Here is a 68,115-nt window from a genome sequence, read left to right on the forward strand (position 1 = left end):
CAGCGTAGTTCCCGAAGGGGCTACCTGTGCTGAAATGCAGACTGCCTTTGGACAGCCTGCACTGAAGAACGAGAGTTGCGTTTTCTACAGTTTCCGGGTCATAAAATGCTCAAAAATTCACAGTTTTTGCTCAAATCAGAAGCTATAAGTCAAGTACACACTAAGGGATGATTAGGAGGATGAAAAGCTATCACTAAGAGCTCAAGAGTCCTTGTGGATCAGCTCTTCAAATCATAAACTTGCCCAGAAACTGAGCTAGAGTAGCTGCCCTCTACTTTGCAATTGAAGGATTCAATTGCAGTTCGATTCGGTACTCCCCTTGTTTATGAAATGAATAGCAAGAAACACAACTAACCAACAAGATACAGCTCTTCCCCAGTGGTTTCGCCAATTTGTTGTGGGGAAAAGTATCCGACTCGGAATGACCCTATCCCTACTCTAAGGGTGATAGTTCCTTAGCAACAACAGAAAGCAAAGCTATTTGATATTTCTTCTTTATGAAAATACAGAGAGGAGAAAGAGATCCACCAACCGATGTCTTTCGCTAGTGTTGATCCAGTCTTCTCTCCTTGCCGCTTGCTCCCAGCTCCTTGCTCTTTCACGGGCCCAGCTACACAAAGATCCTGCAAAAAGGCAAAAGAGGGAAACTACAAGAAGCATGCATTCATAACTGATTCATGGATTAGAATAGATCAAATATACAAATACAACAATACATCATTGCAACACATGTATATAGAAGAACCTCAAATGCTTTATTAATGGAAGAAGTAAAGTTCTGAGAGTGTTACAACCATAGAGGCCCAATCCAGCAACACCTCCCAGCAGCAAGAAATCTCCTCTTCACCTCCTTCAAAGCAATCACCCAATAGCTCTAAACTCAAACCAACAGCACTTCCTTACTTTGCACAAAATTCCAGCCTCCCTAGACCTCATAAGAGAGCTCTATATATAGGGTAAATGGAGAAAGGATGAGTCAGCTTGAGACTGACATGAAGCTACCTTTTGTCCTCTCTCTCTTCAGTTAAACTTCAGTTCTTGAGTCCACTTGGAGATCCTTGCTTCCACATGGAGATCAAGTACCTCTTACTCATCATAGGGCGAATTTGCTGATCCAAGTGTCTTCTGGAAGCTTCCTGGGCATCTGACACCTTGCAGAATGGCTGTGCCACTTGGCCAATCTCGCCCAGCGCAGGTAGCCTTCAGCTCTTTTGACATTCAGCGCAGGTACAGAGTGGGACAGTTGACATTCAGCGCAGATGCTCAGTGGAGCAGTTGACATGAACTTAAAATTGCCTGTTTTTGAGTGTTTTCAGGTGGAGAACTGATAGGAAGTGTTGTGGTTTGCTGACCTTGTTCTTCTAGGGGTAAGAACAACATGTTTAGGGACTTTGGATCCCTGTAATTATTGACATTTCATGCTCCATGCTGCGAGGCACAAAAATGTCTATAACACTAGGCTAGAAGATACGTGCCAAATCATCACGTGGAGCGAGAAACACAAGATTATATTCATGATAACAGAAACTCCACCAAGGCGAGGGCCTCTGCTTAAGAATATTAACCTGTAATGGCATACTGAGACACTCATGGGCCGGGTACTTACTGACAGGGTTGACACCTAACAAGAGCTCCTTATTTGATGTTAGAACTCTTGGACAGAATTAACAACATGGAGAACATGCTGAATGACATGGATGACAACCTCAACCAAATTCTATCTACTACCCAGCCTCCATCAACCACAGGAGATGACTCTCACCCTCGAGCTCATACTTAACACCCTGTTATAGAATGACAACTCAAGTGCAACTCTAGGAAAAATGATAACTCTCTCTATACCGTCTCTATTCTTCTACTTGTTTCAGAATGTATTTTGGTCTCTTAGTTTATGTAATTTTGTCTATGTATATCCTTGTTTTTTGTTTAAATTCCCAGACTCTCAGGTCAGAAAGAATGCGAGCAATATGAAAATTTTGTTTATGTGCTATTGCTTTGACCTCCCTAACGATAAACCAAACCAATCCATCTATGTTATAATCACGGTTTTTCTAGCAGTAATATAATCTAAATCCTCTAATCTTACAAAAATATGTCATTATTAGCTCAAGGCTGAACTCTTATGGGATTAATACCCTTACTTACCGGATTTTATTTTAAAATACTCGTTTATCTAACTTACTTGCTACATTAACCCAACTACCTTGTTATTTACTGCGCTAAGCGCATGAAATAACTCCATTCTTTCAAACAATTCTATCTCTTTATTTATCCTGTAAACTATTTATAACAACATTCTTTAACCCTACCTTATACCTTTATAAAAAAAATTAATTATCATTATAAATCTCCATCAACAATTATATTTTTATAATATCTTTCCTCAATGATCTTATTACCTTGAAATAAAAATTAAAAACTATCCTAATCCCTAAATATAAACATTTCCCTTTCCCTAGAATGGAAAATGGTCCTTCACACTCTTATAACCCCTAAAAACATATTCTTTTAAAATATGTAGCTATCTCAATTATCACTCCCTTTTAAAAAACACCCTAACATCATATTCACCACTTTTAAAGATTCTCTGCAAAGATTCACCACTTTCGAGGATTCCTTGGGATTGGACTATTCCACATACATAACAAACAACTAAAATGGTCCAATATCAATCAAAATATCCACAATATGACATATTCCATAAATAACTAACACCCCTGAAAAAAAAAAACACTTTCCTTTTAAACACACCGAGATTTGCAATGTTTAAATACATTGTAAACCAGTGTGACCTCTAACCAGAGTTTGATAAAAATCTCCTAATATTATTAAATCTATTTAAAAAAATAAAATAAAAAATATCTCTATTTTATAATAACTCAATTAACATTTGACCAACTGAAAATTTCGATCACATGATGTTCCATTCCCGAACCTCGTCCCCCCAAAAGAGGGATTTCTATCACGAGCTGTCTGATTGTCAATAACTAAGAATTTCGCAATAAAATAGATTAAACCAAAGCCCTGCATAGTACCGTGAGGCTTTAAAATCCCTTTTAACAAAGTCGTATCTACACATCTCCATTGATTCGGCCTTTAAGCTCTGGAATCTCCCCCTTCTTCTTCATCTGCCTTCAGCTTGCATTCTTTCAGTGTTACCAGCGGCAAAAATGAGTTCTGCAATGCGACGATTGGTGGGATCTGCACTGAAGAATGCATCATCTTCTTCTTTCAAAACTAATGTTATGCGGAGAAGGTTTTATTCGACTGGTGGAAGTCCGCCACGCAAGGTTGTTGTGTTGGGAGCTGCTGGGGGTATCGGGCAGCCATTGGCTCTTCTGATGAAACTCAATCCTCTGGTGTCAAAGTTGGCGCTCTATGATATCGCTGGCACTCCAGGTGTGGCTGCAGATGTCGGCCACATCAACAGCCGTGCTGAGGTGGGTTCCTCTTTTCCTACCGCGTTTTTTTCGTTCTCTGTATGCTGGATCTGTTCTCTCTGCGAACGATAGAGATGTTTTGATTTTAGTTTCAAGGGATCTCCATTGGGATCGATCGTACGACGACCCACTTGGTAGGATCTACTTTTCGTTAGTGTTTTCCCTGTTATTAGTTCTTTGATTTTACGTTTCTGATATTGTCCATGGTCAGATAATTTATTTATTTTGGTAAGCGCCTATTTTTTTAAAGGAACCAGGCCTTATGCCAGGCTTAGACTCCACTGCTATAACCTGTCAAGGTCTCTGGGATTCTTCGAATGTGGAATTTATTCTTTTGGCCACATTTTTGCAGGAAATATGCCTTCCGGGGCTTTTGAACGTGGGTTTGAGCCCTGAAAGCGCAATGATTTAATTTCTTAAACACAACCCAATTCACGTTAATGGTCAACTCAATTCACTTTCATGGTCAGTTTGTAAATGTGTTTGTGCATATTTTGATTGATGAAAAAAAGCACCTAGATATTTGTTTCGTGGAAATCCATGGCTGCATCATGTGCACCTACTCGATTAGGGTTTTTAATTCTATGGATCAAGGTGACATTTGGCCCAACAATCCATTGAAGCAACGCCCATCGCATTGTCATTCTAAAACGATTGTATTGTACACCGTGAATATTGGATTTGACTATACCTGACATTCTTTGGGCCATTTCAAAAGAGGCAGATATTGAGGGCTACATTATTATTATTTTTTATTGTTATCTTGTTGGCAAATGTCTTTCTGTTAACATAGTGGGTTTTGCCCTCATTGTAGATGCTACAAACATAGAATCTCTATTCCACCAATTTCATGCAGGATTTGCACCTGATCTTGTCTGTTGAATCTCAATATGGTAGTTAACTCCAATGGTGAGATAATGCCGCAACATACTTCTAAGAGGGCACTGAAAGTGCTATGATTTAACTACTTGACTACAATCTACCTGACATTTATGGCTAGATTGAAATTTGGGTTGTGCTTATTATTATTATTAGCAGTAGTAGTATTTGCTATTGATAGGAGAAGGTTGAAATTGAGGTTGGGCTCACTATTATTGTTTTTGTTTGGTCAAGGCCTTTTGACTGGTGTGGGTGAAACACCTTAATTGCATCTATTCATCAAAGTCACGCATGACTTGCAGATGGGCTCATCTGTGCAAACCTCAATAGCACAGGGGTCATCATTAACAGCACCTCTGCATTATCATTGAACTGGTGTTTATCACGTTAACCCGACTTCATATTTTGGAATGACATGGGCAGCCGCATTATCATGGGAATATGCCTCCTGGGTTTTGAACCTGGGTCATCCTCATGACGAGCACCCTACAACTTGCCACTAAACCACAGCCCAATGGACGAGGTAGTTCATATTTTTTTGATGAAAAGTGCATCTATATTTTTAGCAGAATCCACGGCTGGATCATATGCCTCTGCTTAATAGTACTTTTTGATCTGATGGATCTAAGTCATACTTGGCCTAATGACTACTTAGAAGTTAGAATAGTCTCATTGCATTGTCAATTTGTTATTTTGTGAGGATTGAATTGATGACCCTCTGCATATTGGATTTGCCTCTATATCCAACCTTTTTGGGGTCGTTTAGATTTGCCTCTTTATCCATGAGTAGATTAAATCAAAATAGTCTTCGCAGCGTAAATTAAACTAAGGTTGAATAAATTCCCTAAAGTGGCTTGTGAGATGCTAATTATTTATCACAGCATCACTTTTATACCTGGATTGGATAAGACTATACCCTGATTGAAATGTCGTATACCTGGATTGGACAAGATTATACCCTGATTGAAACATGGGTTGGTATAGGTCTTCAATCTCCTACGAGCATAATCATTGCTTTTGGTGCTCTATCTCCTCGGTAAAAGCCAAAAGGTGGATTTTACTATAGAATACAAATAATCCTATTCTTGTTCACTATGAGGAGGACATACCATTGCTTGGGTCATGGAACAAGGATAACAAGTTTTACTTCTTTTGGAACTTTGCGATAATAATTTCTTTTCTTATTTTTTGGTCTACATATTTATCATTTAATTTGGTACTGCCATATTGATTTTATCATGCTTGTGTCACGACCTTGTCAGTAATTCACAGCAGTGTGACCTGGGTGTAGGTTGCAGGATATATGGGAGAGGAACAACTTGGCACGGCATTGGAGAATGCAGATGTTGTCATCATTCCTGCTAGTGTGCCTCGAAAACCTGGCATGACCCGTGATGATCTCTTCAACATCAATGCAGGGATTGTTAAATCTCTTTGCTCTGTAATTGCAAAAAACTGCCCAGAGGTAAGTTGTCATGATTTATGATCTTCTTTGAAGTTTTTGTTTTCATGCGATTTTCTTATTAACTATTTCATAGGAATAAGCATGACGTTTGGGGATACAAAATCTGTTTCATCTTTTGTGTTTCTCTAAGTAATATTTGACCCAATGAGTGATTTGGTGATGACTTGACTCAGTTACTGCCAGTACATGTTACCTGTCTGACCTTATTTTGCATATTTTTTTGGTAAAAGACTTGCTAATGTATGAATTGACCATGGCTTTAAATTCCAAACTGGCCATGGCATTTTGGTGGAAAAGTGAGGACAGTGTTTGATATAAATGTGAAGAATCAGCCATATTTTAAGAGATTGCCAGTCTGTAACAGTAAACCCTAACCCTACTGTAAAACAGGAATTGACCATTGCTTGAAATTCCAAAGTGGCCATGTCATTGAAACAGAGTTGGGAGAGAATCAAGCAACTTGGAATTATGAGAAACAGAGTCGGGGGATGTCAAGTTCCCTATGGCCATAACCCATCCGGGCAAAGTGCATTTTCTCTGAGTGTACAAAACTGCAAAAATCTGAGATGAACAACAGTAATTGAAACATTGTATTCCTTGGATAAAAGGTTTGTAAGTTTATCTGAAGGAATTTTTTGCTTAGATTACATCAATTTGTTTTAGCAGGGTTTCATTGGAGTATGGCCACTTTGTTTAAGATAGTACAAGTATCCAGATCATAGAATTGAAGTTGTTTGAATGACCATGGATAATTTTTAGTTCAGTTTGTTAGACCGTTTTTGCCCCATAAACCTGTTCACTAGCAATAAGGGCATTCACGTGCACACTACTGAAGCAGACTTCAACTTTTTCCAGAACTCAAATGATGCTGCATCACTGCATCTTTTTTTTCAAAGTAGGGTTTTATTGAAGTACAGTCACCTTATTTAAGTGAGTGCAAGTATCTAGATCATAGAATTCAAGTAGGTAGGTAGATAATACAAATGTTTTTGGGCCAGAGAGGCACTCGTTGTGTATGATATTAGGGATTCATTCTCTGATTTTCCTTATATATAGTCTTAGCAATTTAATAAGAGCTCTTGTCAGATTCTATTTGGGGCCAATACATTACCAAATAGCACATGCAAAAGCCTCACAATTTCATATAAATTGACCCCGCAATTTGCAACAAGAACATGACTCCCTGAACTGTTATTATTATTTAAAAAATAAATATTTAATTATTATTTTTTATTTAACTCTTTGATCCGGATTTAAACAGGAACGCAACAAATTACAGAGATAACCATATACACAAAGATGCAGCGGAAATAATACTTCATTTCATTAATGGAAAATACTGAAATATGCTTACAAACAGAAATGGAAATAAACTAGCTAGGGCGATGGTAGCTTATCTCTGAGAAGAGATGTGATGGCTACATGCCTCTGAACTGTGTTACAATGAGGCTCGAAGGCCTATTTATTGTTGAGAAACAATGGAAAAACCCTTTATCATTCCAAAACCTAACCCTAGGAGATGAAACGCCAAACTGTGGGCCCCGTTTGGGGGTAAGTTGGTACATCAACTTCCCGGGGTCGTAACTTTGGCATATGATCTCCGTTTGACGCGTACAATAGCTCATTAGAAAGATCTATCCGAGCACTATCATTGTTGGAACGGGCAACACCAGTCCATTCCATGGACTCGTGTTGCCCCTGGATTCCCCAAAAAACGTCGTTTAGGGCCTCAAAACGGCTCCGGAAGTTCAGGACCCGAAAAACTGCTAAAAATAGTAAGTTGTGCTACAATTAAGGAAACTGAAAATGCTGAGAAAGACAATGGTGGGGGTCCAGGTGGACTTGGCAGGTGGCCACCAATATCCACCTGGATCATTCCTCCCCCCTTAGGAAGCAATGGTCCCCATTGCGTTGAGCTCCTCCATGAGATGAGGAAACTTCTGCTGAACTTGTTCCCTGGTGAGCCACTTGCCCTGCTGAAGGAGTTGGCCCGCTTTGACAACTCGATACAGTTGGATATTCTGTTGGCGAGTGTTCTTGATCTGTGTGTCCATGATCCGATCAGTTGCAGCTTGTTCCATGCAATCTGGATTTAATTCTGTGGGTTTGAGCTGTTCTGCAATGTCGGATGTGTCTAGCAATGGTGGAAAGTATGGCCGAAGGCGGTCCACATTGAATACTGGGTGCAGGCCAAGGAATGGGGGAATGCTGAGCTCAAATGCATTGTCTCCCATAGCCTTAGTAATGGTGTAAGGACCATATCGGAGTGGTCTCAATTTCCGATAGGCTCCAGTAAGGCGTTCCTTTTGCAAATGCAACCAGACTTTGTCGCCCACCTGAAACTTGTGTGGCACCCGATGTTGATCATGTCGCTGCTTGTACTTGGCATTTGATTTCTCAAGAATGTCATGGACCTGCTGGCGAATATGTTGGATGCGCTCAATGAAGCTGGTGGCCTTATCTGTTTCGGACTGGACATGAGCTGAATTCATGTGAGTAGCTGCAAGTGGCATGGCCACATCAATGGGGCATAGTGGCTGGAATCCCAAACCCACCTGAAAAGGGCTATGGCCAGTGGAGCTGTGAAGAGCTCGGTTGTAGCTGTGCTGAACGTAGGGGAGGCTCTCGTCCCATGTGCGTGGATGCTTTGAGTTATACATGCGCAGAATGTGCACAATCATCCTATTGACAACCTCTGTCTGGCCATCAGTTTGAGGATGGAAGGCTGTGGACTTCGTGAGTTTGGTGTCCAGCATTGACCAGAGACTGGACCAAAAGGTGCTGAGAAACCGACTGTCCCGATCTGAGATGATAGACTGTGGGATCCCAAAGTGCACCCACACTCGTTCAAAGAAGAGTTTAGCAGTGGCTTCTGCTGTGATATTCTTCTTGCAGGCCATCATAATGGCCATCTTTGAGAACCTGTCGACGACCACAAAAACACAGTCATTTCCATGCTTAGTGGAAGGAAGGCCTGACATGTAATCCATGGAGATGGATTCCCAAGGTCGACTAGGGGTAGGCAACGGGGTATAGAGGCCTTGCTTCTTAATGGTCGGTTTGGCAATGGCACAGGCAGTACATGATCGGATGTACTTCCCAACATCCTGTCGAAGATTCGGCCAATAGAAATAGTTTTGCAGTACTGCCACTGTTTTCTCGACCCCGAAATGCCCAGCAGCCCGACTGTAGTGTGCTTCCCAAATCATCTTGGCACGCTCGCTTGAAGGAACACAAAGGTGACCGAGGTGGCATAATAGGGCATCCTGGAGGTGAAAATCTGCAACCTGCCGACCCTCCAAGAGTGTCTGGTATGTGTGGCCGAATTCTGGGTCGCTTTTGTAGAGAAGTGGCCAATCAGAAGTCTCGTGCCCACAAGAGTTGAGCACGGTGGTTAGCGCCATGATCGGTGGTCGACTGAGGCAATCTGCAACATTATTGGTGCTGCCCTTTTTATACTTGATATTCAAGTGAAACTGTTGCAGGTATGTAGACCACTTCTGATGGCGATCATTCTGCAATTTCCCTTGGGTCTGTATGAACTGCAGAGGTCGGTGGTCTGTGTGGATGACCGTTTCCTTCCCCAAAATGTAATGCTTCCATTGTCGGCAGGCCTGTACAATGGAATACATCTCTTTATCATAAGTGGGGTACTTCCGGACTGTGTCTGAAAGTGTTTCACTGTGATATGCCACTGGATGTCCATGTTGAGTAAGGACTGCCCCAATAGCATAGTCAGAGGCATCTGTCTCGACCTCAAATGGTTGTTGTAAATCTGGTAACGCGAGCACTGGTGCCGTGCAGAGGCGATCCTTCAACTCCCTGAATGCCTTCTGTTGAGATTCAGACCAAAAGAATTTTGCTTTCGCCCCGCCCTTGGTGACTTGACTCAAGGGCCAAGAAATATGAGAAAATCCCAACACAAACCTGCGGTAGAAGTTGGCAAGACCTAGAAAGCTGCGGAGCTCTGTTAGAGTGGTTGGAGAGGGCCAATCCCGAATGACTTGGACCTTGGCTGGATCGACATGCACCCCCTGTTCATCAATGATGTATCCCAGATACTGAACCTCGGTCATGCCAAAAGTGCATTTCTCCAAATTGGCACATAGCTTGTGTTGCCGCAGTGTTTGGAGAACCTGTCGGATGTGGTGGAGGTGCTCTTCCCAACTCTGGCTGAAGATCAGAATGTCATCCAAGTATACTACTACAAAGGAGTTGGTGAATGGCCGCAAGATGTCATCCATTAGCCTCATAAAGGTTGCAGGAGCATTCGTCAATCCGAAAGGCATGACCAACCATTCGAAGAGGCCCTCCTTGGATTTGAAGGCAGTCTTCCACACATCTGAGGGTTCAATTGGTACCTGGTGATATCCTGACTTCAGATCGATCTTGCTGAAATATTTCGCCCCCTTTAGTTGGTCTAGGAGGTCATCAATCCGCGGGATCGGGTACCTATTACGGACAGTGATCTTGTTCAGCGCCCGATAGTCAATACAGAGTCTCCACGTCCCATCCTTCTTCTGTACCAACACTATCGGGCTCCCACAGGGCGAAGAACTCGGACGGATGTGACCTTTCTGCAGGAGCTCCTGAATCTGCCTCTTGATTTCATTGTTCTCCAGAACGGAGCGCCGATAAATTGGTCCATTGGGTAGCGGCGCACCTGGGGTCAGATCGATGGAGTGCTTGACTTGACAGTGCAGAGGAACCCCTGCCGGGGAGGTGAAGATGTCTTCGTACTCCTCCACAATCTTGTCCATCTGTAGCTGCCGTGCAGAGGGACCCCGTTTGGAGGCCGCGGCCACTGTCTTCTTCTTCCCTTGAGGGCGTATCATCAGGAAAACAAATTTCCTGGTTTTGGAAATGATCTTACTGCATTGTTTTGCAGTAATCAAAGAGATGGCGGCAGGTGGTGCTACCTCTGGTATCCTGAACAACTTATTTCCCAATGTAATAATAACAGCACGGGCCTTGATTCATACACACATGTCGCTTCCACAAGTATGGTTGTCCTAGTAATACATCACAAACTTCAAGGGGAGCAATGTCACACAATACCTCATCCGTGAAGGGCTTGATGTTGTATGGAAGGCGACACTGCTGGCTCACGCGAAGATCTCGCCTTGGTGAAGCCACCCAATGGTGTATGGTTGTGGATGTGCTGTGGTCGGTAAGCCCAACCGCTTCACGACCTCTGCCGAAATGAGGTTCTTTTGACTCCCGCTATCAACAATGAACTGTATCGGGGAGCCCTTTACCCACATCTGGGAGTGGAAGAGACGCTCCTCCTCCTCTGGATCTTCGGGTTCATTTTTCTGGATCTTTGCGGTAGCAACAGTGGCGCTGGGATCCGCATCAATGATCTGCTTCCCTTTTTCATACCCCTTATCGGGTTCTGACTCAGAGTCGGAACATGCATCTGATTCTGAAACCTTTAGCTCAGCCACCAGTGACTGCTTGGCCCGACACTCACTTGTGTTGTGAGTGGAGCTCTTATGGAACTCGCACCATTTTCCAGTGTCCTTTCTCGGCTTCGCGGCGTTGCTCTTTGCTTGCAGCTTCGGCTGGTTGTCTTGGGCTGTCCCGCCTTGGCTTTGTCCTTTGTTCTGTGGTTTAGGGGCACCTTTCCCCTGCTTTGGATTCGCAGATCCAAAGTCTCGCTTCTTTTGTTTAAACTTCTGCTCGACCTTGACGGCATACCGGTATGCTGCGCCGAGCGAGGGGATGTTTAGGAACTGTATTTCTTCCTGGATGTACTTGTGCAGGCAGCCACGGTATTTGAGTATCAAATGTTGCTCCGAATCCTTGATACCCAACTTTGTGCGAAGGGTATGGAAAAGATTGGTGAACTCCGGCACGTCTTGGTCCCTTCCCTGCCGCAGCGTGGTCCACTTTATGTATTCATCCTCATAGCTTCCGACAGGGTAGTACTGCTCCTTGATGGCATCCCGGAACGAATCCCAGGTGGGTGCGGCTGAAAATAGTGAGCCAGTACTTTCATCCTTCTGCTCGCAGTAGGTTTCCCACCAGTCCTTGACGTGGGGGGCTGCTTTGAGAAGAGCAAAAACAATCTTTTCCCGACTCGAAAATTCATGAACAGAAAAATAACCCTCTAGCAGATTTAACCATTTATCTACGGCATCGGCGTCTATCTGACCCTCGAATATGGGGATTTCAAAATTAACTTGTACCTTAAAGGGTGTGGCGTTTCCAGAGGAGCTGCTGGAAGCCGATGCGCCGCTTCTGGGTAGCCGCTGAAGGATCTGCGCAAAGCTGTCCATCATCGCGTTCCGTTGTCGCTCGAGTGCTTCTTCGAGCAAGATTTTGATGGGATCTCCTGCCCCCTCGTCTTTCTTCTCGTCCACCATGGGAGGCCGTCGGGATTTGCGAGGCTGGTCTTGCAAAGGTTCAACCAGTTCAAGCCCTAACTCCTTATATCCCGACCTTGTTGGGGACATGCAAAGAAAAACAGAGAAAAAGCAGACCGCTCTGATACCACTGATCCGGATTTAAACAGGAACGCAACAAATTACAGAGATAACCATATACACAAAGATGCAGCGGAAATAATACTTCATTTCATTAATGGAAAATACTGAAATATGCTTACAAACAGAAATGGAAATAAACTAGCTAGGGCGATGGTAGCTTATCTCTGAGAAGAGATGTGATGGCTACATGCCTCTGAACTGTGTTACAATGAGGCTCGAAGGCCTATTTATTGTTGAGAAACAATGGAAAAACCCTTTACATTCCAAAACCTAACCCTAGGAGATGAAACGCCAAACTGTGGGCCCCGTTTGGGGGTAAGTTGGTACATCAACTTCCCAGGGTCGTAACTTTGGCATATGATCTCCGTTTGACGCGTACAATAGCTCATTAGAAAGATCTATCCGAGCACTATCATTGTTGGAACGGGCAACACCAGTCCATTCCATGGACTCATGTTGCCCCTGGATTCCCCAAAAAACGTCGTTTAGGGCCTCAAAACGGCTCCAAAAGTTCAGGACCCGAAAAACTGCTAAAAATAGTAAGTTGTGCTACAATTAAGGAAACTGAAAATGCTGAGAAAGACAATGGTGGGGGTCCAGGTGGACTTGGCAGGTGGCCACCAATATCCACCTGGATCACTCTTATATTTAATAAAAAAACTTGAAAATTTAAACATATTATGTAGCTAACTTATAATAAAGTGGGTTGATTATATGAATCAGATCAATAAAATTTGTTTTGGAACTCAATTTTTGCATGTCATGTCTTCTTGTTTTGGAACTCAATTTTTCCATCTCATGCTTTCTTATAATATAGTGAATTAAAAAAATCAGGCACAAAGGTTTGCAATGACAAATCTTGTCAAGTGACCTTGTTATATAGCATCATTGATTCAAATGACGTTATCTTATTCACAATTTTTAAATTTATGGGTTTATCCTTAGACTAAGATTTCATATATATTCCCTAAATGATTTCAAACAAAATGAAGATCAATTTGACTAAAACATGCTTAAAAAAATCAATTTGACTAAAAAAAGATTGCTTTGCATGTACAGGGAATCAGAATAATAGTGATGTATTAAGTAATACATGCAAAGAAATCTTTTTCTAGAATGTTTTAGTCAAATTGATCTTCATTTTGTTTGAAATCATTTAGGGAATCTAGATTCCTGGATGGAGGTTAATGGACAGTTTGCAGATGCCCAGATCTATTGTCTGGCTCAATGTTGTAAACATTATTGTTACATAATTCTAGGAATTCCTTCTCTGATTGTTTGAAGCAAGTTTGTGTATATGGTATTAGCAATTTAACGAAAGCTCTTGTCAGATTTTCTTCTATGATTGTCCTTGAAGCAAGTTTATGCATATAGTGATAGCAATTTAATGAGAGCTCTTGCCAGATTTTGTTTGGGGGCAATATATTACCAAACCTAACATGCAAAAGCCTCACGATTTCATATAAATTGGTGCTGCAATTTGTAACATGAACTTGACTTCCCAGATCATGCCTGGGAAGTAGGTAAGAGATCTCATCCTTTAATGTAATAGAAATTCCATTTCTGAACAGTATAGTAGATGATTGTACAGGTTGCATAATGTAGAATTGTAAGCAGTACAGGTGACAACACAAATGAGCTATGTTCAGCTATCACATAAAAGAAAAATTCTTGAACCTCAGTAATTCTGACATATATAAAGATCCACGTGTCTTTCATAAACATTTATCATTTATCACCCAAAGATAGCTGCAGAGTCTACCCTAGATTGGTGGAGTGCTATTACTCTACCCTTTGTCTCCAATATATATACCAAGGGTACCTAGTCTCAGGGCCATCATATCTTGTATTGTATTTATTGTAAAAGGAGTTTCTAACCTCGAAGTCGATTTTATGCATTCACTTCTTATAAGATGAGGCCTGGTGCAGTTCCTAGGTGACTTTGGCAGACTAGATTTTGGCATCTAAGTCAAAGAAACTCTAGCAGGGCCTTGATTCACTGGTGTGGTTGACAATATTGAGCCATCCACCAAGCTCCATTGTTTTTGTGGTCTGCCCCATTCTAATGACATGTCAAAAGGAATGAGGCCAGGTGCCTTCCTTTTCAATTTTAATGTCTTCCTTTTCAATTAGTAATGCATAAAGAAAACTAGGACAACAGACAAAGTAGAAAGATTGAAGACTTCTGGTATTAGGTCTGAACTGTTTGAGAGCAAGTGAAAGTTATGACTTCTAAAGAAACTTTTAATTGAGTCCAAAAGCTGGGAATTAAGTTGAGGGAGGAGTATCTGCCAATCAACACTTGGGGCATTGATTATTTCTTGATTGAACTAGGGGGAAGTAATGGTGTCCTCATGATACAGTCACCTTTCGAACGGCTACAATGGGATTTGAAATTTTTAGAATTTGAAAGAAACAATTGTGATTCATCAGTTTATTGCCTGTACTAGGGATTTAGAAAGCGATTTAGAATCAAACAACAAAAATTTGTATCTAAGTACCTTGTTGGACCTCCACTTTACATTGTTGTAGACATCTACAATCAAAATTTATTGTATTGTCCTCTCATGTCCAAAGTTATTGCAGTAACATATCTCAGTAGCTTGTTGGACCTCCATTTTACATTGTTGTAGACATCTACAATCAAGATTTAGAATCAAAAACAAAAATTACCTTGTTGGACCTCCACTTCACATTGTTGTAGACATCTACAATCAAAATTTAGGATCAAACAACAAAATTTTATATCCAAGTACCTTGTTGGACCACCACTTCACATTGTTGTAGACATCTACAATCAAAATTTAGAATCAAACAACAAAAATTTATATCTGATTACCTTGTTGGAACTCCACTTTACATTGTTGTAGACATCTACAATCAAAATTTAGAATCAACAACAAAAATTCATTGTGTTGTACTAGTCAACCTGAATCAAACTCTTTACTGAATGAAATATCAAGGGCTGCTTTCACACCAAAGTTCAGGGACATTGTAATTCCAGCTGCATCTTGGCTGGATACCAATCTTTTTGGTTATCAGCACACCCAGAAGCATCAGAGTGCTGCTGAAATTTTTTCCCAGTGAGGCATACCACCCCCTGATGATCAGGGACCTCGGTGTATATCTGACGATGGCTACTGTGGAGTAAGTGAGACTTGCCAGAACTACACAACGTGTCATCCACATTCAGATCTGATTTGGAATGTCCATCTACAGACAGTCAGAGAGGAACTACCATGGTTTCGTAATGCAATATGTAATCTTCAGTTTGTTGAAAAGTGGGTCATGGTGATTACACACGAAGAGTGTTGACCTCAAAGGATATGGGAATGGAGTAATTCAAGCACCACACCAAGAGTGTTGACCTCAAAGGATATGAGAATGGAGTAATTCAAGCACCACAACTGAGTACACACGAGACACACCTTAAACAAACAGAGATTTTAATATTTTCCTAAACGCAATGAAAGCTGCAATGGAGTCGGCTCTGGAACTTGAGACTCTTTAAAGGTTTCAGACTTCTCATATTCTGTGTTCTATATATTCTTTGAGCAATACTTGTACAGTTGGGTTTCAGTGCCATGTTTATTGTGCGTTGTTAAATTACTTGGAGTTTATGGATTTAACCAATAACAGTTTTGCTTATACTGAGCAATGATTGTACTGAATATCATGGATTCGATGGCCCTGCTAGGTATTCAATTAAATGTGAAACTCTAATGTCGTTGCTCTGGCAGTCAAGTTGTGTGTCCACATCACCCCATACTGCATACATTCTCTGTGAGTGAAGGCAACAAGGCACCATTCTCAAAAAAAAAAAATACAATCATGGTGACTTCTCTCTTCAATGGATTGAGTGCTACTTATAAAATAATTTGTTGTGCTTGTACTGTGCTTTGCACGGTCAGCAATATTCGAGGTCTACTACTTTCGAATGTACCTTGCCCTTGTGTTGCTATGAACACACTTTTCTACCAGCGTTGTTGAGTTTCTATGGTCTCCCATCTATCAAGTCTATGATAAGTAGAATAGTTCTATAACGCTTCCAGATCAGCATGATAAGAGATTGTATAAAATGCAAAATGAATCGCCAGCTTCATAATATACTATCCATAATTACACTCAGTTGTTGAGTACATGGTATGTAGTTAGAATACTGTGTAATTTTATTTCTAAATACATGGTATTATTCGTTTGGAATTGTTCACACTTCATTTATAGTTAATTATTATAATGATTACTATGACTTTGAACCAATTAATTATTATAATGATTACTATGACTTGGGGTCCTGTATAAAATTCTGGGAAGTGACAATGCTAGAGCTGTAGTGATCTATGGTTCTATACTTTTAATCTGCAAAAACTTCTGCAATGATGCTTCCAAACACTTTTTGTGTGTTAAAAACATTTACATTGATGAACCAGAAAGATGCCTTCAAACCATGCCACCATCGACCTAGAACACTAGAAAATATATTAAAGAAATTCCAACTCCTTTACCATTTGAAACAATAGAAAATACATTGAAGAAATTCCAACTCCTTTACCATTAACATTTGGAAAAGTTTGTACATAAGCCGGAAGACAAAGGATAAATTTTAAAAGGGGCTATACCTAAAGACAAAGGATAAAGCTTAAAACGCCATGTGCCCGTGGATAGTATTGAATTCCTTGAAAAGGAATACAAATTAGAAGCTGTATACGAAGGATAGTTAAAGTTTAGAACAATAGAAATTACACTGAAGAAATTCTGACTTTTTTAATGTTACAAATTGCAGGGTCAATTTATATGAAATTGTGAGGCTTTTGCATGTGCTATTTGGTAATGTATTGGCCCCAAACAGAATCTGACAAGAGCTCTTATTAAATTGCTAAGACTATATACAAGGACAATCAGAGAATGAATCCCTAATATCATACACAATGAGTGCCTCTCTGGCCCAAAAACGTTCGGATTATCTACCTACCTACTTGAATTCTATGATCTAGATACTTGCACTCACTTAAATAAGGTGACGGTACTTCAATAAAACCCCACTTTGAAAAAAAGGATGCAGTGATGCAGCATCATTTGAGTTCTGGAAAGAGTTGAAGTCTGCTTCAGTAGTGTGCACAGGAATGCCCTTATTGCCAGTGAACAGATTTATGGGGCAAAAACTGTCTAACAAACTGAACTAAAAATTTTCCATGGTCATTCAAACAACTTCAATTCCATGATTTGGATACTTGTACTATCGTAAACAATGTGGCCAAGCTCCAATGAAACCCTGCTAAAACAAATTGATGTAATCTAAGCAGAAAAGTCCTTTAGATAAACTTACAAACCTTTTATCCAAGGAATACAATGTTTCAATTACTGTTGTTCACCTCAGATTTTTGAAATTCGTTTAGACCAAACCAGTCCCGGTTAGACCGGTTCCGGTCGGTAAACCGGTTCATTAGGTGGACCGGTCCAGTCACCGGTTCCGGTTTTAAAAACACTGTGTATAGCATATTGTTACATATTATATAGATAGAGATATGGAGAGGGGGGAGAGTGTACTGGATAATGTTTTCCTTCTATCAGGAATGGTATATTTGGATTCAAGAAATCATCTAGAATTGGTTTTTATGGCATTGCTGAGGACTTGATATCCATGGCAGGAAATTGTAAATATCATCAGCAATCCTGTAAATTCTACTGTACCAATAGCTGCTGAGGTTTTTAAGAAGGCAGGGACCTATAATGAAAAGAAACTCTTTGGTGTTACTACTCTTGATGTTGTCCGCGCAAAGACGTTCTATGCTTCAAAAGCAGGAGTTCTTGTTGAAGGTATTTAAAATTCTGGCTTGTTATGCTTAGCTACTCTCAAATATTTAGTATTCTGTAAAATATTTTTATTTTTTATAATTTAATCATGAAATATGCATCCTGGGCAAACATGCCAGGCACTTCTCCTCATTTCAAGGATGGTATCATAGGGCTCAAGGCCATCAGAAATATAGTCAGCTCAAGATGTCACTTGAGGGAATTGAACCCGGGTGGGAAGGATAACAGTCTTTGCACACAACCATCTGGGCTAGACCCAATACATGATATGCTGCAGGATCTTACCAACATCATGCTTTTTTTAACATTAGATACAATTCTCAGTTTTATGTTTGTTGTTGATGTCATCCTATGCTGTCTGCAGAAGTTGATGTTCCTGTTATAGGTGGACATGCGGGTGTTACAATTCTTCCACTTTTTTCACATGTATATGACTTTGTTGGATCCTCATCTTGAGTTTGTTCTTTACTCTTGGATATTAGAAGATTAATTTATCAAAGATAAAATGAGATCATAATTACCTACCCTTCAATACAGTTAAAAAGGGAACTAACACTTTTTTGTTTTGATAAAAAAATTTAGGCAACACCAAAGCCAAACTCTGTATTGTCTGAGGAGGACATTAAAGCCTTGACAAAGCGCATACAGGATGGAGGAACTGAAGTTGTTGAAGCAAAAGCAGGGAAAGGTTCAGCCACACTGTCTATGGCGTAAGTTTATGTTTTGGTCCTCTATAGTGGCTAATATGCATTCATATCTTTTTGAATGTTTTTTTATTCTTATGTGACTGTCTAGAGTGCTGAATTTTTCATCTTGATGCAGTAGTTGGAGTCAGATAATCTTATCATGGTGTGTGCTTCATGATTTCATGCTTGGCATGCAACATGATTTCATGCTTGATAAGTACCTAATCTGAGATTCACTGTCAGTGAGAATATGGCATGAAGGAGCTTCTTTCTCTTTATCTGAATCTTGTACTTCATACATTTGCATGTCTCAAATCTTTTGCCTTAAGCTTAGGTACTTATCCTACATGAAATCATGTAGCATGCATGTCTCAAATCTTTTCCCTTAGGCTTTCTCATTTGTGTGAAACTCAGCGGGTGCTTTTAACCTGTGAGGTTTGACCGATGGATTGTTGCCTTTCATTTACCTTAGTTTGATTGAAATGTTCAGAGTTAATCTAGATTCTGCATTCAAAGATCCTTCCCTAAGAAAAGCCATGAGTCTCTTCAAGGATGTTATTCCTTCTTAAACATAAGATATGTCAAATGGATCCCGCAAAAGTTGTGTGCTTGATGATGGGTAAATCTGGGTATGAGATTTACAAATTTGCACTTACATGTATGCCTGTGGTTGCAATTCACAGATAGGCGCATAGCATCCATTCATTACCTCATCTTGAGCATTTGAGCATGGTTCATGCAAAAAACATTGCTGGTCAGTTAAATCCATTAGTTGAAAACTTGGAAGTGAAGAGTAGTGTTGTAGTCTTCTCTATGTTGATGAATGCTTTTTGAGACTTCAAAATGTTTAGACATGCAATTCCTTTTTCATCTTGCTCCTGTGTTCTCAATTTTTTTTTTCTACTGTTTTTTAAGGCCAAATATAAACCATGGGATATATATTTTTCCTACCGCGTTTTTTTTGTTCTCTGTATGCTGGATCTGTTCTCTCTGCGAACAATAGAGATGTTTTGATTTTAGTTTCAAGGGATCTCCATTGGGATCGATCGTACGACGACCCACTTGGTAGGATCTACTTTTCGTTAGTGTTTTCCCTATTATTAGTTCTTTGATTTTACGTTTCTGATATTGTCCATGGTCAGATAATTTATTTATTTTGGTAAGCGCCTATTTTTTTAAAGGAACCAGGCCTTATACCAGGCTTAGACACCACTGCTATAACCTGTCAAGGTCTCTGGGATTCTTCGAATGTGGAATTTATTCTTTTGGCCACATTTTTGCAGGAAATATGCCTTCCGGGGCTTTTGAACGTGGGTTTGAGCCCTGAAAGCGCAATGATTTAATTTCTTAAACACAACCCAATTCACGTTAATGGTCAACTCAATTCACTTTCATGGTCAGTTTGTAAATGTGTTTGTGCATATTTTGATTGATGAAAAAAAGCACCTAGATATTTATTTCGTGGAAATCCATGGCTGCATCATGTGCACCTACTCGATTAGGGTTTTTAATTTTATGGATCTAGGTGACATTTGGCCCAACAATCCATTGAAGCAACGCCCATCGCATTGTCATTCTAAAACGATTGTATTGTACACCGTGAATATTGGATTTGACTATACCTGACATTCTTTGGGCCATTTCAAAAGAGGCAGACATTGAGGGCTACATTATTATTATTTTTGATTGTTTTCTTGTTGGCAAATGTCTTTCTGTTAACATAGTGGGTTTTGCCCTCATTGTAGATGCTACAAACATAGAATCTCTATTCCACCAATTTCATGCAGGATTTGCACCTGATCTTGTCTGTTGAATCTCAATATGGTAGTTAACTCTGATGGTGAGATAATGCCGCAACATACTTCTAAGAGGGCACTGAAAGTGCTATGATTTAACTACTTGACTACAATCTACCTGACATTTATGGCTAGATTGAAATTTGGGTTGTGCTTATTATTATTATTAGCAGTAGTAGTATTTGCTATTGATAGGAGAAGGTTGAAATTGAGGTTGGGCTCACTATTATTGTTTTTGTTTGGTCAAGGCCTTTTGACTGGCGTGGGTGAAACACCTTAATTGCATCTATTCATCAAAGTCACGCATGACTTGCAGGTGGGCTCATCTGTGCAAACCTCAATAGCACAGGGGTCATCATTAACAACACCTCTACATTATCATCGAACTAGTGTTTATCACGTTAACCTGACTTCATATTTTGGAATGACATGGGCAGCCGCATTATCATGGGAATATTCCTCCTGGGTTTTGAACCTGGGTCATCCTCATGACAAACACCCTACAACTTGCCACTAAACCACAGCCTAATGGACGAGGTAGTTCATATTTTTTTGATGAAAAGTGCATCTATATTTTTAGCAGAATCCACGGCTGGATCATATGCCTCTGCTTAATAGGACTTTTTGATCTGATGGATCTAAGTCATACTTGGCCTAATGACTACTTAGAAGTTAGAATAGTCTCATTGCATTGTCAATTTGTTATTTTGTGAGGATTGAATTGATGACCCTCTACATATTGGATTTGCCTCTATATCCAACCTTTTTGGGGTCGTTTAGATTTGCCTCTTTATCCATGAGTAGATTAAATCAAAATAGTCTTCGCAGTGTAAATTAAACTAAGGTTGAATAAACTCCCTAAAGTGGCTTGTGAGATGCTAATTATTTATCACAGCATCACTTTTATACCTGGATTGGATAAGACTATACCCTGATTGAAATGTCGTATACCTAGATTGGAAAAGATTATACCCTGATTGAAACATGGGTTGGTATAGGTCTTCAATCTCCTACGAGCATAATCATTGCTTTTGGTGCTCTATCTCCTCGGTAAAAGCCAAAAGGTGGATTTTACTATAGAATAAAAATAATCCTATTCTTGTTCACTATGAGGAGGACATACCATTGCTTGGGTCATGGAACAAGGATAAAAAGTTTTACTTCTTTCGGAACTTTGCGATAATAATTTCTTTTCTTATTTTTTGGTCTACATATTTATCATTTAGTTTGGTACTGCCATATTGATTTTATCATGCTTGTGTCACGACCTTGTCAGTAATTCACAGCAGTGTGACCTGGGTGCAGGTTGCAGGATATATGGGAGAGGAACAACTTGGCACAGCATTGGAGAATGCAGATGTTGTGATCATTCCTGCTGGTGTGCCTCGAAAACCTGGCATGACCCGTGATGATCTCTTCAACATCAATGCAGGGATTGTTAAATCTCTTTGCTCTACAATTGCAAAATATTGCCCAGAGGTAAGTTGTCATGATTTATGATCTTCTTTGAAGTTTTTGTTTTCATGCGATTTTCTTATTGACTATTTCATAGGAATAAGCATGACGTTCATTGTAAGTTGCTTTGTCGAAGGCTTTGTATGCTTGAGATCTATAGAGATGGCAATATATACAAATACATATTTGCAAGAATCTTTAAGCAAGTTGTTGATCTAGATTTACATACTGTTCTTGTATATAATCAATTCTACTGGAGAGGTTAACGAAGCTTGAAGACTTCTTTGAGTCAAACGGATAGGTGATTGACTCATTATTGACTCTTTATTTAGACAAATTGCAGCTAACTTTTGCCCATAATAAGGAAATACTAATTGAAATGAACTTAAGAGTAATTAGCTGTGTAGTCCAATGCAAGTTTGCAGCCACTGTTAAATCCCTGTTATTCTTGTTTCTCCTCTTGTAGTTAGTAACTTAGCTTTTGGACTTTTGAGAAAATTGGCATATGAATATCAATATAAAAAATATCCTTGGTCTTCTATTTAACTGTACACAAATCCACTTGATCACGAGGTATCCTCTATAACGTTATATATTACATACAATCAGTATGTACTACCATTAGTGTGGCAAGTTAATAGATAAAGAAGTATGTTTCACAATTATTTGTTTTGTTCATGTACTGGTGTGTGTGTACAGTATGTATAGTATATTGTTACATATTATATAGATAGAGATATGGAGAGGGGGGAGAGTGTAATGGATAATGTTTTCCTTCTATCAGGAATGGTATATTTGGATTCAAGAAATCATCTAGAATTGGTTTTTATGGCATTGCTGAGGACTTGATATCCATGGCAGGCAATTGTAAATATCATCAGCAATCCTGTAAATTCTACTGTACCAATAGCTGCTGAGGTTTTTAAGAAGGCAGGGACCTATAATGAAAAGAAACTCTTTGGTGTTACTACTCTTGATGTTGTCCGCGCAAAGACGTTCTATGCTTCAAAAGCAGGAGTTCATGTTGAAGGTATTTAAAATTCTGGCTTGTTATGCTTAGCTACTCTCAAATATTTAGTATTCTGTAAAATATTTTTATTTTTTATAATTTAATCATGAAATATGCATCCTGGGCAAACATGCCAGGCACTTCTCCTCATTTCAAGGATGGTATCATAGGGCTCAAGGCCATCAGAAATATAGTCAGCTCAAGATGTCACTTGAGGGAATTGAACCCGGGTGGGAAGGATAACAGTCTTTGCACACAACCATATGGGCTAGACCCAATACATGATATGCTGCAGGATCTTACCAACATCATGCTTTTTTTAACATTAGATACAATTCTCAGTTTTATGTTTGTTGTTGATGTCATCCTATGCTGTCTGCAGAAGTTGATGTTCCTGTTATAGGTGGACATGCGGGTGTTACAATTCTTCCACTTTTTTCACATGTATATGAATTTGTTGGATCCTCATGTTGAGTTTGTTCTTTACTCTTGGATATTAGAAGATTAATTTATCAAAGATAAAATGAGATCATAATTACCTACCCTTCAATACATTTAAAAAGGGAACTAACACTTTTTTGTTTTGATAAAAAAAATTAGGCAACACCAAAGCCAAACTCTGTATTGTCTGAGGAGGACATTAAAGCCTTGACAAAGCGCACACAGGATGGAGGAACTGAAGTTGTTGAAGCAAAAGCAGGGAAAGGTTCAGCCACACTGTCTATGGCGTAAGTTTATGTTTTGGTCCTCTATAGTGGCTAATATGCATTCATATCTTTTTGAATGTTTTTTTATTCTTATGTGACTGTCTAGAGTGCTGAATTTTTCATCTTGATGCAGTAGTTGGAGTCAGATAATCTTATCATGGTGTGTGCTTCATGATTTCATGCTTGGCATGCAACATGATTTCATGCTTGATAAGTACCTAATCTGAGATTCACTGTCAGTGAGAATATGGCATGAAGGAGCTTCTTTCTCTTTATCTGAATCTTGTACTTCATACATTTGCATGTCTCAAATCTTTTGCCTTAAGCTTAGGTACTTATCCTACATGAAATCATGTAGCATGCATGTCTCAAATCTTTTCCCTTAGGCTTTCTCATTTGTGTGAAACTCAGCGGGTGCTTTTAACCTGTGAGGTTTGACCGATGGATTGTTGCCTTTCATTTACCTTAGTTTGATTGAAATGTTTAGAGTTAATCTAGATTCTGCATGCAAAGATCCTTCCCTAAGAAAAGCCATGAGTCTCTTCAAGGATGTTATTCCTTCTTAAACATAAGATATGTCAAATGGATCCCGCAAAAGTTGTGTGCTTGATGATGGGTAAATCTGGGTATGAGATTTACAAATTTGCACTTACATGTATGCCTGTGGTTGCAATTCACAGATAGGCGCATAGCATCCATTCATTACCTCATCTTGAGCATTTGAGCATGGTTCATGCAAAAAACATTGCTGGTCAGTTAAATCCATTAGTTGAAAACTTGGAAGTGAAGAGTAGTGTTGTAGTCTTCTCTATGTTGATGAATGCTTTTTGAGACTTCAAAATGTTTAGACATGCAATTCCTTTTTCATCTTGCTCCTGTGTTCTCAATTTTTTTTTTCTACTGTTTTTTAAGGCCAAATATAAACCATGGGATATATATTTTTCCTACCGCGTTTTTTTCGTTCTCTGTATGCTGGATCTGTTCTCTCTGCGAACGATAGAGATGTTTTGATTTTAGTTTCAAGGGATCTCCATTGGGATCGATCGTACGACGACCCACTTGGTAGGATCTACTTTTCGTTAGTGTTTTCCCTGTTATTAGTTCTTTGATTTTACGTTTCTGATATTGTCCATGGTCAGATAATTTATTTATTTTGGTAAGCGCCTATTTTTTTAAAGGAACCAGGCCTTATACCAGGCTTAGACTCTACTGCTATAACCTGTCAAGGTCTCTGGGATTCTTCGAATGTGGAATTTATTCTTTTGGCCAAATTTTTGCAGGAAATATGCCTTCCGGGGCTTTAAAACGTGGGTTTGAGCCCTGAAAGCGCAATGATTTAATTTCTTAAACACAACCCAATTCACGTTAATGGTCAACTCAATTCACTTTCATGGTCAGTTTGTAAATGTGTTTGTGCATATTTTGATTGATGAAAAAAAGCACCTAGATATTTATTTCGTGGAAATCCATGGCTGCATCATGTGCACCTACTCGATTAGGGTTTTTAATTTTATGGATCTAGGTGACATTTGGCCCAACAATCCATTGAAGCAACGCCCATCGCATTGTCATTCTAAAACGATTGTATTGTACACCGTGAATATTGGATTTGACTATACCTGACATTCTTTGGGCCATTTCAAAAGAGGCAGATATTGAGGGCTACATTATTATTATTTTTGATTGTTTTCTTGTTGGCAAATGTCTTTCTGTTAACATAGTGGGTTTTTCCCTCATTGTAGATGCTACAAACATAGAATCTCTATTCCACCAATTTCATGCAGGATTTGCACCTGATCTTGTCTGTTGAATCTCAATATGGTAGTTAACTCTGATGGTGAGATAATGCCGCAACATACTTCTAAGAGGGCACTGAAAGTGCTATGATTTAACTACTTGACTACAATCTGCCTGACATTTATGGCTAGATTGAAATTTGGGTTGTGCTTATTATTATTATTAGCAGTAGTAGTATTTGCTATTGATAGGAGAAGGTTGAAATTGAGGTTGGGCTCACTATTATTGTTTTTGTTTGGTCAAGGCCTTTTGACTGGCGTGGGTGAAACACCTTAATTGCATCTATTCATCAAAGTCACGCATGACTTGTAGGTGGGCTCATCTGAGCAAACCTCAATAGCACAGGGGTCATCATTAACAACACCTCTACATTATCATCGAACTGGTGTTTATCACGTTAACCTGACTTCATATTTTGGAATGACATGGGCAGCCGCATTATCATGGGAATATGCCTCCTGGGTTTTGAACCTGGGTCATCCTCATGACAAGCACCCTACAACTTGCCACTAAACCACAGCCTAATGGACGAGGTAGTTCATATTTTTTTGATGAAAAGTGCATCTATATTTTTAGCAGAATCCACGGCTGGATCATATGCCTCTGCTTAATAGGACTTTTTGATCTGATGGATCTAAGTCATACTTGGCCTAATGACTACTTAGAAGTTAGAATAGTCTCATTGCATTGTCAATTTGTTATTTTGTGAGGATTGAATTGATGACCCTCTGCATATTGGATTTGCCTCTATATCCAACCTTTTTGGGGTCGTTTAGATTTGCCTCTTTATCCATGAGTAGATTAAATCAAAATAGTCTTCGCAGTGTAAATTAAACTAAGGTTGAATAAACTCCCTAAAGTGGCTTGTGAGATGCTAATTATTTATCACAGCATCACTTTTATACCTGGATTGGATAAGACTATACCCTGATTGAAATGTCGTATACCTAGATTGGACAAGATTATACCCTGATTGAAACATGGGTTGGTATAGGTCTTCAATCTCCTACGAGCATAATCATTGCTTTTGGTGCTCTATCTCCTCGGTAAAAGCCAAAAGGTGGATTTTACTATAGAATACAAATAATCCTATTCTTGTTCACTATGAGGAGGACATACCATTGCTTGGGTCATGGAACAAGGATAACAAGTTTTACTTCTTTCGGAACTTTGCGATAATAATTTCTTTTCTTATTTTTTGGTCTACATATTTATCATTTAATTTGGTACTGCCATATTGATTTTATCATGCTTGTGTCACGACCTTGTCAGTAATTCACAGCAGTGTGACCTGGGTGCAGGTTGCAGGATATATGGGAGAGGAACAACTTGGCACAGCATTGGAGAATGCAGATGTTGTGATCATTCCTGCTGGTGTGCCTCGAAAACCTGGCATGACCCGTGATGATCTCTTCAACATCAATGCAGGGATTGTTAAATCTCTTTGCTCTACAATTGCAAAATATTGCCCAGAGGTAAGTTGTCATGATTTATGATCTTCTTTGAAGTTTTTGTTTTCATGCGATTTTCTTATTGACTATTTCATAGGAATAAGCATGACGTTCATTGTAAGTTGCTTTGTCGAAGGCTTTGTATGCTTGAGATCTATAGAGATGGCAATATATACAAATACATATTTGCAAGAATCTTTAAGCAAGTTGTTGATCTAGATTTACATACTGTTCTTGTATATAATCAATTCTACTGGAGAGGTTAACGAAGCTTGAAGACTTCTTTGAGTCAAACGGATAGGTGATTGACTCATTATTGACTCTTTATTTAGGCAAATTGCAGCTAACTTTTGCCCATAATAAGGAAATACTAATTGAAATGAACTTAAGAGTAATTAGCTGTGTAGTCCAATGCAAGTTTGCAGCCACTGTTAAAGCCCTGTTATTCTTGTTTCTCCTCTTGTAGTTAGTAACTTAGCTTTTGGACTTTTGAGAAAATTGGCATATGAATATCAATATAAAAAATATCCTTGGTCTTCTATTTAACTGTGCACAAATCCACTTGATCACGAGGTATCCTCTATAACATTATATATTACATACAATCAGTATGTACTACCATTAGTGTGGCAAGTTAATAGATAAAGAAGTATGTTTCACAATTATTTGTTTTGTTCATGTACTGGTGTGTGTGTACAGTATGTATAGTATATTGTTACATATTATATAGATATAGATATGGAGAGGGGGGAGAGTGTACTGGATAATGTTTTCCTTCTATCAGGAATGGTATATTTGGATTCAAGAAATCATCTAGAATTGGTTTTTATGGCATTGCTGAGGACTTGATATCCATGGCAGGCAATTGTAAATATCATCAGCAATCCTGTAAATTCTACTGTACCAATAGCTGCTGAGGTTTTTAAGAAGGCAGGGACCTATAATGAAAAGAAACTCTTTGGTGTTACTACTCTTGATGTTGTCCGCGCAAAGACGTTCTATGCTTCAAAAGCAGGAGTTCCTGTTGAAGGTATTTAAAATTCTGGCTTGTTATGCTTAGCTACTCTCAAATATTTAGTATTCTGTAAAATATTTTTATTTTTTATAATTTAATCATGAAATATGCATCCTGGGCAAACATGCCAGGCACTTCTCCTCATTTCAAGGATGGTATCATAGGGCTCAAGGCCATCAGAAATATAGTCAGCTCAAGATGTCACTTGAGGGAATTGAACCCGGGTGGGAAGGATAATAGTCTTTGCACACAACCATCTGGGCTAGACCCAATACATGATATGCTGCAGGATCTTACCAACATCATGCTTTTTTTAACATTAGATACAATTCTCAGTTTTATGTTTGTTGTTGATGTCATCCTATGCTGTCTGCAGAAGTTGATGTTCCTGTTGTAGGTGGACATGCGGGTGTTACAATTCTTCCACTTTTTTCACATGTATATGACTTTGTTGGATCCTCATCTTGAGTTTGTTCTTTACTCTTGGATATTAGAAGATTAATTTATCAAAGATAAAATGAGATCATAATTACCTACCCTTCAATACAGTTAAAAAGGGAACTAACACTTTTTTGTTTTGATAAAAAAATTTAGGCAACACCAAAGCCAAACTCTGTATTGTCTGAGGAGGACATTAAAGCCTTGACAAAGCGCACACAGGATGGAGGAACTGAAGTTGTTGAAGCAAAAGCAGGGAAAGGTTCAGCCACACTGTCTATGGCATAAGTTTATGTTTTGGTCCTCTATAGTGGCTAATATGCATTCATATCTTTTGAATGTTTTTTAATTCTTATGTGACTGTCTAGAGTGCTGAATTTTTCATCTTGATGCAGTAGTTGGAGTCAGATAATCTTATCATGGTGTGTGCTTCATGATTTCATGCTTGGCATGCAACATGATTTCATGCTTGATAAGTACCTAATCTGAGATTCACTGTCAATGAGAATACGGCATGAAGGAGCTTCTTTCTCTTTATCTGAATCTTGTACTTCATACATTTGCATGTCTCAAATCTTTTGCCTTAATCTTAGGTACTTATCCTACATGAAATCATGTAGCATGCATGTCTCAAATCTTTTCCCTTAGGCTTTCTCGTTTGTGTGAAACTCAGCGGGTGCTTTTAACCTGTGAGGTTTGACCGATGGATTGTTTCCTTTCATTTACCTTAGTTTGATTGAAATGTTCAGAGTTAATCTAGATTCTGCATGCAAAGATCCTTCCCTAAGAAAATCCACGAGTCTCTTCAAGGATGTTATTCCTTCTTAAACATAAGATATGTCAAATGGATCCCGCAAAAGTTGTGTGCTTGATGATGGGTAAATCTGGGTATGAGATTTACAAATTTGCACTTACATGTATGCCTGTGGTTGCAATTCACAGATAGGCGCATAGCATCCATTCATTACCTCATCTTGAGCATTTGAGCATGGTTCATGCAAAATACATTGCTGGTCAGTTAAATCCATTAGTTGAAAATTTGGAAGTGAAGAGTAGTGTTGTAGTCTTCTCTATGTTGATGAATGCTTTTTGAGACTTCAAAATGTTTAGACATGCAATTCCTTTTTCATCTTGCTCCTGTGTTCTCAAATTTTTTTTTTTTCTACTGTTTTTTAAGGCCAAATATAAACCATGGGATATATATTTTTACCCTGAAGACCTCCAAATCATTTGGAAAAGGAGGTGCTGCAGCAAAAGAGATGGGTTGAATTTGTTGTTTGGATGGACTCTATGGTATGTAATCTTAGTTGGATTTCCAATATACTTTTAAACCATATTTTCATTTTATTTTTTAGTACTATTAGATATTATATCTTACCTCATTTTATGGTTAACATTGTATAACAAAAACATGTGTTGCATTATGTAATTAATACTAACATGTAATATTGATTTTTTTTGTCAGAATGCTATAGGTAATGATTGCCAAGACGATGATCCAAATTATGTTCAACATATATCAGGAGATGATGAGGATGAGGATGAGGATGATGGTGGTGAAGGAGGAGATGATGATTATAGTTGCGGTGTTGGTGATGATGTGGATCAGAGTAATGAGGATGGTCAAGATGATCATGAGGATGATCTTGGTGATGGTAGCTAGGCATGCACATGCATTGTTTTTTATGAAGAAATTATTGTGTAGAATGACATTGTTATGTTTAGATGGGTGTTGTGAATTTACCCTATATCAATGAGACATTTTTATTTTGTAATCATACAATGAGTTTGATTTATGTATGTTGTTAATTTATCATAGAATAACGATATTCATGAAATATTTTGATTTGTTAATCATATTTGAATTTTAGTTGTTTTGATTAAAAATAATACTGATTTTATTAGTATTATGTTGCTATTTTATACATGTTTTGAAAATTGTTAATGACACATTGTTATTTTTTTGGATGGATGTTGTCAATTTCTCTTAAATTTCTTTACAAATGATTTTGAATTGTGATATCTGCTTTAATGATATTTAGAAACTATCATATAGTTCACTATGAATCTATAAAAGGGGTCATATATGTAAAGAAAAATATACTCTATATAAGAAGTCGAATGCGGATGTAACCATGGATGCAAAATTGAAAGTAAAATTGGATGTTAAACTAGGAATTAATACAAAATGCAAACAATTGACATACAAAGTGTTTTAAATTAGAAGTGAAAATTTGTGCAATAGTTGACACAAAGAAGGGAACAAAACATGGCATACAAAAGGATATCAAATTGGGCAAAAACAAGGACACATAAATGGGCACCAAATTAGATGCAAAAAAAGACAACAACTAGATGTAAAATAAGATGCAAAGTTGAGCGTTAAAAAGAAACAAAAAACGTTACAAATTAATATGCCAAATGATGATGCAAATAATGGTGTAAATTTGGGATGGGTGCAAAAAAGGAAAAAAAAAAAGATGTAAGAAAAGACATAAAACAAGATGCAAAATGGGGCTTAAAAAAGGTGAAACCAAGGATGCCATATTGGATGTAAAAAATGATTCCTAATCACATGAAAATTTAGGCTCGAACTCAGACACAAAATTATATGCAAATGTGGACACAAAATGAGGCAAAAAAAGATGCAAATTTGGATGGTGAAAACGATGTAAAACTAGACACCAAAAAAATGCAAAATTGGATGAAAAATTCGGTGTAAATAATGGTGCAACATTGGACACAAGTAGACACAAAAAAATGGTGCAAAAAGGGGCATAAAATAGCTTAAAATTGGATGCAAAACTTGGTGCAAAAACAAATACAAAAGTAGACGTAAAAAATGGCTCTAAATTGAATGTACCATTAGACACAAAATAAGATGCAAAGGTGGACACAACACATGACTCAACATAAGATGCAAATATAAATGCAAATTTGCATGCTCAAAATGATGTAACATTAGATGCAAGAGATGGTGTTAAAAATGATGCAAAATTGGATGAAACAAATGACGCAAAATATGGTGCAAAATGAGATGGGAAAAATGGAGACAAATCAAACGTAAATGTGGATGTAAAAAATGGTCCAAAAAAAAATGCAAAAATGGGCACAAAAATGGATGCAAAATTTGGTGCTAAATCAAATTCAACACATGGTGCAAAGATAGGCACCAAAGCTGGTGCAAAAATAGAAGCAAAAACTAGTGTAAGACTAGATACAAAACCTGGCGTAAGACTAGATGCAAAAACTGACACAAAATGGATGCATAAAAAGACGTTAAATTGGATTCAAAATACAGTGTAAACTTGATGCAAATGATGGTGCAAAAATGGAAGCAAAGAATGACACAAAATAGGAAGCAAAAGAGAATGAAAAATAGATGCAAAAAATGACACAAAACTAGAAGCAAAACCTGTCATAAAATAAGATGTAAATCTTGGTTCAAAATTTGACGCAAAAAATGATGCATAGTTTGGTGTAAAAAATGATGCAAAATCTAGCGTGAAAAAGGATGCAAAATCAGGTGCAAAAAAGGACGCTTTAAAAATTGTACAATAGAGCCAGATTTAGCGCCAGGTTGCTCATCACAATTACAAAAAAAATGCACTAAAATCTGGCGCTAATCGCTGGTTTTGTTGTAGTGAAGACTCAGGTGAACTCTTTCCATGTTTATTAGAGTTTTCTACAATAAAAAGAAACGTTATCTTGTTCCTGAGATTGACTTGTTTATGCATCAGATGTTGTTGTAACTCATGTATGAATTTCATTTGAATGTATAACTAATCATCTTACTTATATGATACAAAGTTGATTTCATTAAGGTACTTTATCTATGTGCTGCTATGTATGTTCGGATTGGTTGATTTGTAGATTCGAAGATCATCAGTAGTTGCAGAGGGTCCGAACCCTACTGGAACTACCCAAACGAAGGACATCTGTGTATGTTCATCCATACATAGTTTGTTTATTTAAGCATGTTGCCTGAGTTGTATGCATGTTTCTTGCTGTAGATTACTCTTGCTCTGTTGGGGTTCTGACCCAAAACCCTAGGGGACTTATTCTCGTAACACCTAGGAATAAATTGGATATTAAAGGCAAGGAAGAAATTATCAATTATATCCCACACTTCATTCTGGTACGTCCTCAGTTTCGGGTGTTTGGCCTGACATTGATTTCTGATCTGCCTTACGAGCAACTCAAAGTCTTCATAGACTATTAGGCATTCAATATTCATATTTTTTGTCATTTGTAACCCAAGGAGAAATGCTTCATACTCTACCACATTGTTGGTCGCCTCAAACTCTAGTTTGAATGAGAGGGGTATTAGGCTACCCTCCAAAGATACTAACAACACTCCAGCTCCATTTCCCTCTTTTAAGTTTTCTCCGTCAGAGTATAATTTCCATACTTTGTTTTCATTTGTGTGCTGGTGTTCTGACTTCCTTGTTAGATGTACTGATGTTTCCTCTAGGAAGGTCTCATCTTCTTCTAGGAACAGGCAGGAGAGGTCAATATCCTTCCCATGCACTGGGGAGTTTTATGAGCCTTTAGCTGGGGTCACAATTTTTATAAACCTGGATTCTCAGTACAGCTTCCTTTGCTTGCCTCAAAAAGTGGGAATAGTGGCATAAGTCATATCTAACTTAATAGAGCCCCCCACCTTGGAACCCCAGGATCTAGATAAGAGCATGTCGAATCGAGGAGCCATATTGGCCACCACTATATCAATTACCACACTCATCACAAGGATATGAGCTATATTTACCACCAGATCCTTTATCATCCCTAAGCACTTGACTCTCATAGAGTCAAAGGAGTACAGGTCCTTGTCTGGTATGGTGATCTCCAAGCCTAGTTGTTCCATCACTGTCAATGGCATGAGGTTGTATGAGGCTCCGGAATCCAAAATGCAATTATGTAGTAAGAGGTCGTGGATTACTAGGGTCATGTAGAAGGGTGCAGTAGAAGGATCAAGCTCTTCCACATGTGGCCCAAAAACAACCATTGGCCTCTCCTCTTGGAGGTTTAAACTATCATGAGTTGGTGTTGAAGTAGCTGGATGCATGAATAGAGAGACTTGAGATTTATAATTAGGTTGCTTTAGAAGCTCAGTTAGTGGAACATGAGTTTTTACCTTTTCAAGCTCCTTCTGGAGATTGAATGTGGGTTGGACTTTTTCTGTACCTCCTGGCTTTGTTCCTTCTTCCTTCCCACTGGCAGTTTTCAGCAGGACAGGTGCCTCCTTTTTTGTGTGTCCCTCATAACTATTTATTTCCTTATTTGCAGAGACTTTTATCTTGGAAGGGTCAAGATTTAGCTTACCTTTCCCTTTGTATGGTATTGGAGGAATAACTTGGGGAGAAGTTCCCTCTTTTTTCCCTAGTTCTCTTGACCTCTTATTTGAAGATCTTATATTATACTTACATTGGAGTTGTACTTGCACGAAATCTACAAACTATTTGCAATAATAACCTATATCTTCCTCTTATGTGGCTGCCTCTCTATCATGACTGGCCTCATGGTGAGCCATATTCTCATGTTCTTCTTCAGAAAAAAGTAGAATGCATATTTTCCTACATCTCCTGTGTATCCGACAATTTCTCATCGGGATCATCTTCAAAATATAGAGGATGAGGGAAATGATTGAGTTGTTCCTTTCCTTCGCTTGGAAGTATTTGTAATGGAGGTCTTCTATACTACAGGTTATAACCTCGGTTGTTGACTTTATAATTCTATTTGGAGAGGCTCTTGTTCTCAATTTCAAGCCTTTCCACCTTTTGTGATAAACTCCTGATGAGTTTTTCCAATTCGTCCCACTTCGGGTCTAATGATTCTCTATCTTGTCCAAAGAAGGATGCCTCTTATTTTCCCCTTTTATTCTCGATAGGCTCTTTCTTTCCCCTTGAATTTCCTACTGAGGTGAAATTCGCTTCCACCTCAAGTGCATCAATTTGGAGTTGATATAGAGTGAGAGACTTCCTTTCCCTCAAAGTAAATCCAAATTCAGATTCAAAAGCTCCCAAGAAAGATACTCGAGCAGGAACTAGAGGAGGTTGTATATCAGCTGGCAGGTTATTGTACTGCTTATTGAACCTTTTTATAAATTCTAAGATATCCTCTTTTGGCTTCTTATTTATGGCATTAAATTTGCGAGGAGGTACTCATGATTTCTCTTTTCACCCCATTTTTGTGTGAAAGAGTTCTCAAGTTCCTCCCAGGTAGTGACGGAGGCATTGGGTAGGGCCTTGAACCATTTTCTAGCTTCTCCGTCAAGGGACTATACAAAAAGTCTCATGACCACATCAAGTTGTTCCATGTTAAGGTTCTCAACAAAGGCACAAAAGGTCTCAACGTGCCTTTGCGCAGTGTTGTCATCTTCCCCATTGAACCCAAGCAGAAGCTTGAGGTAGTTCTTGGGCATAGCACTTGAAGGCTGAGGTAAATTAAGAGGTTCATATTTATTTAGCAAAAAAACTGGAAGAGCAATCTGGATTAATGGAGGGGGATCGAGACTTTCCTGAGACACTTGGCCCAAAAAACAGTGGTAGGAGTGGCTAGACTAGTAATAGGTTATGTCATGGTATTAGGAGTAAGTCCTGAGTAGTGAGAAACAACGAGTTGAGAGTTGGATGAGGAGGCTACAAAGGCTGATGAGATGGTAGCATAGGAAGGGGGAGTTTTCTCTTTCCAGACTTTCCTGAAAAATATTTTTTCTGGGTCAAATACAAACGGGGCTTTTTGCTAAGATGTATCTGAGCTAGTGTGAGGCCTTTAAAAGCTAGGGTGATAAATGATAATGGGGTTTGTGGAGTTGCCAAGGTGATGCAGATGCAATTAGAACATAATTCGCTCACCTACACAAAGAGTGCTCAACTTGTCGTATCCCAAGGGAAAAAATCCTTCAATACATTCCCCGGCAACAACACCAGAAGATGTTGTAGCTCCCAGAGACAGCCTCAAATTTCTTACAAGACCAGTGCTTGGGCTGTCGTGGCGGAAAAAGTCATTTGTGCGGACACAACTGACCTCCCTAGGAGTCTAAACTCTCTAGCGACAAACAAGACAAAATGGAACGATCTTTCTCTAAATACACCTTTTAAAACGTGAAAACTACAAGTGTTTAGGCTTACCTTATTCCAAAACGTTGTTGTTGTAGTCCGTCCTTGCCGATCTGGATGAGCTCCTCCTTCACATCAATTCCTGCAACCACAAACAATCAAACAATTACCAAGCACTTGCATTTCATATAATAAAACATATATTCAACATGCAGACCAAGGAACACATGAAATAACTCATTAACACAAGCTATTGAGAAAAATGAACCAGTTTGTATTAATAACGAAACAAAGAAACTCTTACAACCTGGCCTTGGTGTTGTGCAAGTTCCTCCCAGGGTCCATCAAGGGTTTTCCCCTACTTTGACAAAGCTCACCCACTTCCAAGTAGAATCAAGCAAAGACAATCTCTCCTCACAAGGTTCTAAATGGGAGTCCTAATTCTTGCAGCATTTACCCAAAGAAAATGTATAGCTTCAACCTCCCCTCCCTCTGGCTCAATGCCTTTATTTATAGTGTTGTAAAGAGGTTATTCAGGTCCACCATCAATGTGATGATCCCCCTCTTTGGGTGGGATAGCTCCCTTATTGATGGGATAAGTTCCTCCTTAATAGGGATACATGAACCAACTGGAGGCGCATCCATTTCATCAAACCGACCTCTAGAATGTTCTAGAAGTAACCACAAGTAACTTTTTTAAGATGAAACTTGCGCATTTTGCCTTTTACAAAAGGACGCACCTGTCCCTTAACATACAGAGCGTCCAAAGACGCAGCTTTTGTGAACATGGGGAGCGTCCCCGCAAGTAAGGCTTGAGAGAACCTGCGTCCCCAGAGATAAACACATTTTTACAAGACTTTCTCTCTTCTTTGAGTTTGAGATGGATAGCAGAGGCATAAGACTTGCCTAAGAGGGTAGCATGACTGTTGATTGAGTCATACTAACTGTAAATAGTCATGGTGACATTTTTTAGTGTAACAGATTGCCCCCTAAAGTGCGAAGCCTGGAATAGATTAGGGTTTTGTAATTCTAGGAAGGGTGAAGCGCTTTATCATTTCGAGGATTGTCTTGTGGAGTACCTGGTTGGAACCTGCAATTTTCAACACAAAATACATGTATAAGATTATATCATCACTGAGGTAGGCATTCCCATACTCAGATTTAAAAACTTTAACTAATGGACTAACTACTCTGATACAGGAATGATCTTGCAGTACATCATTTTAATAGACTTTTGTAGACACAGTATGGACGCAGCCATCTGTTTATGATTAGTCTACATAGATAATGAATACAAAACTCCTCGCAGCCTGGATGGTGGAAACTAGATCCAGGGTCTTCATTTCTACTTCTCGAATTGGTACGATTCTAGCCATGTGATTAAATGATTTGATGTCGAACATGGTAGAAACCACTTGATTACCAGTCGATGATGTAAACTGTTAACAAGTGTGAGAGAGACCACTAGTAATGTCAATGGTTCTCAAAGTACCAAGCACAACCCGTGAAATGTGAATAAATGTTCTGATGTCGAACACTTCACGGAATCCTTTGATCGAAAGTCAATGATGTAAACTGACGTCAAAGGCGAGAAACCTGCCATTGATGCATGCAGACTTCAAGGTACTGTCGATTCCTAAGTCATCTTTCTAGATAATGTGTTGATGTCGATAGAAAGTGACCCGTTGCAGGCAAGCCCACAACACGAAATCATAGCTCAAGTTGAAGAAATGTTTGCTGTAAGGACCGACTCCAAGGATGGTAAAATGGATGACAAGTATTTTGCAGATGAAAGTTTTGCTCGCAGACCTCTTGAACACATAACGACACGACAGATGGCTTGGTGACGAATAACTCAGAGTTAATCCCGAAACCCGGCTAAAGACTTTCAAAGTGATTTGGTCAACTGTGAGGTAAAAGATTTCCCAACCCAGGTGAATGAAAAAGTGTCGTGTTCAAGAGTGGTAATAAAGTTTCTTCTGAGACAAAAGGTGACAAATAGGTTCATTCTTCTCTCTTTTCCCCCACCATTTCTGGCAAGTACCTCTTTATTTTTAACAAGCTTGAGGAGGATAACATATGCTTGATTGTAAGCTCATCCTTCGGATGAGTCCAACCTAGTTTGAGTTCGAACCCTAGGAAGGAGTGGTTCGTTCCTGTTTGTAATTGAACAGGTCCTCTACTGTAAAAGTTTAACGAGCCCAGTATAGGAGAAACTCGGCGTTTTTCAATTTTAGAGAGTCTGAAAAAACTAAAGGAGACTCCACGTTGAACTTTTTCGTAGATTTGTGTCCCTCAAGCCCGAAAAAGTATAAAATAATACTTGGGGGAACCGCTTGATCTTGCGACCAAGGAGTACTTTCATGTTTAGTGTCGTTGACCTGAAAAGTAAAAAGCGATCAAGGACACGTCGTTTTATTTCCAATATCGAGTTTGAAACGACAAAAACCCGGCAATCTTTTCCTGATTTTACGGTCAGAAAAGAGCTATAAGGGGACCGTCTTTTAATTCCGTTTTAACGAGTGTAAAAGAAACGCTCGGCAATCTTTTCATATTTTTAGGAGTCAGAAAAGGGCTTAAAAGATGACTCTGAGGTTTCACTTTTTCGTAAGTTTTAATGAGTTTGAAAAAGGGATAAAAATGTACTCATATGGCCGATTTTCAATTTAATTTACGAGCAGGAAAAGACGGAAAGAACTCGGCATTTTCATTTGTTTTACGAGAATGAAAGATAGCAAAATAATCTCGGGATTTTCATGAGTTTAACGAGTCTTGAAAATAACTGAAATTGACTCGAGATAGGTTTCATTTTTACAAAAGCTTGAAACAGAGAAAAACTATGCTTCAAAATAGTTTCATTTTTTCACAAGCTTGAAACAAAGAGAAAACTGTGCTTGATGCCCCCTAAGCGTAACTGCTAGAGCGCATGCCCCTCCAGCTTCATTTCATTCAACCAGTTGGATGAAATGAAGGTTGAGTTACGAGATCATTTGAAAGACTCGACCTAAAGAAAATTATGCAAAAACTGAAATAACTAACCTAAATATACAACTAACATTTATGAGATCTAGCCAAACTCTCGACTCAAGTAGAGGAGGATTTGTTTCATTTTTTAACGAGCTTGACACAGGAAAAGAACTATGCTCGGATTCGGTTTCATGTTTACGCAAGCTTGAAACGAAAAACTATGCTTGCTATAAGTTTGCATGCCCCCAGCATAATGACGCCAAACGAGGTACATGCCCCCCAAGCTTCATTGCATTCAATGAGGTGGATGGAATGAAGCTTTACTTTCTAGATCTTGGAAAGACTTGTGGGAGTTGTTTCATTTTTTTAGACGAGCTTGACACAAGATAAGGAACTATGCTCGTAACTACTCTCTACAATCTACCTAACAAAAACTCTACTCTAAAAACCTTGATTCATTTTTTAACGAGCTTGACACAAGACAAGGAACTATGCTCTAAAATCCTTGATTCATTTTTTAATGAGCTTGACACAAGACAAGGAACTATGCTCATGACTACGCTCTACAATCTACCTACTTAACCTACCCTTGTTTCATTTTTTTAACGAGCTTGACACAAGACAAGGAACTATGCTCCAAAAGTTCGCATGCCCCCAGTTTAATGATGCAAAACGAGGTACATGCCCCCCAGGCTTCATTGCATTCAACCAGATGGATGAAAGGAATGAAGGTTTACTTTCAATATTTAACTTGAAAAGGGAGTTGTTTCATTTTTAAGGAGGTTGACACAAGAAAAGAACTATCCTCATACCTGATTCATTTTTTTAACGAGGTTGGTACAGCAAAAACTATCCTCGCACACTGATTCATTTTTTAACGAGGTTGACACAGTAAAAGGAACTTTCCTCACTACATCCAGTTTCATTTTTTAACGAGGTTGACACAGGAACAAAACTATCCTCGCAACATTGATCATGGCTTCCAACTGGAAGAAAGACATGTCAATGGACACACCTTGATCATGGCTTCCAAGAGGTCTTCATCAGAAGGAAGAATACTTCTCTGGAAGGAATACATGTCAAGGGACTCAAAAGGGATAAGAACATCGTGTTCAAGTAATCCCATAGAGTTTTCCATGTCAATTACCGGATCTAAATCAAAGGAAGATGAGAAAACAGTGAGAGGCTCACTGACATCGATAACTGAAAACATGGGATCAGTTGCCACATAATTAACCCGTGGCGGGGTAGATACCACTTTAGAATCAGGAACATTTAGGGCTTTCATATTACTGGTAGTTGAAACAAGACTAGGGAATGAAAGCTGGTCTACAGTCACAATATTTCCATTGTGAGGGAAAGACATCATGCGAAAGAGAGTCGATACGACAGCTTTCATTGCATAAACATAGTCTCGCCCAAGGAGTAAATTGAAATCCAAGGGACCTTGAACTACCATAAGATCAACAAAAACAGTTTTACCTTCCAAGGTAATAGAAAACTTAGGAAGGATCCCTAAAGGTTCACTAATGGTTCTATTAAAATCTTTCAGATTCTGCGTAATAGGTGCAAGCTAAGGGGAACCCAAAGCTTTCCAAACAGTTGAGGATAAAATACTAACAGAAGCACCTTCATCTACCTGAGTACGATGTATGTCCCTACCACCAGCCTTGACAATGATTTGGAAAGGAATGGAGGAAGGAAGACGAGGTTCTGTCAGTCTATTCCAATCAAAGGAAAAGACCTCAGTACTTGGAGGGGGTTCTGTAGAAACAGGTGAAATGCCCCCCGGCATAGAAGAATTTGATGTAACAAGAAGAACCTGAGCGGTATGAAGTTCACTCTCTAAAGGGAAAGTGGGATCGACTGAATGTGAAATTGAATTGACCACTTGACCAACTAATGGATCATCAACCTGAGTGACATGAGTTTCACTCTCCAATGGAAGAGTGTGATCGACTGTACTTGAAATTAGATCAATCACTCTGTCAGTTGACGGTAGGTTGGGAGAAAGTTTACGGTAACCTGTTGGAAATTCTTGTTGTGGAACAGTAAGGTTTTCCAACAATGTTGAGGCTTCATCCATGTGAGGGCAAATGTGAGTTTGATGACTCCCTTTGCATAACTTACAAGGAAACCTAACTTTACCCTTTTTCCCAGGAACCTAACTATCACTGGTTGATGGATCAATAGAAAGTTGATGAGATTTTTCTGACCATACTTCCAAGACCTTTGGAATACCAGGACAATTGACAAGGAAGTGGTCACCCTTACAAAGCCTGCAAGGGTATTTGGGTTTACGATGCATGTCGGAGTTTTCCTCAACACAACTAACACTTACAGCCATGGTTGGTTGGTTGACTTCTTTCTTATCTTGCTTCTTCTTCTTCTTCTTCTTCTTCTTCCCTTTCTTCTTCTTCTTAGCCTCCTGGTTACTAGCATCAAGGCTTTTACCAGGCGAAAAGGAAGAAATGGAGGAAGAAAAATTAGGCGAAGAAGGTAAAGGGTCAACAGAAGGTTGGTGATGTTGAGATGGTGAACTCTGTTGAGGTGAAGCATCCGGTTGAGGTGGAACAATTGGAGTACTTTGGGCCAACGAAGTTGAAAATAACCATATCGGTAAACCTATTGTAAATCCAGGTAATGACAAAGTAGCCATATAAGGAGGACCAACATTTCCAAAGTAAGGAAAAGTACTAGGATTCTCGTTAGGAGGAGTTCCTAGGTTGATAAATTCCAGAACATTTGCCATTATATTCGACTTCAGTGAATTTTATTAACAATTTAAAACTAAAATTAACAATTCACAATTCACACCTAACAATTAAAATTCACAATTCACACCTATGGTCTCTAACAGTAAAAACAAACAAATTAACACGCGCTATCAAGTCTAGGAGTCAAACCATACACAAACAGTAACCTTCCGGACCGAAAACACTAGTTGGGGATGAAATCCAACATCGCAGAATTCAGTACAGAAGTGGCGGGTGGAACAGTTACCCCGGCAACCTGCTTAATGAATAGACTGGACCAAGTTCCTCCACTTTAACCGTCTCGAGTGAAGTGAACCCCCCAGAAAATCCAAGTGAGTATAACCGACGTCTGCTCCAGGTACAGTGGGATCTTCCCTCCACCGTCACCTTGGGTAGAATCCTAAGATTACGGCCACTAAGGTTACCAACAGCAACAAATACACCTGGGGGAACAGTCTACACTCCGACAGCACGCAAGGGCAGAGTATCAAGCTCAATCCCCTTACCGGCTCCTTGACAACAATCCAAGGTTTACCGATAAGTGACCCCTGGCTCCTCGACAATGGTTAATCCGAGGTTTACCGTTTGTAATACGTGCGTGTCTGGCGTCGTTCCCAACGAGGGAGGATTGATCCCCTCACTGGTTCGGACATGAGCTCGTGCTTCTCCTTTAAGAGGAGCTTTCCCAGAGTATAAATGCAACAGTTGGATTTATCCTACCACAAGATGAGATACTTGTTTGGTTTTGCTGTCTTGGAGAGTTAATTACTCTCCTACTCCAAGACACTAGCCTAAGCTATGTTGGTGTTTCAGAGCCCTAGAAATGTAAAAATTACTAGATGAATTTTAATTAAGCGCTGTGTTATTAAGGCTGTTATTACTCAAAGGGGGTAAATGGAGATGAAACCAATGGTGTTATGACCCAACTCAACTGAATGCAATCGAATATGATAATGGAATCTTTTCAATTCGATGAACCCTAACTAAAGTAAGGAGAGAGTTTCCATTCACTTCCAACAATGCAAAAAATTGATCACTAAGAGAAAATATAACAAATTCTCTAATGCACTAATTTCATTAAGACAAACTAATGCAAATCAATCCCAAACATTTTTTTTATTTTTATTTTTGTGTAAATTCAAATCAAAGAAAGCTGATCTAAATCTACGATTGATATTTCAGAATGTAAACTATGCAATTGTAATCTATGCACAATTCACTTGAAAGGTATGCAAATGTAATCTATGCACATTTTTCATTCATATTCCGAAAAGGAGAATTCTAATTTTGCAAATGTGATCTATGCAAGAGAATCCTCAGACACAAGATGATTCTAATGTGATCTAAGAACCAATCAAGTGCAAGTCGAGAAAATTGGGTGAGAGTTCCAAAGATCAAAAATAAAAAATACTCAAAGGCGATTAACACTCATACACAATTTAGCCCCCCCCCCCCCCCCGGCGAATGAGGGGGAATTTTTTTTGCAAAAACAGAAGCAAAAAGATGCAAAATTGTGAAAAGACTGAGACAAACCTCCAAGTAATGACCAAAGGAAAATAAATCAAGAATTTCTCAAGAAAGAGACTCAAAACACCCAATTGATGAAAGCTTAGAGCAGGAATGCCAATGGAACAAGCTTAGGTGAAGATCTTTGACAGGAGACTAATGGATATGGGCAGTAAAAACTAAGAAAAAGCAAAATCTAAGAGAAAAAATGCAAAAAATGGAATTTTCTCAAATTTTAGCAGGGGACGCAGGCTACCCGTTTGCACAGGTGCGGGCCCGCTCTGTGCACACAGCAAACGTGCGTCCAGGGACGCACTGTGCAGCACTCAGAGGGTGCGTCCTTTGGAAAAACTCAAGAAAAATCAAAATGAAACTAATCCTAAGCTAACCCACCCACAGACAAAGTCACAGAGCCAAAAACCAGAAAAATAAACCAATTTTCTCAAAGCAAAGTTCATACAAAGGAAAAGTCTTTTCTCAACAATGGATTCCCCAGCGGAGTCGCCAATTTGTCGTGGCGGAAAAAGTCGTTTGTGCGGACACAACTGACCTCCCTAGGAGTCTAAACTCTCTAGCGACAAACAAGACAAAATGGAACGATCTTTCTCTAAATACACCTTTTAAAACGTGAAAACTACAAGTGTTTAGGCTTACCTTATTCCAAAACGCTGTTGTTGTAGTCCGTCCTTGCCGATCCGGATGAGCTCCTCCTTCACATCAATTCCTGCAACCAAAAACAATCAAACAATTACCAAGCACTTTCATTTCATATAATAAAACATATATTCAACATGCAGACCAAGGAACACATGAAATAACTCATTAACACAAGCTATTGAGAAAAATGAACCAGTTTGTATTAATAACGAAACAAAGAAACTCTTACAACCTGGCCTTGGTGTTGTGCAAGTTCCTCCCAGGGTCCATCAAGGGTTTTCCCCTACTTTGACAAAGCTCACCCACTTCCAAGTAGAATCAAGCAAAGACAATCTCTCCTCACAAGGTTCTAAATGGGAGTCCTAATTCCTGCAGCATTTACCCAAAGAAAATGTATAGCTTCAACCTCCCCTCCCTCTGGCTCAATGCCTTTATTTATAGTGCTGTAAAGAGGTTATTCAGGTCCACCATCAATGGGATGATCCCCCTCTTTGGGTGGGATAGCTCCCTTATTGATGGGATAAGTTCCTCCTTAATAGGGATACATGAACCAACTGGAGGCGCATCCATTTCATCAAACCGACCTCTAGAATGTTCTAGAAGTAACCACAAGTAACTTTTTTAAGATGAAACTTGCGCATTTTGCCTTTTACAGAAGGACGCACCTGTCCCTTAACATACAGAGCGTCCAAAGACGCAGCTTTTGTGAACATTGGGAGCGTCCCCGCAGGTAAGGCTTGAGAGAACCTGCGTCCCCAGAGATAAACACATTTTTACAAGACTTTCTCTCTTCTTTGAGTTTGAGATGGATAGCAGAGGCATAAGACTTGCCTAAGAGGGTAGCATGACTGTTGATTGAGTCATACTAACTGTAAATAGTCATGGTGACATTTTTTAGTGTAACATGGGCACATCTAGATTTGGAGTGTCTCAAATGATTCTCAATAAAAGGGAGACCTCACGCACACGCACACACACACACACACACACACACATATATAAGAGAATGAGTTGGTTCGTTCATATAAAGGAGTAAGACATAAATTTAGGGTATTTCTTCACATGTACAAATCACATAAATATATGCATGAAACAGTGGAGGCCGAGTGGTTCAAGGACTTACAGTTTAATAATATTTTGTAGGGAAAATGAGAGAAGATAAGGAGAAAGAGCAACTCATCACGTAGAGCTTAAAGCATCAAGAATTCTACACTTAACACACATAGCTTGAGGCATTAAGAATTTCTATACTTATTTGAGTTACAAGTAGATGTAATGGATAAGAGAGGGACTGAATGCTATGATTCATGTAGCACAAATTTAAATATATAATTTCAATAATACATACAACCACATGCATTAACAATGTCGATACAAATGAATCTGTGAGGAACTTAAAAGCACATGCATTAACATATCTGTGGCATATCTATACAAATGAATCTATGAAGAAGCTTGAAATATCTCTAGCAGCTATGATTGCATGACTTCAGAGAAGAAACATGAACATAATGGGTTTTAATAGAGGGATAACATATTGTAATACTTGAAGGGGGAATCACCATCATTTCTCCATATTTGCAAAGATATGTATTATGATGTTATACAACCTGAAAATAACATGTAGATTTTTCTTTAGGATTTCTGAACCTTTGTTAAGTGTTGCTTCCCCCTATTTATCTAGAGAGGGGAGAATGGAAATTCATTACAACAAAAATATCTTTGGTCGAGTCTCAGCTGTGAGGTTGACTAGCTCTCTCAGCCAGGAATGACTCTATCGCCCAAAAACATTGCAGAATTAATTGCCTCATTGAAAGGAGGCACATTACAAGACAATAAATAAGTAAACAATCAGATGGAAATGTAAATAAAATATCTTTGTGGCCATCCATGTGATCACCTCTGCTTCAAGTTGCAGTTTGCTCTATGTGTGGCCTCCTGTGTTGCTTTAACTGATTCCTTTCACTTCTCCCTTTACTGCTTGAACCGTTCATTCTTTAAAGCTAGGAGTGGGCACCATCAGTTTCATGTAGCAGTACTGAAGCAAGAGACCTTGGGGTGATACTTCATCTTCCCTATATATGGAACACCATGCTTGATAACTAAATCCTCCTGAGTTACTAAGTCGCTTTTCACTCCTGTCAGCACCGACCATGATTCCATGTCACAATGGGCCTTTCTAGATTAGCCCATGTCAAGTTTGAATGCACAATATGTTTTCTTAAAAGCCATAGCTACCAACCCATCACACCTTTAAATCTTTGAAAAACACTATCAGCGCCTTGATATGCCTGATAATGCACTCACGGTGTAATACAGATGACTTTCCTGTGCTGGCCCTTCTCACTATAACTTCATGAAATAGGCAAGTTCTGATCCCCCCTTGGCCCCTTATGATTGAACCCCTTTTCCTTCATGTGACCAGGAGCTATGACTAGGTGCTTAGTCCTCAAGCGCTAGGCCCATTGAACTACCTGTCGAGGGGCTTTTCCCTTTATTATATGAAATCCTGCATACCGGCGACTTATAACATTTTACCTTTAACATTTCCCCTTGACATTACGATCATCGATCTGTAGGATTGGGTGCACCCAAGGTATCGCTATCACAACATGGGAGAGGAAGCCTCTTTACCTCCTTTCATAGTGCTGGCGAATTGTCTGGACGCTAAATCCTCATAAGTTATAACACATAATATATCGCATTCGGGAGGGTCCTCGCGTATCGCAATCGCAAGTCGGGAGAGATAGACCCCTTCACCTTTTTTCATAGCGTAGGCTAACTGTCTGGACCTGAAGTATTCATATGATATGCCAAATAAAATATCGCATCCATGGTGATCCCCCACATATCACAATCACAAGCATGGAGGGACTATGGTGGAGGAGGGCCTTAAATTGTGCGATCACTAATATGCAATTTGCGATGCCTGACATCATCACTACCACATGTCACTGTCACCTTATGAGTGGTGACACATGTCACCCAAAAATTCCCCCATAGGACCCTTGAAAATGTCGAATCTGCATGCCACGTGTCCTCTATACTGCCACATTAGGATGACATCAGCTTCCATGTGGCTTCATAAGGACCAATGATATTTTGCCACATGGCCCCCAGGAGGAGAGAGAAAAAGGCTCGCATATGCCTGATTTTGCGTTTATTTTCTTTGTTAAAGTTTCTTGGCCTTCCCCGGTGATTTAACATTATATTGGCACTTCCCCACATTGCGGCCTAGTTAACCCCGGTTCCGTTCAACATTGTCGATCGCCAATCTGCGAGAAATCTGATATGCGAGACCAACCACATTCCGCCACGTGTCCCCCCTAGAGGAGAGAGAAAGGGGCCACCTTCCCTTGGTTTTTTTTCTTTTCTTTGTTAATCTTATTTTTCGTCCCTTTCGATGCTTTACACTATTATCACAAAAGCATGATATTGCAAGGCTTTTAGAGTGGTACCCCTGCTAATCCACCAATTCGTGAATTGCGATGAACTCCCAGGGCTTGCCGATCACCAATAAGCCTAGTCACACCGATATGGGATTTGTGATATCAGAGATCGATGATTTCCATGGCCAAGTGCTTGTGTGCCACCCCTTTGTGCCTTTTATCGCTGATATGCGATTTCAGCGCTCTACATCATGACCTGCCGATATGCTCGATAAGCCAATGGACCAGACCTTCTGATATGCGATTTGCAAAATCGACGATCATTCGATCACAACTTTTGATGTCTTCCTCTTTGGTAGTGCTTCAGTAAGCCCCGATTTGCGATTTTCGATGAGCCGGACCCTTAGCCATTTCTCCTTTGTTTTGTGGCCTTAAAAGGGTTATCTTTAACCTGCTCTAACTTATGATCCATGAGTCAATTTTCAAACTTCTATATACCATTGGAAATCTTGTTCAAATCACTATGAAATGGAGAGGATCCAATTTGGTCTTTAGTGATTTTGTGGCCTAGAATATGGTTTCAAACTTCACTACTCTTTGGGAACTTTGATCAACTCAACACTCATAATGTAGTGAGTGACAGCACCTTCTAAGTCAACATGAGTTTCAATATCTCTATTGTGGTCTGAGATTCCTTTAATGATGCATGATAGAATATTTGTCTTACCTCCACCAGTGTCCTCTTTGGAACCTCTTTTTATTGACCTCCTTGAGCATCATCTTTCCATGATAGGATGATATCACTTGAAAATGAAGTTCACCCATGACAAGGCAACATCAGTCCCCAAGGTCAATTTTTTTTTATCTTTGTTTTCTCATGTGAGGTGTTGAATATGATGGTGCATCATCACACAAAAACTTAGAGAGGGGCCTTCTTGGGTGGAGATGCTAGATTGAGGAGGCAAGGGATGGAGGCTTGAGTGTTGGAAGTGTGCATTGTGTTAATGAGAAGTGGGAGAGGAAATAATTTTTGCAGTGGGCAAGTCCAGGACACAAGGGTGACAAGTTTGGGCACAGTGATTGTGTAATGCACATTTATGTAGGAGGAGGCTATGGGGATTACGCAAGTCAATAATGCAAGGGCCAAGGAATGACCTTAATATCCACTAGGACTGCACAATGTGAAATGAAGGAAAGTCTGATTAACGCATTTCGTAGAGGAGAAGTGTAATCAATAACAAATTGAATTATTATGCCCTAGGAATGCTCAATGTGCAATCAAGGAAGGGAGGAATTAGTATTGCGTAGGTTACCATTGTAAGGGGTTAAAGGATACCTCACTATCAGGAGTGATCAATACACAATAGAAGGTAGGGTTGATCAAGGATTTGTGCAATGGGAAACTGTAAGCAGTAAGCATTGATTGACTATGCTCTAGGGATGCACAATGCATAATGTGAAGGGAAATGTCCTCAAGATGGGTGCAGAGGGAAAGTGTAAGTAGAAAGAGGCTCATGAATGAGGCTTGAAAGTGAAAAATGTTCTCATCACTTGATTGAATATTAAAGGTGTTCATAACTCGTGCATGATATGAGGACAAGGAAGGATAGAAAAATTGACTAAGTGTTGGATTAGTGAGACAAGAAGGAGAGAGTGAGAGTGTACAAATAGGTCCCAAACATGATCACACACAAATTCAAAATCAAAGTCATGTGAATGATATTCACAATGCCCAAAACAAATATGCATACATTGAAGCTATGATAAAACGACACTTATCTTCAAGTGTGATAGTTAGGATGTAAGCCTTTACGACACAAGTATTGACTGCAATCAAAATATGTCATATGTTATGGGAGAGTGTCTACATGTTATTATGATAGATAACATCAGATAGTGTAAGAGAGTGCATTGAAGCTACCTCCACAAGATGTGCCAAGATTCTCTTAGGATATGTTAAAGCAAGTGAAAGCAAAAAAAAAGTGACACATGCAAGAATGAAAGAAGGAAAAAGTGACACTTGAAAAAGAAAGAGCAAGTGAAAATGATAGATGTGAAAGAAAAAGTGATAGTTGAGAAACTCACCCATATGATGGCACACCTGCAACCATGAGTGAGAGAATGCTCCTTATGCTCAAAAATTGTGAAGAGCTCAAAAGTGAAAGATGAATTTGAGATGAGCTCTGCGATATACACTTTATATATAGAGAGAAGACATGCATTTAGGGTTATGATTTGTGAGGGTGCTTAGTGCATGCTAGGAAACTTGGAGTCAAGAGTTAGTTCATTGCCTTTAAGAGGTGTGACAATATTGGATTTAAAGAAGTACACTATCATTGTCAACAAGGGGTACACAATCACTACCTGGAGAGAATTCCCTTACGCTAATAGTGGGAACTACACAATCACTGTCACACGGAACTGAACAATTATTGTTGGCAAGGACTGCACAATGGTTATTAGTGAGGGTTTTGTAATGGATTTCAGCAAGGGTTGTGCAATCACTACTAAAAAAGAGTGCACAACACTATCACTATGAAGTGCACTTAACCTATCTTGGCAGGTGTGCTTATGAAGACATCAAGTGTTGGGTAAGTGAAAGCAAGTAGACTGACACTTAGAATTCCCAAAGGAAGACATGAACACTTCGACAACATGACTGATCATGAACTTAATGGATTGAAGATAAATATGGCATGATCATAAGGAGGCTCAAAAATTTTAAGGTAGGCACAATTTTGGAGGGTGTTGTAGAAACTACAATAGGATCCATGCTTTGACATCAATATCAATCCCAGAATCTGAGAGGCATCCCCTTTTCCCTAAAATTTCCCATTAATCATCACTAAGTTCCCTTTGGATGAATACCCAAGCTTTCTCCCAAAACAATTGAGCAAAGGAATCCACTCTAAAGTGATTTCTTGAGCCTCCCCTTGACACATAATATGCAACAACTCTTTGACATTGAGCTCTCTGGTGAGGCATAATTGGAGACAAAGCACAAAATTTAAATCGAGAACTGGTTAATTCCCCATTGCACACACTGCTAACAAGGGGGGCCGAGTGGGGGGGGAGCCATCAAGGCACATATATAAGCCCCAGGCTTAGAAACATGATGTTGAGAGAAAAGGAGAAAAATAAGAAGAAATAGGGTGCCTCTGAAGGAAAAAGACAAACAAGAGCCAATGTAAGTAAAAGATATGAGTGTGGAGGCTTACTTTTCTGACCCCATAGTTAAATGATGGATGCTAGAGGAGACAATTTAGAGCTAGCACACAAAACCAAAGAAAGATTATGGATGAATTAACTACAAGAGAGTGCATAGTAGCAAAGAGTCTCTACGAGATTTAATGAATGGTCCTTTTCCCCGGAAAATTATCAGCACAAGAGATAATTGTACATTAAGACATCATGTAACCCAATGTCCTTCAAATGCATAAAAACATGCAAGAGTGTATACTCGGATGCACAACTAGGGTTATAAACTAACAATGGTGATAGATAGTAGTCATCAACTTGCATAATGCAAATGGGAGGGAGGATTGTGCCATGTTATTCATGGAAGGGATCGTGTCACAACCCTATGGGCTATGCATGGTTACGCTGCACTTTTGGTGCACCATGACCCTTGAACATGTAACACCGATATGTTTTACAACCAACTAATACTAACGTGGCAACAATTCACTCGGACTACACTTTTACTTCTTGCTATTGGTTAAGTGTTAACAAATATTAACCTAGTGAGCTTCTTCTTTTACAATTTTCAATACAACCATGAAAAAATAATCATTAACATCACATGTACAAAAAATATGTCGGTGGTGGGGGAGGGGGTTAGCACTTACCTTAACATCCACAAGATAACAACATATAAGTATGGCACAATGTACAATGTACAAAACGTAACAATTGCCTAATTACAGCTACTTAGTTTGCGTCCATGCACAAAATATCTCACAACCTTAGCTTTTGTGATGCATCTCCTACATGTCATCGCAGGAATCCTCTAAGTACAATTATTAATCCCATCTACTACAATCCATGGCTAAACCAATGCCTATGTACAAAACTATGTTCTCTATTGAACCTCAAATTTTTGTGCATTGGAAACCCCAAATTTGGCCCAAACACCAAATTTCCCATTCACTTCACCAAACTCTAAAATTTAGTCCAAGTCGCCTAAATTGTGATATTACATGATCTCACGATATGAACTCTCTTTACAATTATTGTGTGTGTTCTCTCTCCATGTTCTTGCATGTCCCTACACCATCTCACAATATCACCGAAGCCTAATTATCTTCTTTATTCAAAGGTATCACAACACTGGACTCCAGTTCATAATGGGCTAGCAACGCTGCCGGTTATTTGCGCTGCAAGCGGGGTCAAATAGATGTAAAATTGCCTTGTAAAACGTTGCCATTTCATAGTAAATCTAGGTCATTCATTAGGCGGAAATCTAACAGTGGAAGTTATGTTTAATTTATTGGTTTTTGTCCTACAAGCCAACCCCTCGCTATCTATGAGGGAATTGTATTTCAGCTATGTAGATGTGTATTCTGAGCAAGAAAGAGAGAGGATATTGTGTAATATTGAAGAGGGAATTACAACAAATCTGTTGTAGGTTGTATCTCTTCATTTTACTGTATAATATAAAAGGAAGGACTGGTTGTTTCTTCGTGGATGTAGCCCAAATTGGGTGAACCACGTATATCTGTGTCTCTCTTGCTTTATGTGTTTTATGTGTTTATATTTCTACAATAATTTATGTGCTCCATTTATCTGTAATATATAATTTTCTAACACTTGCACAAGTCGTCTTAATCCAAATTAGCACAATAGAATCACTATGTTTTGTTTCTACCACCAAAATCACCAAATTTCAACTCCTATAACTAGAACCACCAAAGTTTGGTCTGTGCAATCGTCCTTCACCACAGACCCGCCTAAGTCACCATATTCTATTTCATTTTTATGTTTGAATTGAACTTCCTTGTCTACCTAAATTGAACTCACTCAAAATATGTGTGTGTGTGTGTGTGTGTGTGTGTGTGTGTGTGTGTGTGTGTGTGTGTGTGTGTGTGTGTGTGTGTGTGTGATGGATAGAGTAATGTGGACCCTCATGCGAATTTTCCTCCCCTTGGGATACCAACATTTGTTTGTTTACTTGATCTGAATAAATATATATAACTCTAAAACAATAACATACCTCAAGAGACCCACATATGCATTCTAGCCAACACTGACTGTGTCACCCAATGCCCAAGTGCACCTGAGCGAACTAATGGGTGTGTTGTCAGATGCTCCCATATACTCGAACCGACATACACCCAAATTCACTTGACCTAGTTGGTGGATTTGTCACCTAGCACTCTCATACACTTGATCCAACATAATTCTAATTCCATGAAATGTTGCACCATGGCACATGACCATGCAAGCAACCACAATATCTTACAGTTCACTTAACCAATTTCATCTCATGCATGCATGCCCAAAATAAGTTAAATGATCCAAAATGTATGTACACCATGTAACCATGTTGCATCACCTAGGGCTTGACATCTTCCCCCTCTCACAATAATTTCCATCCTTAGTAATTCTCTAGCTAACAAAGTCAAACTAAACAAGTTCCTAACTAAAGCATCAATGTGGAAACCAATCTCCAATTCTCCATGAGAAACCATAAAGGTGTACAATCTTCTTCATCAACACAATATGTCACAACCATCCTCACTGTCCAAATTATTTGTGAAAGGACTCTATCTCAAAACTATGTCATGTTTCTATAAGGAATGAGCCACTTGTGAACCCCGTTGCCATACTTAGAATCAAATATAGCATGTCTATGCACATTGCTAGCCCCCAAATTCTGCTCTAGTCAAGTAGATAATCCGACCATCATGTACATACCATGAGAATGCATGTCCTCCTATCATTTTCAGTTGTTTCTCCATAAGTATGATCACACTCTCATCCATAACCAATGACTACACCACACCCAATAATATTAAGAGATCTCCAAACTGATATATCATTGAATCAATCATGTAGTCCTCTCTTGATGTCTCAATGTCTACAATCTCACTTCATGGTGCTCCACCAAGTTTCATTTGAATCCACTACTTCTATCATCATCCAAGTCCATCCACTCCTCATTTCCTTGGATATGAAAAAAAATCTTCTCCCATCTCTGTGAAGGAGGAAAGGTCCCACCATCCTCAAAAGCAATCCAAGTACTACCCCGGGTCTCTAAACCAATTAGTCTCCAAATATGTGCATGTCCTCCTCTTCAAGAAGGAATTTTTTCATAGAATAATCAAGCTCATCAATCATCCCATCCTATAACGCATGCTACAATAATGGTTAAGTCTCCAAGATTCAACCCAATTAATGCCCATGTGTCCTAGCCAAAGGTTTCATTATAGGTACAACCAAATTTGCTCAAATTCACTGTTGGATCATGCAAATGATGTTCCAAATTTGACCCCATATACCAAATTTTCTCCAAGGAGAAACATCTCATATGTATGAATCAAGGATGTACCTCATCCACCAAAGTCACTCAATCCAAGATCGTCAACAAGTCAGACTTAATCCAAGACCACACACATCCATATTATGGATCTCTTGGTAATAACTACAAATCCATCAATTTTCCATTCTAAGCTCCTCAAATTCAAGTCGTCATCCTCTCATCACTCTCTATCTCTGACTAGCTCATGTCTCCATCAATTTCTCCATCCCCTTATGCCATCTCTCCCAGTCATGAGATCTCCTCCTAGATCATAGTGAAGTATGATGATGAACATCCAATCAATCCTTATAATTATCTACAATATCAACTATTTTTCCCTTTTTTCTTGATTTTTCTCACCTGAACAACCTCATTCCTCAAGTCACGACAGACACTTGGCAAATCCCTCTCATGGCCAACATCAAATCATCCCATACAAACCTATCTCATCCAATATCAAGATGATTTCCCTATGAACAACCTCCATATTTATCCATGCTATCTGACTCATACAAGAATGGGAACACATCTCAAATAGCAATGTGCACCAACCTTCACAATCTTCACTAGATGTCATTCCCTTCAAATTCTAGGAGCTTCCCATGCTATCGTATTTCATATAAGGTACATGGTACCCTCATCTCAATACTAGAAATCCTCCTCACTACAAACTATTACATCAGCCTAGAATCTCCACCAAGTCACTAACTCAACATGTCTCATCACGAAACGAGTTGAACCCACAAATCCATCTCCGATTTGACATAGTTGCATGCATCTTACTCTAATATTTCCTCTAATACAAATTGTCACAACCCTAGGGGATATGCATAGTTATGTCGTTCTTTTGGTGCATCGTAACCCCTGAGCATGCGATGCTAGCATGTTTTGCAATCAACTAATACTAGTGCAATGGTACTCCACCAAGACTACACCTCGACTTCTATATTTAGTTAAGTGTTAATAGAATATTAACTTAACCAATTTCGTCTTTTAAGATGAGCAATAAAATCATCAAACATACATCATCAACATCACATGTATATGTAGTGTTGGAAGCACTCAACTTAACACATGCAAGATAACAACATTTTTAGGTTGTGTTATATTCTTTCCGCAACTAGCTATGGTTTTGGGCATGGTTTTCGTACATGGTTTTGGGTGCAATGGTTTTCGGTCCATGGTATTTTGTAGATTCGGTCAAGGAAACTACGGTTATGTTCTAATTCAGGGTTAATGGATTAGGGTTTATGGATGCTTTGGTATGTATATGTATATATATATATATATATATATATATATTGTAACATTGAAAGGAACATAATGAAAAATCAATCTGGTAGTCCCAGTTTTGGGATCCGGGGGAAAATCTCTGTGTATATTTGTTTTATGTGTTATGCTCTTGCAATTGTTTATTTTCTGTTTTTAGAATTCGTATGTAGGTAATTTTTATACCAATTTAAAACCTACATTTTGTATCAGAGCTATTTTGGCTTCAAGAGGAAGCCTTTGCTACTAAGGGGTTTTGCTCGGGCCTGTGGTAGACCCTGTTCAGTGGGAGATCTACGGAATCGATTCTTGTTGTGAAAGAAGATGGCAAGCAGTGGAAAGATAGAGATCGAGAAATTTAATGGTCATAGTTTTGAGTTGTGGAAACTCAAGATGGAGGATCTGTTGGTGGATAAAGAACAGTGGATCGCATTATATCCAGGTACTAAACCAAAGGGAGTGTCCAATGAAGAATGGAATAAGTTGGATTGGAAAGCAAAAAGCACAATACATCTGTGTGTCTCAAATTCAGTATTGTTGAATGTATCAGGGGAAGCTATGACAAAGGCTTTGTGGGACAAGTTAGGGAAAATTTTGTATAACTTGAGGATGAAAGATGGGGACTTGGTGACAGAGCATCTGAACGCATTTAATAATGTGGTAAGCCAGTTATTATCTATTGATATTAAAATTTTAGATGAAGATAAGTGCATTATTTTGTTGTGTTCTCTACCAGATTCGTGGGATATTTTAGTTATTGCAATAGGTAGCAAAGCAACTGCCTTGCAGTTTGATCAAATAGTCTCATCCTTGCTTACAGAGGAGATGAGACAAAAAAATATGGAGAGCCAAAATGGTGATGCCTTGTCTATATGAGGACAGTCACGGAATAGAAACAAAAATAAGTCCTCGAGTGGGAGATCTAAATCTAGACGGAGATCTAAATCTCCAGGAAAACCTGTAAAGGTGTGCTGGAAATGCAGAAAGGAAGGGCACTACAAAAGGCACTGTAAATCTAAAGCTTCCTAGAAAGGAAAGGTATCTGATGATGCTCCTTATGCAGAGGTGAAAACCACCTCAGATGAAGGTGGGGATGTGTACTTGGCTTCTTATTCAAGTACACATGTATATCATGATGCATAGTTGATTGACTGAGGTGCATCATTTCACTTCACTCCCCATAGAGAGTGGTTCTGCGAGTATGAGAAATATGATGGTGGTGATGTCTTCTTGGGGGATGACAGGAAGGCTAGAATCATTGATCGCAGAAAAGTAAAGTTGAAGTTGCAAGGTGGAAGGATTAGAACACTTCCGTGTGTTCGGCATATTCCTGCATTGGCCAAAAATTTGATTTCTGTAAGAAAGCTGAATGATACAGGTGTAAAACCAGTGTTTAAGAAAGATGCCTGCAAGATGGTTCGGGGAGCACTGGTATTGATGTGGGGAGTTTGGATTAGAACTCTATACAAGCTACAAGGTAGCACCATTATTGATGGGTGCAACATTTTTGTGGTTCCTGAAAGTGGAGTAGAAAATCTAGTGGTCTCTAGAGAAAAGACCATGCTGTGGCATCAAAGGCTTGGACATATTGGAGAGAAGGGAATTCGAATACTTAATGGTAAAGGTATGGTAGAAGTTATGACTAATATCTCTCTGGATTTTGATTTCTGTGAAAATTGTGTATATGGGAAGCTGAATCGGGTGAGTTTCCCCTCTGGTGGTAAGAGGGCGAAATAGATATTAGAGCTTGTGCACAGTGATGTGTTTGGACATGTGAAGGTTCCATCACTGGGTAAGTCTATGTACTATGTATCATTTATAGATGACTTCTCAAGGAATACATTGATATATTTCCTCAAGAAGAAATGTGAAGTCTTTGACAAGTTTAAATAATTTAAGGCTCTGGTGGAAAACCAGACAGAGAAGAAGATAAAGGTGTTGAGGATAGATAACGGTGGAGAGTTTTGCAAGAAGGAATTTGAAGAATTTTGTAAGAGTTTGGTATAGCACGGCAGAAGAATATGCCATACACACCTAAGCAAAATGGAGTTGTAGAAAGAATGAACAAGACGCTGATGGAAAGGGCCAAAAGCATGCTCAGTGGTGCCGGGTTAGGACAGGAATTCTTGGCAGAGGCAAGGGAGACTACATGTTACCTAGTCAACAAATCACCTTCATCAACGTTGGAGGATAAGACTCCACAAGAGGTATGGACTAGTAAGAAACCTTCTCTTTCATATCTGAGGGTATTTGGATGTGATGAATATGTCATGTTCCAAAGGAGAAAAGAAAAAAGTTGGATAGTAAATCTAAAAAGTGCATCTTTATTGGGTATAAGGATTGTTTAAAGGGTTATAAGCTTTGGAACCCGGTAACAAGGAAGGTTGTGTATAGCCGAGATGTGGTGCTCAAAGAGATGAAATATGTTATTAAACATGAAATCAAACCAAAGGAACCTGAGAATATAGAGTTTGAGTTTAAGGAGGAAGAATCAGACTCTACAGCAGGAGAGGAATAAGAATATGAAGAGCCACAAACTCCCATTGTGAGAATATCAGCTCAAGAAAGAAGGAAGCCAGAAAGGTATAGTCCATCTAATTCTATTAAAATTTTGATTTATCTATTACTAATGATGATCCCAGAACTGTGAAGGAAGCAATAGATTCAGAGGATGAAAAACTCTGGAAAGAGGCCATGGTTGATGAAATGGCATCTTTGCACAAAAATGAAGCTTGGGATCTGGTGGAGTTTCCGACTGGAAGGAAACACATTGGAAACAAATGGGTGTTCAAGAAGAAGATGAATGAAGAAGGAAAGGTGGAGAAATACAAAGCTCGGTTGGTAGCAAAAGGTTATTCCCAGGTGCCGAGAATTGATTTTGGTGATATTTTTTCTCCTGTTGTCAAGGTAGCTTCTATTAGATTACTTTTATCTGTTACTTCTGATTTTTATTTTGAGGTAGAATAGATGGATGTGAAGACATCATTTCTTCACGTGGATCTAGAAGAAGAGATATACATGAAGCAACCTGAAGGCTTTGAAGTGAAGGGTGAGAAAGAACTGGCATGCAAGTTAAAAAGGTCTTTCTATGGGTTAAAACATCCACCAAGGATGTGGTATCAGAAATTTGATACATTTATATAAGGACTTTGCTTCACCAGAAGCAAAGAATATCACTATGTATTCTAAATTAATTGGTGACCCTGTTATTTATCTGGTCTTGTATGTGGATGATATGTTGTTGATTGGAAATGACAAAAAAATTATCCAGGATTTGAAGACCCAATTGTCCTCCAAATTTGACATGAAAGATCTTGGTGTTGCAAACTATATTTTGGGCATGAAAATTAAAAGAGATCGGGCAAAGAGGAAGATCTGGTTAAACAAGAGGAGGTATGTCGAGACAATATTGCAGAGGTTTAATATGTAGGATAATAAACCGGTGAAGGTTCCTATTCCTGTAGGTGTAAAGTTATCTACTGAACAATGTCCCAAGACACAAGAAGAGGAAGAGGACATGTCCCATGTTCCATATGCAAGTGCGGTCAGAAGTCTGATGTATGTGATGGTCTGTACTAGACCAGACATTGCATATGTAATGGGAGTATTGAGTAAGTTTATGTCAAAACCTGGGAAGGAGCATTAGACAACAGTGAAGCGGGTTTTCAGGTATTTGGGTGGCACCAGTGTTTATGGTTTGTGCTACCAAGGAAGACCAGGATTGGACATAGTTTTGGATATCCGTGGCTTTGTTGATGCAGACTGGGTTGGATATTTGCATAAGAGAAGATCTACAAATGGTATGTGTTTAACCTATTTGGAGGTGTAGTTAGTTGGATGAGTAAGAGATAATCTGTAGTGGAACTGTCAACTATAAAGGCAGAATACATGGCAGCCACTCATGCAAGTAAGGAAGTAGTTTGGTTGCAGAGATTGTGTTCAAGTATGGGGTTAGTACAACGAGCTATAAGGATAGGCTGTGACAGCCAAAGTGTAATTTTCTTGGCAAAGAACCGTGCTTATCATTCAAAGACAAAGCACGTTGATGTTCAGTATTACTTTGTGAGGGATATGATAGAAGACAAAAAGGTGTTGCTGGTAAAGGTGGAAACTTTAAAGAATACTACAGATGCATTGACAAAATATGTGAGCTCTAAGAAGTTCTCTTGATGTAGAGAAACAATGGGCATTGCAGGGTTGGATCAATGACTAATCTCTCCCGTGGAAATAAAACAATAAGTGGGAGAATATTGGGTTGTGTTATATTCTTTCCATGACTAGCCCCAGTAGTGAAATCGGGGGGTTAGAGGGGGGCAGATCCCCCCTTTCGTTGTGCCGATGCATAGCAGGGGTGTCACAGGGGCGAACCTACCTATGGTTTTGCGCATGGTTTTCGCACATGGTTTTGGGCACAATGGTTTTCGGTCCAAGGTATTTTGTAGATCCATTCAAGGGAACTATGATTACATTCTAATCCAAGGTTAATGAATTGGGATTTATGGATGCTTCAACATGTATATATATGTATTGTAACATTGAAAGGAACATAATGAAAAATCAATCTGGTAGTCCCGGTTTTGGGATCTAGGGGAAAATATCTGTGTATATTTGTTTTATGTGTTATGCTCTCGCAATTGTTTATTTTCTGTTTTAGAATTCATATGCAGGTAATTTCTTTATGGGTTTAAAACCTACAAACATATAGGTATTACACAATATACAATGCACAAATCCTAGAACTTAGCCAATTAGAAGAACTTGAGTTATAGTTATGTATAGAACCTCAACCTATTCGATGCCTCATCTGCATGTCGTTGTAATACTCCTCTAACTACAAGTGTCAAGCTCCTCTACTGCAATCTATGACCAAACTAGCACCTCCATACAAAATTGTTGTTCTCTATTTAACCTCAAGTTTTTGTGTAGTGGAAACCTTAGTATCTTTCATGGCAATCAGTAGAAAGAAGAAAAAGGACATCCAATATATTAACCTTGTATCATCTGTCACTCCATTGCCCTTTGCACCGAATGAATTCACATCAAAGACTAAACTATAATTGTAGTTGTAGAAATTACCATACAAATATTGTGCTAACTGTGGGGACTTAGTAATTCCTTTAATCAAATATTTGTGTAGGACGGCTTTGGGGTGAATAGCTCTTGACCCTTTGCACTCTTTGATGGAATCAAACAAAACTACAATAACCAGTACACATGGAAAACCTTCACTGAAGTCCAGAGTATCAGCTTGGCTGCTACATATAAAGAGCTAAGAAATAATAAATCACCACTAAAATCTACATGCTTATAGATTTTTCTATATAAGAATGAGTTCCAAAGCAGAGAGCATGAAAATTATAATAAAGATGCGCATGCCTTTCAAATTTAAATTGTGGACTATGTTTCCCCACATTAGGAAAACATGTGATCCCCCTTGCCCAACATCATATAGACATGTGATCCACTTTGTTGTAGATCCAAACCAGGTTCACTGTGTTGTGACAGTTGTCACATTGTTGGAATTGCAATTTTAATAATATATTGAATGATTTTTGTCCACGGAGTTTTGATCAAAGTAGTGGAAAATGGCGTGATTTAGTCAGTCAATAGAAAGCGTCAATGAGCTTTAGGAAAAATATTGTGGATACTAAAAGACTAGGTTAGGCAAATAATATGGAAGGAAATAAAATTTAATGGTAAGTATAATGTTGAAATTCATTGTAAGATGAGGGAGAATAGCTAAAAATATTATTTTTGATTATGTTGTAAATGTTTTTGTAGACTTGGATGGCAATATAAAATTTTTGGAAGTGAGATTAAGATATTAGAAACGAATATCATAAATAAGTTTATATATTTATAAACTAATAAAATATATATTATTTTAATTAAATGCATAAACACAGCCATCGCCATGCTTCAAAGAAATAACTTCACAGCTAATGTTGAAAACGCTACAAAGTGAAGACCTATGGATTTGAAGACCTCACCACTTGATTCAACTAACTAAGAGAATTTATGTGATGCTGCATGTTCGAATCTTACTGGGAAACAATGAAAAAATATCCCAGATCACAATGAGAAGTGGGGCCTGTTGATGGTTGCAAAAATAATTCTTTTCTTGTAGGTTAAAATCCTGAAAGAAATAGTGGAGAAAAAATATCTTAACACGGAGAGAACTTAGGCCTCAATATAGCTATGGGGAGAAATTTACCTAGGTGTGTTTATCTACAGTAGCTATTGCCTGGAATTTTTTCATGCTCTCATTGACTCCATATATTTGGGGGATACCTTCACAACCCACAATATTCACATCATTAAATGTGAATTGCAAGGTGACTCACCTCCCATGGTTTTACGTGTCACACATAACTCACCTCCCATGATTTTATGTGGCACACATAATATAACCTAATTTTCCATAATATAAACCAAGATGCTTCAACCAACTCCCATAGCTTTCGTTAGACCTTTCATCTCAATTCTTAACTTGAGAAACTAGGAGAAGGATAAGAACTTAAAAATCCCATCTCCAATCATTTGCAAACCTTGCTTGCATTATTCGATTAACGCTATTCCTAACCTGTTATGGTATAATATAACATTCTTCCTTCAAACACTCTTGTTCTTCATTGTATGGAGTGTTATTTTCACGCATCTACCTATTGTTTTGATCTACATGCAACAATTGCTTTGATCTACATGCAACTCATGAAGATTCTTGTTGATATAAATTTTAAAACTATATTTTCTAGTACATAATTTGTGAAAGTCATGTCAGGTTTGTGTAGATTGATGTTGCTTTGTTTTTATCGCATGCACTGCATTGGTTATTTTGTTGGTTATTGCTTTACTAGATTGCTTTCGTTTATTCTGAATAGATCTTACTGCACTTTTTTTATTTATCTTCATCTATCTATATATAGCTCAATTAGACTATTGTTTGCTTAGATTTTACAGCTATTTTTTTAGTCCATAATTTGCAGAATACATGTAATGTTTGGGTAGGTTGATGTTGTTGTTCCTCTAGTTATTGGTTATATTTTAAGAATGTGGGAAATCTATGTAGATTGTGTTTTTCGTTAATATTTTCTGAAGTTTCAGATTGATTAGATTATGGCCACATAGAGCTTGATTTAAGTGAATGGCAGTTTGTTTATAGCGAATTTTTATTTATTTATTTATTTTTTGAAAAAAATGCCTTCTTTAATATTAAGTAAAGAATGTACAATTACATAGTTTTGTTTCAGGATATACATCCAAACTTAACAATAAAAACCCCAAACAGAAAAAGACATAAGGTATGTCTGTTATACTATCATCCACTGAATGTTCATGCATTGTTTAAAAATTCCTTCTTTAATATTAAGTAAAGAAAGTACAATTACATAGTTTCATTTTAGGATATACATCCAAACTTAACAATAAAACCCCCAAACAGAAAAAGACATAAGGTATGTCTGTTATACTATCATCCACTGTATGTTCATGCATTGTTTAATATATGCTTAGTTACAAAAAAATATATATATAGCAAATATATTATAATGATCCTACCTACGAGGTAGGAATAGTGCCAAATTCAAATATGGGATTTCGGTTATATGCAACATAATGTATGACTCTAAGGGATGTTGAAATCCCTCTTTTGGAGAGTAAGTCGGCGATGATGTTCTGCTCCCTGTATATATGATTAAAATCAATCTGTTAGAATTCTCTTATCAGGATATGAATGCACTTCATCCAATAAGCCATAATGGGAGGTTGGAAACACAACAATCCCTTGATCCAATCTATGCATACTTTAGAGTCCCCAAAAATATGCAAGGTGGTAATGTTGAGCTAGCTAGCAGTGAATAGGATCCCCTGTAATGCGATGATTTCCACCCTTTTGTTGGAATCGGTACCGCCATCCCACCAAAAGTGATAATACTTGCTAGTTTCAGTAGAATTGAGTACACCACATCCACATAGTCCATATTTACAAGCCCCATTGAAAATCCCACCAGATACTCATTCTAGATGTCTTGAAAAATGACCTATCTAGATTTTTTAATATGATTCATGGGTCCTGTCTCAAGAAAATTAGACACAATCCCCATGACTAAGTATCTAATATCGGTTTGTTTGTCTTCAAATATCCTAATATTCTTGCAGCACCATATGCCCCAAATGATGAAGAAAGGCATTGAACCAAAATACTTGTTGTGACTGAAACTAATGCTTAAAACATGCCAATTGTGAAATATGCTTCTAATCCTCAACAATCTGAAGCACTCTAAGGACTGAAAACCAAATTTCTGTGGCAATCAAGCAATTCAAAAAGAGATGTTCAATATCTTCATAATTTTTCTTACACAACATATAGATACTTGGTCCAATGAAACCTCTGCGAGCTCAGTTATTCCAGGTGAGTACTTTTTCATTCAAGACCAACCATCTGAAACATTTGAGCTTCAAGGGGAAATTCAATTTCAAGATTTGTGATACCAGGATAGCTCCATAGTAGAATTATTTGGGACAGAAATGGATTTGTAAATGTCATTGGTCGCAATTTGGTTCTTGTGTACTTGTCCAAACCATATCATCTTATCTATCTTATCTGAAATAAAAATGCCTACAACCTCAATCTATCTAATATAAAGATTCCACTCTGTAGCCAAAAGACCAGACAGATCAATGTCTTATGCCCAAAGCCAAGTCTGTAAAAATGGAGAGTGAGCACGAAATGCAGCAATACGAGATAAAAGATAAATACCTCTATCATGCAAGTGTTGGAGGAGAGGAACATATAGCATATGTATCCCTTGGAAACCACATACAATGTCTAGTCCAACCTCGATCGTACTTCCATTACCAACCTCCCACCAAATCCCCGCAAATAGCCAATGCCTTTGTCTCATCATACTGCACCTGATGTATGAGGATCAGAGGGGGATTTTTGCACCACCTTTAATCCAGTCTTCATAGTTCAGATAGTCCAAATATTTACCTATGATGATCCGAGACCATATAACCTTGCCCGATAGTCCTCTCTACAGACTTTTGCATATGAGAGCCTTATTAAAAGATAAAGTATCCAAGATCCCCCACCACCCCTAATCAACAACTTTGGTTAAACTAGACAGTCTAGCGAGATGAATCTTGCATGACTGCTCTTTAATGGATCAAAGAAATATAGCCAGTATTGTATCAGTTTTATGTATGATCTTCATTGGCAGAATATAGATATGCATCGAATATATAGATAAATACTGAAGTACAAATTTGATAAGAATGAGCCTACCCACAATGAAGAGCCACCTGAATGTCTAGTGTTTTAATTTGAGATCGATTTTTTATGATCCAACTCCAGTGAACGATTTTGTACTCATTTGGTTTTATTTGGAAACCCAAACATTGAAAGCCAGAGTCCACTTTCTATACAGATATCCTAGATAAACCACATATCTGATTGATCTCGCCCCCAGTCACTTGTGAAGAAATCACTTCATATTTATGTGAGCTCTTGATGAGGCCCAAAGCAGATCCGAAAGAAGATAATATATGATGAAATTGTGACCATTTAGTGATATAAGACTCTCCACCAAGCAGGAGATCATCAACAAAAATCAAATGGGTAATACAGATCTGTCTAATCATTTTGATGCCCATGATCAAGCCTCTGTCTCTAGTGTCTGTGATTTTCCTATTGAGAGTTTGATCCGGATTTTAAACAGGAACGCAACAAATTACAGAGATAACCATAAATACAGAGATGCGATAACCATAAAAATAGAGATGCAGCGGAAATAATACTTCATTTCATTACTGTAAAATATTGAAATATGCTTACAAACAGAAATGGAAAGAAACCAGCTAGGGCGATGGTAGCTTATCTCTGAGAAGAGATGTGGCGGCTACATGCCTCTGAACTGTTCCGAACTGTATTACAATGAGGCTCGAAGGCCTATTTATTGTTGAGAAACAATGGAAAACCCTTCACATACCGAAACCTAACCCTAGAAGATGAAACGCCAAATTGTGGGCCCCGTTTGGGTAAATTGGTACATCAATTTCCCGGGGTCGTAACTTTGGCATACGATCTCCGTTTGACGCGTACGATAGCTCGTTAGAAAGATCTATCCGAGTACTACCACCTCGTTAGAAAGATCTATCCGAGTACTACCACTTTAGGGGGTAACATAGGGCTCGGTCGCCCCAGAATTCCAAAAAAACGTCGTTTAGGGCCTCAAAACGGCTCCGGAAGTTCAGGACCCGAAAAACTGCTAAAAATAGTAAACTGTGCTACAATTAAGGAAACTGAAAATGCTGAGAAAGACAATGGTGGGGGTCCAGGTGGACCTGGCAGGTGGCCACCAATATCCACCTGGATCATTCCTCCCCCCTTAGGAAGCAATGGTCCCCATTGCGTTGAGTTCCTCCATCTGCTGAACTTGTCCTGTAATCTCTGATGTGTCCAGTGATGGTGGGAAGCATGGTCGACGATGGTCCACATTGAACATTTGGTGCAGGCGAAGGAATGGAGGAATGATGTGCTCCAAAGCATTGTTCCCCATAGCCTTGGTACTGCTGTAAGGACCATGTCGGTGTGGTCTGAGCTTCTGATGGGTTCTGGTAAGGCGTTCTTTCTGTCGATGCCACCAGACATTGTTGCCCACCTGAAACTTGTGTGGTACCCCTTTGGGTGAGGAGAAGTTGTTCCTGTGTTCTGTCATGACCGTATCCCTTTTCTGCTGCTGCTGCGTGGAGGAACCCTTTGCAGGGGTCATGGATGTAGCAACGATCTTCCCCTTATTTTGGGAGTGAACCAGACAGATGAATTTCCTGGTCTGTGATATGAGCTTGCTGCCTTTCTTGGTAGTGATCAAGGATGTGGCAGTAGGTGGGGCTACCTCTGGTATCCTGTATAATGAATTATTCAAAGAAATAATGACAGCACGAGGCCTTGACTCATACACAGCATGTCGCCTCCATAAGTATGGCTGGCCTAATAATACATCACAAACATCCAGAGGTGTAACATCACAGAATACCTCGTCTGTGAAGGGTTTGATGCTGTAGAGAAGGTGGCACTGCTGGCGAACTTTCAGATCTCGTCCTTCATGAAGCCACCCGATACTGTATGGCTGTGGGTGTGGTGTAGTCGGTAGGCCCAACCGCTTCACGACCTCTGCTGAAACCAGGTTCTTTTGGCTACCACTGTCGACAATGAATTGCAGCGGTGAACCCTTCACCCACATCTGTGAGTGGAAAAGACGCTCCCCCTCCTCTGGATCTTCGGGCTCATTTTTCTTGATCTTGGCAGTGGCAACAGTGGCGCTGGGATCCGCATCAATGATTTGCTTCCCTTTGCCATTCCCCTTGTCGGGTTCTGGCTCAGGGTCAGAATACGCATCTGATTCGGAAGCCTTCAACTCGGCCACCAACGACTGCTTGGTCCGACACTCACTTGTGTTATGAGTGGGACTCTTGTGGAACTCACACCACTTTCCTGTGTCCTTCTTCGGTTTCGTGGTGTTGTTCTTTTCTTGTGGCTTCGACGGGTTATCTTGGGTCACCCTGCCTTGGCTTTGTCCTTTGGGCTTCGGATTTGTAGATCCAAAGTCTCGCTTCTTCTGTTTGAACTTTTGCTCGATTTTGACAGCGTATCGGTATGCTGTGCCGAGTGAGGAGATGTTCAAGAACACCATCTCTTCTTGGATGTATTTGTGCAGGCAGCCGCGGTATTTGAGTACCAGATGCAGCTCAGAATCTTTGATACCCAACTGTGTGCGAAGGGTATGAAAAATGTTTGTGAACTCCGGCACATCTTGGTCTCGTCCCTGTCGCAGTGTGGTCCATTTGATTTATTTGTCCTCATAGCTTCCGACAGGGTAGTACTGCTCTTTGATGGCATCCCGGAAGTCATTCCAAGAGGGTGCGGCTGAAAATAGTGAGCCTGTATTTTCATCCTTCTGCTCGCAGTAGGTTTCCCACCAGTCCTTGACGTGGGGGGCTGCTTTGAGAAGAGCAAAAACAATCTTTTCCCGACTTGAAAATTCATGAACAGAAAAATACCCATCTAGCAGATTTAACCATTTATCTACGACATCTGCGTCTATTTGACCCTCGAATATGGGGATTTCAAAATTAACTTGTACCTTGAAGGGTGTGGCATTTCCAGAGTCGTTGTTGGAAGCTGATGCGTCGCCTCTGGGTAGCCGCTGAAGAATCTGCGCAAAGCTATCCATCATCGCGTTCCGTTGTCGCTCGAGGGCTTCTTCGAGCAAGATTTTGATAGGATCTCCTGCCCCCTCGTCTTTCTTCTCATCCGCCATGGGAGGCCGTCGGGATTTTCGAGGCCGGTCTTGCAAAGGTTCGACCAGTTCAAGCCCTAACTCCTTATATCCCGACCTCGTTGGGGACATGCAAAGAAAAACAGAGAAAAAGCAGACCGCTCTGATACCACTGATCCGGATTTTAAACAGGAACGCAACAAATTACAGAGATAACCATAAATACAGAGATGCGATAACCATAAAAATAGAGATGCAGCGGAAATAATACTTCATTTCATTACTGTAAAATATTGAAATATGCTTACAAACAGAAATGGAAAGAAACCAGCTAGGGCGATGGTAGCTTATCTCTGAGAAGAGATGTGGCGGCTACATGCCTCTGAACTGTTCCGAACTGTATTACAATGAGGCTCGAAGGCCTATTTATTGTTGAGAAACAATGGAAAACCCTTCACATACCGAAACCTAACCCTAGAAGATGAAACGCCAAATTGTGGGCCCTGTTTGGGTAAATTGGTACATCAATTTCCCGGGGTCGTAACTTTGGCATACGATCTCCGTTTGACGCGTACGATAGCTCGTTAGAAAGATCTATCCGAGTACTACCACTTTGGGGGTCAACATAGGGCTCGGTCGCCCCAGAATTCCAAAAAAACGTCGTTTAGGGCCTCAAAACGGCTCCGGAAGTTCAGGACCCGAAAAACTGCTAAAAATAGTAAACTGTGCTACAATTAAGGAAACTGAAAATGCTGAGAAAGACAATGGTGGGGGTCCAGGTGGACCTGGCAGGTGGCCACCAATATCCACCTGGATCATTCCTCCCCCCTTAGGAAGCAATGGTCCCCATTGCGTTGAGTTCCTCCATCTGCTGAACTTGTCCTGTAATCTCTGATGTGTCCAATGATGGTGGGAAGCATGGTCGACGATGGTCCACATTGAACATTTGGTGCAGGCGAAGGAATGGAGGAATGATGTGCTCCAAAGCATTGTTCCCCATAGCCTTGGTACTGCTGTAAGGACCATGTCGGTGTGGTCTGAGCTTCTGATGGGTTCTGGTAAGGCGTTCTTTCTGTCGATGCCACCAGACATTGTTGCCCACCTGAAACTTGTGTGGTACCCCTTTGGGTGAGGAGAAGTTGTTCCTGTGTTCTGTCATGACCGTATCCCTTTTCTGCTGCTGCTGCGTGGAGGAACCCTTTGCAGGGGTCATGGATGTAGCAACGATCTTCCCCTTATTTTGGGAGTGAACCAGACAGATGAATTTCC

The 68,115-nt window shown here is 39.2% G+C and overlaps 1 protein-coding gene and 1 long non-coding RNA gene across 5 annotated transcripts; both read left to right on the top strand.

The window, feature by feature from the left end:
• Positions 1–2,966: 2,966 nt before the first annotated feature.
• Positions 2,967–28,748, top strand: LOC149201017 (malate dehydrogenase, mitochondrial-like). Of its 4 annotated transcripts, XR_016253854.1 has the most exons (7): positions 2,967–3,440; positions 21,877–22,050; positions 22,888–23,056; positions 23,418–23,479; positions 23,636–23,763; positions 26,841–27,014; positions 27,852–28,019. XR_016253854.1 is itself a non-coding variant. In XM_089402842.1 (6 exons), the coding sequence occupies exons 1-6, from the start codon at positions 3,171–3,173 to the stop codon at positions 28,649–28,651; spliced, it is 855 nt and encodes a 284-aa protein (XP_089258968.1). In that variant the 5' UTR covers positions 2,967–3,170; the 3' UTR covers positions 28,652–28,748. The 4 variants fall into 4 exon arrangements, 3 of the variants coding, with proteins under 3 accessions (XP_089258968.1, XP_089258969.1, XP_089258970.1); XM_089402842.1 differs by lacking the exons at positions 26,841–27,014; positions 27,852–28,019 and adding an exon at positions 28,600–28,748; XM_089402843.1 differs by lacking the exon at positions 26,841–27,014 and having other exon boundaries at positions 2,968–3,440.
• Positions 28,749–29,579: 831 nt separating this feature from the next.
• Positions 29,580–30,198, top strand: LOC149201018 (uncharacterized). The gene is made up of 2 exons (XR_016253394.1): positions 29,580–29,736; positions 29,909–30,198. It is a non-coding gene; the product is annotated as an uncharacterized LOC149201018 (long non-coding RNA).
• Positions 30,199–68,115: the final 37,917 nt, after the last annotated feature.

This window comes from Pinus tabuliformis, chromosome 2_1, assembly GCF_031772625.1.
Source record: "Pinus tabuliformis cultivar Carrire ecotype Pingquan chromosome 2_1, CPIR1, whole genome shotgun sequence".
Lineage (NCBI taxonomy): Eukaryota > Viridiplantae > Streptophyta > Pinopsida > Pinales > Pinaceae > Pinus > Pinus tabuliformis.

Bases quoted from the DNA above. Each gene is read 5' to 3' on its own strand.
- LOC149201017 (XM_089402842.1), top strand. From the start codon at position 3,171: ATGAGTTCTGCAATGCGACGATTGGTGGGATCTGCACTGAAGAATGCA. The intron at 23,480-23,635 runs GTATATGAATTT...AAAAAAAATTAG, and splicing joins TTCTTCCACTTTTTTCACAT to GCAACACCAAAGCCAAACTC. The intron at 23,764-28,599 runs GTAAGTTTATGT...AAAAAAATTTAG, and splicing joins TCAGCCACACTGTCTATGGC to GCAACACCAAAGCCAAACTC.